This window comes from Idiotropiscis lumnitzeri, chromosome 7 (assembly GCF_059441095.1).
Source record: "Idiotropiscis lumnitzeri isolate Australia: NSW breed Sydney's pygmy pipehorse chromosome 7, RoL_Ilum_1.0, whole genome shotgun sequence".
NCBI classification, from domain to species: Eukaryota; Metazoa; Chordata; class Actinopteri; order Syngnathiformes; family Syngnathidae; genus Idiotropiscis; species Idiotropiscis lumnitzeri.
The window spans coordinates 4,278,941-4,351,029 of NC_142397.1; the positions used below are offsets into that span (position 1 = coordinate 4,278,941).

A 72,089-nucleotide genomic window follows, 5' to 3' on the forward strand; every position below is an offset into this window, starting at 1 on the left:
ACAACACCCCACCATGTTTCAGTGGGCGGTCCCGTGTGTCCGAGGAGAGGCGTGCCAGTGTCTTGGTGCTCGTGGAATGTTTCTCTTTGCTCGCTGCGAGGGGTTTCATGTTCAAAGGAAATTCCGCTGAAAAGCAGCGTGAAGTGTGTGAGTGTGTGCGTGTGGGGGTGTGTGTGGGGGTGTTTCCGCGTGTGTGTGATTCTCTGGAAATTGAAGAATTGTGTCTCCATACAAAAGGGAACCAAATGTCTCAATCAATCGAGAGCTAATTGAATGTCCAAATTGACATTCGAGCATCTTGTCAGATGTGCTTTTTAATCAATCAAGAGTTTGTTTTGACGTTGGGACAAAAATTGCAAAACTTTGAATGGTAAGTAGTCATACTATTAATCGAAAAGGAATAAAGTTCTTGCTGTGATAAAGAGTCTAACCAACCCCTTGAAATTTCTATGGGGTACAGTGCAAATTATGGTGTCTGCTGTTGTTAGCTTAGCATTAGCATTAACAACAGGCTTTGGTATGTGTATGCTAATATTTGTTTTATTGGTGTAGCATTGTAATGAAAATCGTAGATACACTTTAAAACATGAACAGAGTTCTTGCTTTGTTAAAGAGACTAAATTGTTCCCTGAAACCGAGCGTTAGCGTTAGAATCACGCGGCAAAATGCTAGGATTGTTTATGAGCCGCTCAGCAAACACTATAATAGTATTAATCTAAAAGTAATACTGTTCTTGCGTTGGTAAAATAAAAAAATTAATCTCTTGAAACTGCTACCGTCAGTGGGTACAAATTTTGATTTTAGCACTGCAATGAACTAATTAACTAAGCTATAAAAAGCGAATATGGAGGAATGTAATGAGAAAAATAACAGGAACCATCCAATCTGAATAGAGTCAACAAAAAATGCTTGAAATGGCTTCAGCTGGTTCAAATTGGGGTGGTTGCAGTTGTTAGCATAACATTAGTTTTAAGAACATACTAAACGGTAATATTATGTAGAAAAAGTACAAATGTTCCGACCGAATTTCATGAAGTTAGCTTGTCTTAGCATTAGCATGACGATGCTATGCAAGGCATAGTGTGTGGCATATTATCGGGCACATACGAGAAATATTGTGACTCGCAGTGGGCTAACAAGAAAAAATATCGAGAGCATGAATTCCAAAGTATTATAATTCCGTGGGAAAATGTCTTTGTTCGTTTGAATGAAGCAGGACCGACCTCGTCGTGTTTACTGCAATAAAAGAGCTCTTAAAATGCTCTTACACCATCTTCACTAATTATTAACATTGTTCTCAGTCACTTTGTATTCTCGCCTCTGACTCATCTTTCCACAAATGTTCCACTGCATTCAAACTTGGTGTTGTCGTCCATCTATGTGTGTATTTTATTCTGAGTGGTACAGATCGAGATAAGCAGCGGCCAAAACGGCCTCGGGAGTCCGCCGTCACGGACGTCTTGCAGGCAGGCGGGAGGAAATGTTTCCAGAGAGGCCTCAGAGAGTCAGCTGTGTATATATTCAGTGGGGATCTGAAAGTGGCCGTGTACCCGTCCTCCCTTGCCTCCCACCATCCTCCTCTCCTCCGCTTCACTGTGTGCGTCTCGGGGCAGATTTCTCCCACAGTTGGGAGTGCGGGCTTGTGTGGCGGCCTGTTTATACTGGAGCGTGGACTTCCTAGTGGCAGCCTGCACCTATCTAAACATCCCCCCGGCCGCTGCTCTGTGTTCCCGGCCTCACACTGCACTCCCCCCCAACCCCCTCCCCTTTCTGCCGCCTTTCCTCCCCTCCGCAACCTCGATGTTCGCTCCCACACCCATTTTCGGCTTCATCGCTCCTTCTCTACCGGCCATCACCCGTTGTCTTCTGTTGGCATTACGGTTTCATGTCAATTTGTCTCTGTCGCCTCGTTAACGCCGCTTGTCCAAATCAAATTTAGGATTTTTTTTTTTTTTTTTTTCTCAGTGGGGCATCGAGGGTGACAAAATGACGCGTGGCAATTCAAATCATCAGGTCAGCCTTGGCTACACAGCGAGCTTGACATTTGTGTCACCTGTGGCCGACATCATTTACACACAGCAATCAATGGCTCTCTGGTGCTATATCTATATCCATATCTTCTAAAAAATGACTTCAGGTTTGCGATATATCTTTTAATTCACCGCTGCGTTCACCGTTTTTCTGTCAGTGTGCCGCTTTGCTTGGCTACATTCCGTTGACATCGCTGTCTACGGAGTCAAATAACTTGGGAGACATTGGCTTCCTCCGCTCACATGAACATTTTGTATGGTGAATTTTGAAGACGATTATTATTTAAGATAGGCTTTGGATCTTAACATCAGGGCAAATTTACTCTTCACACACCTCACTCATAAGGACAATCTTCTAAAATTGTAGGGGGTTTGACGTCCTTCCCCGGGACATCGGGGCGTCCGGGGGAGTGGCCACCATGTAGATATGCCCCCGGTGTAGTGGGTTTTGTCTGGAAGCAGTGGTGGGCAAACTACGGCCCGGGGGCCACATGCGGCCTGTTAAATGTTTTAATCCGGCCCGCCGAACTTGAAAAAAATTCAATGAATAAACCTTGTTAATGTTTTATTTTCTAAATACTGTGGTTTTTCAAATACATCTCCTATCGTAAAGGAAACCAGGACCAGGGAGTCAAGGTTCATCACCTGACAATCACTTTTCCTGCCCTCAAGTGTTGAAAGCAATTGTTGCTGTCCGACAAGTATTGCAGACGCTTTTGCCGATGTCATTGAATTATCTGCTATGTGCCTGTGTGAAAGTGCACACCAACATTGTCGTATATAAATTCTGTCATCATTTACAATCCTGATGATTCAAGTTTGTAGCAGCTCTGTGGGTGTGAAGCTTTTGTCAAACTTTTCCTCGGACTAAATGTTGAATCCCCAAAAAGTAACATGTTGCATATTTTTTTCATTAAATTTGTCTTCTATTGCTAGTACCTGTAATCCCCCGCGTTTTCTATATGAGCATCCAACCGAATTTTTTTTTTCCTTTGGCCAATGAGAACCTCTAAAAACGGCCCTAGCAACGCAATCACCAAATTAAACACAAATCAACATTGCTGCAGCTGCTGCATTTGTTCATTTGTGAAATTTGATGATAAATCACCATTGGAATGATTGCTGTCGGAAACCCCCTCGCGTGTTCCTTTGTTACGTTGTAATTGATTGCTGAGCAAGCAGAAAACAAACATAAACAAAAATGCAGGCTTAAAGATGTTGCTTTTGTTTTGAGGATTGCAATTTTCCAAGCTGTCGTCAGACACATCAAGTGTCAATTTATGTTCATAACGTTGCAATAAGAAAGAATGCTTGAGTTTTCTTTGCAATTAGAACAAAATCACACATTTCACAAAAAACGACTTGACTGATTTGGAACATTGGATGTGGATCGCAAATTAGTTTTGTTCACTTTTATCTTCAGTTTCCTTTATGAACTACAAGCCTTTGTTGAAAGGCGCCAATCCCATGAGTGACATTCTGATTGGCACGATGTTCTACGATTGCTGCGGCCTTTTTACAAATGACATCAAACAGGACGAGATTTCACGTGTCATCAAATTCTCAGCTTCTATACTTTATGATTTATTTCCTTTGTATTGTTTGGGCTGCTTTGGATTTGTTTGGCATGGCTGCAAACCAACGTCATTGATGGTTTTCTGCTTGAAAGGAAATAATGCATGCTGGCACCGCATTTATTGATTCCAGAGTTGCAGGGAGAGGAACGACAATTGGCGTCGACCTAAAAACATTTTTTTTTTTTTTTGCCTCGCAAGTACCCTCTGATTAGATTCATGCATCGCACACAGTTCACACTGGTGCAATGGAACCCGATGACTGTCTTGATAGATGAGGGGTGGAGGTACATTAAGTGTATGGTGGAGGGTCACCTCCCCGGTGGACTTCCACCAAAATGTGATGCTGGCGCAGTGCTCGCCATCGCAAATGAACACCTGCGATAGGTCAAAAAAAAAAAATAAAAAAGTGTTTTCAACACATGCTGATGTCAACCTCAAGAGAGTATGAAGTATGATGGCAATCAGTCAAATGGTTTATGAAGAAGTGTGCTTCATATTTCCTATTCAGGTCACATTTCAGTCAAAGCCGAGGAGCGGCTGACCTCAGCTGTCCCATGAGCCGCACCCTGTGAGCCGTTGGAACTGCTGACGAGGATGACATCATCATGGCGATACCACTCACAGTTCGCATGGAAGACACCTACTATTTGTTTGTCTTGTAATATGGGTCAGTCCAGAAGTGGAGGACAATTTAGGCAAAAACATTTTCAAAAGAAAACCATTTATCGACCCCCCCCCAAAAAAAATTGTCCTGTTCAACCATGGAAGGTACACTTTTTTTTTACTTTTTCAAAAAAAACAACCTCAGAAATAAAAAAAAAATAATAATTTGTTAAATGTATTATAAATATTGGAAGTTATTTGCTACTTAAATTCTCGTAGTACAGTCGATGCAGTAACAGGGTTGGAAGTTAACGTTAATGTTTGCGTTTTAGGTCAGTTGTCAAGTCAAATTCAAATACAATATCATATTAGTTGTACGTCTTTTGCATATCATTCAACAGTTTTATTTTACAGCGGGAAAAAAAAATCAAATTCATGGATTAAATAAAGCTATTCGAAAGGCCTTTGACTCCAAATAGGCTTTCGATTTTTTTCAAACTAATTCCAGGATTTTACCCGAGCAAATCATAGAAAATTGTCGTTGAAAAATGCGATTAATCGCAAACAATTTTTAAAATTTTGCAATTTGTTGAAAAAAATTAAAATAATAATTAATGTCTATATTATTTCTTTTTCTCTCGATGAGTAACTGTGTTGTCTTGATTCAAGTGACACACTCTAAAAACATTGATCGAATGGGAAAATTAGAAGAGAACGTGCGCGTGAAAGAGGACGCTAAATGCACGGCCGCAGTCGTGCAACAAATGAGCTCGGAGTAAACAAAGCGTTCAAAGTGAAGTTGCGACGCGCAAGCGAGCGATGGATGACAGACGGCAAACTCAGCTTTACAAAGACTGGGTGGCAGCGCCGGGCCAGTTCCACCACAATTTGTAAATGGATTGTCGCTGCTCGGACTAATGTGTCTGCTAGCACTGTTGTTCGAGATTTGGCAAAATTTCTGAGGGGCCGCACGGCATCGAGACTGACTCTGACAACAACGAGAGGGAACCTGGCGTGTTAAATAGTTCAATGAAGGACAACCAAATTCAGTTTTGCTCCTGCTACCTTTTTAAAAACATACACTAAGATACATGCTAATGCTAACATGCTAACTTTACAGTCCATGCATGTTGCCATTTGTTTTAAGCTAACGTATGTGTTATCATGCCTGCGCCCAATAATACGGTGAGCCATGTATGTGTTAAATCCCGAAATAGCACCCTAATTGAGAGGGCACCTTTGAATGGTCGGGAAAATGCGGCACTGCATGTATACTTGAAGACTGGGTCCTTTTGGAAGCGTAGCGTGAAGGAGAGCGTGACAATTGAGTTTTGCTACTGCAGGGGATTTTTTTATTATTATTTTTTTTTTGTATGGGGTAATGAATTGAATTTATGCTGTTTTGTGCTCTATTTGGCTGAATTTGCAGGTCTCGATAAATGTTTTGTAATTTTCGTTTTTGTGAGTTTTTTTTATTTTTTTTTTAATTTGTAGTAGTAGTAGTAGTGAGACCCTTTCTCAAATATCAGCAGCAGCAGGCTGATGCAACACAAAAGCACAGCCTGTTCCGGGTTTGTGTTCATGCTCACACCAGACTGTGCGCATTTCTGCCTCCAGGTTAATGACGCGTTCCATAAAACTGGGAAGTCTGAAAAGAAATGGAATTCCACTGGAAGTTCCTACTTGTGCTGGAGCCCATCCCTGCTGATCCGGGGCGAGGGGCTGGGTTCACCTTGGACAGTTTGCCAACCGATCGTAAGGTACATTGAGACACACATCCCCCTCATGATGTCGGTTACTAGTCAAAGGTCCTCACTTGGGCCAACTTGCAATTGGTGTGGACCCCCCCAAGCACATACAGTATATACACACGTGTGTGTTCACTGTTTCACATTCTCCAGAATATGTGTGGAGTGAAGTTCAGTGAGAGAGTGTGACGCGCAGTGGCCGGAGAAAAGCTCGAGTGAAAGCGCCGCCATTGCGCCCTCTGACAGATGAATGACTCTAATTAGAAATCCATAACATCCTGCCACATGGCCGCCTTATCCCCAGCGCGTTTCCTGCTCTGGGCCGGCCTGACGACAGCCGGCCTCGCTTGCTCCTTTCCGTCACTCAAAGCCAGTGAGGGTCTCCTCCAGCGCCTTATCGCAAGACGCCCGACCCTTCAAACCCACCCTCCTCGATTTCTAGCCACATATGACATGCGTGTTGTGTGTCATTCTGCTCTTTTGTGTCTGCTTCGCAGCTTAATTGTCTCTATCGTTTTTTTTTTTTCTCACCACGCAGGGGTTCTCAAACACGGTGGGTCCAGGGACTCCTTACCGTCATGAATCTTTTCCAAGGACTCCCTCTTGATCCGAAGAACGTTTACCGAATGTTTAAAAAGGATTAATAAATTGCCCATTTTTGAGGAAAACTGTGATCATTTTAATTCATCCATTTTTTTTTTTAATTTCCAGTTTATTGCACAAGTTGACAAGTGTTTTTAATGCCGCCTTAGAAAGTAAGGTTTTATTTCATATGAACAGAGCTGGGCACTTGACCCTTTTCAGCCTTTACCCACCGGCCTTATTCCTAAAAATTGTCCAACTTAAAATGTTCACATTTTTTTTTAAATTATTTTTTTATTTTATTTTATTATTTTTTTTTTTTCTAGCAATTTTGAGTTCACCCAACTTTTTTTTTTTTTTTTTGCAGTCTACTAATTCATCTTCATTTGGATCCAAGATCAGCTGGAGCCTAACCCCGCACCAAGCACCATTTTGCTGATCCCAGGAGTTCCGGACTGCATTTTGAGCGCCACCGCTCTACCCCACTATCTCCCCACTCCTCGTCCGAGGCATTCCTCCTCCTCCTCCTCCTCCTCCTCCTCTCCCCCACGGCGTCTGGACCGGCCCAGGGCACAAGTTGAGCAAGTCCAGAGTGCAACGTTGGGAATCCAGATGATAACACAAGTTGCAGGCCTGGAGGATTCTCAAAGTGCCAACTCGGAGGATTCGCAGCAGCAGAGCGCCAGCAGAGGATCTGCTGCTCCCATTAAACAAGACATAATGGACTTTCACGAGACATTATGAGCGCTTACACAAAAGCCTGATGGCCCTGCTGCAGTTTCTCCGCACGATTTTCAGGAGAATAATGTAAGCGTGGCGGCCTCCGCCGAGCGACGAGGGCGCTCATGCCCAATGTCTCTCACACGGCGCACTTAATTCTGCTCCACAGGTGAGCACGTATGTGTGGCAAAACGACAGCAAAGTGTCAAAATGGGGCCGACCTTTGACACTTTTAAGTCCGCGGCAACTCACAATAAGGCAAACTTCTGTGGCTGCCTTAACTTGATGGAAACATTTTTGCGGGCCTGGAAGCGCAAACTGCCTTTCAGGGTGCAACCGCAAGCTTTATTGTCGCAGCGTCAAGTAGAAGTATGCAATTCATGCTCCCGCATTGCGTTTTCCCCACACAACAACAACAACAATGCTGGATGACTGGGCTGCAATCGATAGTTTCCTTTCATTTTTTAACAGGATAGTTAGAGTCCAAGGTCACTCGGTGGGGGGGGGGGCGGTAGAATGTTGTCACTTTATTGACCGGAGACACATTAAACAGGACTGCCCCTTCAAAAGAGGCTAACTTTTTACACCAATCCTTGGGATCGTTTGACAAAAACATGACAGACATCTGGAAACCCTTTTTTTAAATTACAATTTGTTTCCTATAGGAGTTATAGGTAAGAGTTAAGAAATGAGAATTAAGTTGTAATGTTACGCAAAAAATACATTAATATTAAGAATTATGAATGTAAATAAAATTATATATATATATATATATATATATATATATATATATAATTACGTCCACCGATGAGGGGCCTGAACTAGACCAGAGAAGATGCGCCTGTTTTTATGCCAAGCGCAGACTTTTTGTACTTTTTGTCACCAAATTAGCAGGTGCATCGGCGGTGATGCTGCGTCATGCACCGGCAAGCCCAAACAGGCGCAACATGGCCCCAAACACTCGAGACTAAAGACTTGCGCTGGCATGAAAATGAAGTTTTGACGCCAAGCGCACAGGCGCCAGTCTACCAAAATAGGACTACTGATAAGATAATACTGCGCGTCGCCTAATTTTGTACGCAAGTCAGAACGCATCTATCACTGTATATAACTCCCACCAATGCGGTTGTTAAGTCCGAATATTAACGTTGCAATAATATAGCTGTCATCTTAAAATGAAAAAAAAAGCGTGATATATGGAAAAAGGCAAAATGACATTAAAAAAGGGAAAATAGTGGCAAGCTTCACAGTAACACAAATGTGCAAAATTCTGTTTTTTTTTTTTTGTAATACTACGAAGTTATTATTTTATAATCCCATTTTTTTTTCCTCTTCATTTATGGTTCGACTGAGTTCCGAGTACTCCTCAGCACATTGACAGGCGAGTAAAAAGTCAATCAAATAGCGCGTCAAGTGAGGATCACAGGGCTACTGAGAGCATGGCGTGAGGTTTTCACGTTGTTTTTAGCTTCATCAAAGTGTTCAATCAACTCCACTTCCCTGCGGCGAGAAACACTGTCTTCCGACTGGAGGAGGGCGGGGGGGGGGATAGTTTGACTAGTGAGAAACTTTCCGAAGGATGGAAGCAATCAGTGGGAAATGGTGTTGCATTTGTTGGCATTTATTGTGTCATCCGAGGGGTGGGGGGGGGATTAGACCAAAACCAGAGCAGGAAAACACACAACACCTGCTTTTAATCAGATTTTTTTTTTTTACCCTCCATTTGATCCTGGCAAGTGCTTTATTGCCTGGTACTCGAAGATGGTATTTCATGGCTGGATTTCAAATGAAGTGTCACAACCTTAAAGTTGAGAAAAAGCACAAGAAAAAAGTTGCACCTGAGCTTTATTTTTTTTTTCTTAATTTTGTGCAGTCGCGCTGATGTGATGCACAGCAGTCGCCTGCACCCAACATGTGCGCCTGTGGAGGAAACGCAGCCAGGTTCAAGGCGGCCTGGACTTCGCTGGACGTGGCCGGCTTATTGTTTTCATCCCCTTTTTTTTTTTTTTTTTGTCTTTTGGGTGACCTCGCGTACACATGCTCACACTCACAAACACATGCGAGCGCCCACACACAGGCACCTTGTGGATTTCTTGCCTCACGTCTCAAATATGTTGTGCGTGCGTACCGAGGGGCAAAAGTGGGACAACGGGGGAGCGTCAGAAGGAAAAAGTCCACGAAACGCCGCCGCTGCGAGCAGCTGTGGCACTCCCTGATCCCCCCCCCCCCATCCCTTACCCCACATTGCCCCCAACCCCCTCCCCTCCTTGATTACTTTCAGCTGGTACTTGAACCTTGGGCCTTTTGGGTTTTGGAGACCAGCCCAGATCCCCCGATTCCCCCCCCCCCCGCCCCCCCCCCCCCAGCACCCCATCCAGCTGCATGACCCCTCTCTGACCCCGAGCCGAGGATAGGAAAATAAGAGGCGTGCCAAGCCAGAGACTCTTTTATTTTGCCTGCTGGCATGCTGCCGGTGACCAGGGCTTACATAATGGGAAACATAGCGGGACCCAGGAGAAGGAAGGCAGCCCCCCCTCGCCCCCCCCCCCCCCCCCCTGCCCCTCGACTCCCTTTTTCCTCCCTTTTTCTCCCCATCTTTCTTATCCTCGCTCTCTCTCTCTCTCTTGCTCTGTTTGTCATATATCTCTTTGGGCCCACTCGCCCAGGAACATTTATTACACGCAGACACAATCCTGAAGCCGAGCCACCAGCAACATCAGCAGACGCACACGCACGCACACACAAATAAATGCAGTTGAGCTCACATGTGGGCGTGCATTTGCATACTGAAGAATGTACAGCTTTTGCATCCTGGTGTGGAGAGTTTTTAATGGAAACAGCACACAAAAATGTCGTCTTTTTTTTTTTTTCCTAACTCACTTGCTGGGTAGCTGTGGGTTATGAGCAGATTGGGTTACTTTTAACCAGGGTTGGGTTCAGTATTTAGACCCAGCAGATTGGATAGAAGGTCAACATTTTGGGGTTTTGTGTGCTGAAATTTAAGAAAATGGAAGTTGTTTTTTTTTTTTAGTCAAGAATTTTGCTAGGCTGGCTTAGTGGGTAAACCCAGTGACTTTGGAAGTGGCGATCAGGGTGAAGGGTAACATCCAGGTGGGTCATTCGGCAAGACCCTTTATGACATGCTTATTCCCAGCCACTGCTGGTGCTGCTGGGGTGAAATCCTCAACCAAACGCACCAGGTATAAATAATGCACAACTGGTTTGCTGCATTTCGCTATTTCACGCAATTTTGGTTACTTTTAACCCAGCAGTCTACAGAGTGTGGGAATGAGCAGTGAAGGAATGGGAAAGCATAGTTTTTCATTCAGAATTATACGCATTTATACTTGGAGCTGATATCACTTCCAACGGCAACGTATTTTATTTGTGTGCAGCATAACAGCTAAATGCCACTTCACCGTGTTTGCTTTGAACTGTGGGCTCCTCAAATTGACCCGAGTCTGCTGATCTCAGAGAGTCCTACTGGGTTCCTATGCTTTTAGCCTTTGAGTTCAAAACTGTGATTGCTCGAGTGTTGAACACAATTATGCAATTAATTTTCAGACCGTAAAACTCCACTCCCGCCAGCGTCTTCGATCAGACATCCTTCAAAAACCTGCTCAATTCCACCTGAGAGGAAAATGTGGGGACTCCATCAAGTTCAAAGCAGGTCAGTTGAAGATTGCGATTGCTGGCGCACCAAAAAGAAAGATGTCCCCACTTAACTGTAAACCTGATCGATAATTTTCAATCGGTCGAGTTTTGCTCAGTGTCAGAACCTTAAAGATTGTGATTGCTTGGGTGCTGAACAGAAATTCGTATTCATTAAACTTGACAATTCAGCGCCCACCAGCATCTTGGATAAGACATCGATTGCAAATCTGCAATGTTCTCGCTTTCAACCAGACAGAGACTAAAATGTCGGGATTCGGTTATGTGCTCAGATTTGTGGCAAGGAAGTGGTTTAGATCCCATCTTGGTCATTTCGCAGATGAGTGCACGCGGGCGGATCTGTGAAAGTGATGGCTGCGCTGTTGTGGGAGTGGTCACAGTCGACTTCAATCATGGCTAGTTAAAGGGTTTCCTTTCCTTTTAATTGCGGTGAGCACTTGCAGACCACCCAAATTTAAAGGTTTGCTGACAATTTGTGACTGCTAGAATTCTGAAAAAGACATTTCAATTTCATCCTTCTATATCTTATGACTCTAATAAGGTATTGCGATGTCAGATGAAGTAATCACGTTGGTTGTGTTTTGGCGTCCCTTTTGTACTGATCGCAAGCATATCAAATAGCTGACGACTAATAACGCATTTGTCTATTTTCATTACATTCTGCTCTCGTTTGGCTTCTTTTGGCTCACGCAACCTCGTTTAACGGACCCCTCCGACGAAGTTGGCCATTTGAGCAAAGCTGATATTTTAATGTTTAGTTTTTCATTTTGCCGTGGCAGCACGGTATTGCTTGTCAAACCAGCGTGACTTTTCCACCCCGGTGGAAGTCAACGGGAGCCATTTAGGAGGTGATGGCAAGCTAATTAGCAGCAGAAGTGTATTTTTGGATGACATCAACGGTGTCTGTGTGGCAGTTTAGCAAAGCCCAAGCTGGGGGATGCGGAACCCTTGACGTGACGTGTCAATGCCTTTGACCTACATGACCCCGATCTAATTGTTTTTTTTTTTCATCGTCGCCGAGTCACACCTACCAGCTGGCTCTCCATTTCACCTGCTCTCTCTCTCACATGCGCCGCTCCTCTCACACGTCCTCCTCTCCTGTAAAGCGCTCAGTGGAAGCGAGCGCGATAAAATTAATTCACTGGGCGAGCGTTGAGGGAAAACGCTGACCTCCTCTCGTCCCTTTTTGCACTCCCTTACGCTTCCTGCTCCCCCTCTTTGGGCCTTCTTCTTCCACATTGTAATAACAGTCATAATGATAATAACGGCGATGGGCCCGGCGACGGTGATGTAAAGAAACATAATATTAGAATAACAAACAGCCTCTCCAACCAGTGAACATCATTTGACCCTTTCTGAAAGTCAGACTTCGCATGTGTGTGTGTGTGTGTGTGAAGACACGGAGAGGGAGTTTGCTGGCATGCTGTATATACGGTCACTTCCTCTCCAGTTTAAACAGAGCAGGCTGTGCTGGCAACCTCTGCTCGCCTTTCTCCAAATGGTTTGCATCATGTTTGAGCAAATATTCTCCCCCACCATCCCCTGCCACCACCCGCCCTCCCTCTGCTCCCTCTCTGCCTTCATTTGCCTATAAATCATCAAAATCTCAAAGTTTATGTGCCTGAAAACAGAGACAATCCTTCTCCTTGGAGAGAGGGGCATGCATAAGAAAAAGCTATAAAACGGATTTCTTTCCACTTCAAACAAGGCCTCTCCGCTTACAGCCCCTGCGCATCTCTCGAGGCTCGGGGCCAGCCACTCGTCACCCCGGCATCCAATGGTGGGTACTTCCCTGAAGGATCTCCAGAGGCTGCGTTGAAGCGCCACATCAGAGGAGCTTGCTGATCTCCTGATCCCCCACCCCCACTTCAAGTCCGCCATGGCGCTTGTGGTAAAGCACTATCCTGCCAAGACCGGGGCAAAATTGTCATCAGCAGGGTAGCTGCCAAGGAACATGAATGCACTTTTCTGATCTTGGACCTCGGCTGCATCAATCATCTTGAATCGGATGTCCTTGAAAATGTTCTTGCTGTGACATAGATCAGTCTTCTCTGAAAGTCAGTCGGCTGAACTCTGATAGGTTGAGCTGTCCGAACGAACGAACAATGTCTTGACCAAATATCTTGCCAATGACTCTCTCTGGAAGACTAAATCTTGAACCTGACCAAGCGCAGCATGGAGATTCAAATTGTTGTTTTTTTTTCCCCTTAGATACAAGCCGTTGTTCAACTCACCTTAGAGTAAACAGCAATTTGTCAGATAGTAAAAAAAAAAAAAAAAACTTCAACTGTGAATCATACCTAAAACAAACGAAAACAAAAAGTCATGTAAAAATTGATTTCGATAGTCCAAAAATCACAGAAAAATCTCAAAGGGCTTCATACACGCAGTTTCCAGATATTAAAGACATTCCCCAATATTAACACCCAAGATGGCAAGAAAAAACGAAAAAGAACACATCTGGGCGAACATGAAAAACCTTGCGAAGGGGCCGCAGATGGGCGACGATGACCAGTTTGAAATGAATGTCGATTGGGCGACATTTAACACAAAATGATGCGGTACAATGTTAGTTCCAATAATTAATGTAAAAAGCCATTAAATAAAATGAAGCGTGGCAGGAAGATGCCTTTGGAGAAGCGGGTCCCCCTCAAAACCTGCTTGGTTGTTTGGTGAAGAAAATCCAGAGCAGGACCTCCAAAGAGGTGGTGAACCTCAGCTCTTGTCCAGATCAGTCGGAGCAGAATCCATCCAGCCGGGTCATCGTCACTTAGCATGTTTGTATTTAGCATGGCTTTTCTTAAATTGCATTAGCCCAATGCTAAAAAACAAATGTGATTAAATTGGAGTTTTAATATAGTAGATTTCCAATTTTCCTTATTAAAAATCACAAATATACATAAAACTGAGTATTTATTCGCGTTAGCACAGCAAGAACAGGCATGTCGCGTAGGCTATGCTAAATCTTTGTTCAATTTGAGAGCTGATGGAGCCCTTTAGCTTAGCCTAGCTTAAGCATCTTGAGCAAAGATAGCCTTCAAAATCCAAAATGCTATTTTTGCTCTATTCTCTGTCTTTTCAGGCTACATTTTTAATAGATATACGACACAATATAAATAACCACAGTGGGTGGATACAGTATCAAATTGCCCTAATTACACCATTCTGCGTGGCACGCAGCTAACGGGACGCAATTTTGACCCACGTCAAGGTCATGGCTTTGCATATTTGGCAGCATCTCAACTTTCTTTAATTATTGCTGGGGGAGGTGTTCTTTAATATTACTCCAGACATTTACATAGAGTATACTGCTGCTCTCTCCACCACAAGCCACAGTGACCTCAAGAATCAACATGGAACAGAGTTATTGCTTTTGTGTCACGACAAACGACAACATGTTAAAAAAAAAAAAAAAAAAAGCACCTGTCATCTCGTGACGTTAGCAGACGGGCTCTTTGAATGCTTAGGATTCTTGCTAATTGAACGAGTTGACACACATGGCTTATTTGTGATTCTTCAAAACCACCACGTTAAAGGCAGCCAATGCTGAATGCTTTCAACATGGTGGTGCGCAAAAAAGGGCGGATTAAATGTTCCTCGGTGACACAGGTCACGCTTGGGTGATTATCTGATCATCATGTGTGTCCTCATCACAGTGTTGTACTTTCTTTGGTGGACGTTCCTGTGGGAGACCATGCTGTGCCTTTAATTCAAAAAGGACTATGAACTCTAGAGAGTGGTCCCAGGTTGCAACACATAAACGCTTGCTAATGTACAAACAAAGGTGCTGGGGGAACAAGTTTTTCACGTGGTGATCACAACATAAACCTTCAGCATTAACCCCTTGGCGCCAATTGTCGCAAATTTGTTTGAAACTCCTTCTGTTCCAAATGTAGACAAAAATAGTACCTGTATTCCGCCACTGCTTGTTGATACATTACCAACACATACCAAGAAAAAATTTACAAGCATTAGTTTCATCAAATTCCAGTCAGAGGGGACACTACATCCTGTTTTGGACTGCTAAAATCGACTGCAAACTTGGATAATTATTGGTATCGCAAACATTGACGAGGTAGAATGCCTCTGACACGTATTCTGCCACAATTAATATTGCTTTTAAAATTGCCAAAAATGGCAACCACCTCCCCCAAAAAAAGATTTAACACTTGACAACAAACATAACATTCATCATTGCAGCATGTCCGTAGATGTGGTTGGGATTCGCCAACAGTCATTTTTCCATTCCATTCGGGTTCAGCCACATCGTGTTGTGTTCAGCGGGCCTAATGCATTCACTTTTTTTTCACCCTTCTTCTTCTTTATCTGCGTGTTTATACATGGTTTGTGCCAAGACTGGTAAAACCCAAAGCAAATATAACCTCCATTTATTTTGTCAATTAGCATACAAATTTTATTAATCTGTGTGCGATTGTGATACACAAAAATACTTGGGTTTTTTTGTGACTTGTGGGGACCTATTCATTTGTTGTGATCACAATCCAAACTTGAGCATTAAACACACTCATGCACAGACACATCCACATGCTCTCAATTTACACACAGATTCACGTTCTTTTGCGTAGTGGGGACCTGTTTATTTATTTTTTATTTTTTTTATTTGTCCATTCTGAGTCCAGTATAATCCTTTTGAGTCAAACACAAGGGACACAGATACACGTAACCGTTTTTTTGACTTGGGAAGACCTATTTTTGTATAGCGTACATTGTGGTCCCAACCAAAAACTTCGGCATTGAGCACATACCCACATGGTCATACACATGTTCACAGACACGAATGTAGATTAAGATTAATTTGAAAAGAGAGGCAGAGCGACATGGGTGGGCACACATTACTGTCAAATCCTGCTGATAAAAGAGTGGCGGATGACGAAGACAAGAGATAATGTGGGGACAGCATCGACGCACACACACACACACACACGTAACCACACGCACTAACACATATTTATATATGGTATGCTTACAAAGAAGTCCCAGTGCGGCGTCTCCTGATAAGATCATGTGTTATGTTTCTATGTTATTGCATCGAAGTCTCAATGTGGAGAACTTTCCCCGTGCAGATGGCATCCCCATTATGACACAAGCATTCCGCTCACTCGTCAATTGATCCGCAGTGATAAATCAACGGGGGAAATCACCACTGTGTGTTTTGGTGTGATCTGGGAGAGGAGATGAAGAGGAGGAGACGTTTCTATTTCCAACAAACAAAGTGTTGCCCTGCAGCGTGTCTCAGCGAATTGGAGCAGAATCAGAACGCCACCCAGTCCCTTTCGTGGAAAAAAAGCACAGTCAACGCTAGCACCCCAGGTGTGATGAGAAGAATGTGAGTCTGAACATTTTTTAACATTTTCACATTATTTATGTTTGACTTGTCTTTTAGTGTAAGGGACTCAAGTTACATTACGTGAGTCAGACTTAAGTCATCAATTTTAGAACTTGCTAGCCTAAAAGCTATGATAGTCTACGCTCAACTTTGACTTAACGTCTTGCCCATTGATTTGAAAATCTGCATATGCATACTCAATCCAAGGACTCAACATTTTAACGTAGAACGATTCAGTTAATTCAATACACTCTGGGGGTTTTTAAATCCAAACCGATTTTCCGGTTCAAATTGCTTTTCGTCACAGCCCTCATTTCTATATTTTTTTTCAGTGCTATGAATTGCACTCTTTGAAATTAACCTGTATTTATTTCAGTTTTAATGACATGTGGGCGTTGCTCTGGTGCACGTTGATATTTTTAGTTGGGTCACTGTGGGAGCTTGATGCCATGTGTGAGCATTTCCAACAGAGAATAGTGATTAAACAGCGTGGAGGGGAAAAAAAGAGCATCCTTGCACTTCTGCAGCCCGGTCATAAAGCATGCCCTGCTCAAGAAGTCCTTGCCATGTGCGGTGCAACTGTGGTGGCAGGCCCTGCTTTAATTAGCCAAATTAAATAGGAGACTTTGCTCACTTTTCCTTGCGACTCTTCTCTTTCGTAATTAAAGTCATCCCAAAACCGCACGCGTGCGGTCAGCTAAAAATAATGCCAGCATGTGCCATTATTTTACAGTGTGACATCGCGCCACAGCCCCATTTTGGGATGCGGAGAGCGGGTCGAAAGGTTAACTCGTCGCCAGGGTTCACTGGCGAGTGAGCCGGATATTCCCCCCCCCCCAAAAAAAAGGTTATTTAAAATGTTGCGTTTTCGTCCAAAATCGGTGACTCAGACACCGTTAAGAGTCCACACTAGGTCCACGGCTTGCGCTAATCAAAAACAGATGACCCTGAAAGAAGAGGTTAGATACTCTGATTGATGACCTCTTGCCTTTGCTGCCAGCTGAGTGTCGTGATGTTACATGTGGACTATCATACACACACACACACACACACATTCTAAGTGTCAAAACCATCTAAAGCAAGTGAGTGCGTGTACTTTGTGACGTACACCTGCACTTTGTAGAGCGTAAAGTCAGTTAGCTACAGCCAAGCAATCTGATTGGAAAAGAGTTCCATGAATAAGGATATAGCAAACATTTAAAACAGTTGTGAAATTGTTGTCTTTATGTGGCACTCTGCCCCAAAAGTGTTTGTAATAGTTAATTTGGCCTCCAACAATGGTCAGCGGTTAGCTAACATTTCTGCGGGTTGTTAAAAACTTCGCCCTTTAAATGTTTCAAGGCAATGAGAGTAGTTTGGAGAAGTCACTGCATACCTCCAGGAGTGCTCATATGATTAATGACACATTAAGTCGACAAACCGGAGCAGACATTCAGCCAACATGCTAACACGGCTAACGTATGAACAATTGACTTCATTTCACATTTATGGCGTAAATGACCTAATAGCGTGACACGATTTAAAGTTATGTGGGCTGAAAGTGAAATAGTAAAACAATCTTCATTTGCTTAATTTATTTCTCAGGGTTGGCATTGGTGCTTTGTTTAGTTGACATGCCATGCTAACGGCTAACTCCGTAGCTAAAGTCACTGTTGGGTAATGGTTTGTGTTGGCGGAGGATAACTAATAAACGTCCCAATAATAAATTGGTGTCATTTATTACTGTTAAATAAAAAAAAAAATGGCACATCTGGAGGCCTTGTTCCTACGACTAAATAAAAGATGGGATTATGTACAGGACAAAGTCACTCCCTCATGTTATATTGTTTGATTTTTCAACCCAGACTGGGTAATTAAAATGTTTTTATTCATGTATTTTGATCAATTGTTTTTGTCATTTTTCCAATATATTTTTTAAATTGGTGAGTAAATAATAATGTGCTTAAAACTCACTGATTCTAATGCGTCCAAATGACCTTAATTAAGCACAATGGCGTATGATTAACAGGGATGTTCGACACCACTTTTTTTTTTTTTACTCAATATTTGAGTAGTCACCGATACCAAGCACCGATACCACAGGTACTTTTGATACTTGGAATTTTGCCAAAACACATTGGCAGGTAATTTCTTATATCCCATTACATCATTTTCTCACCTGAAATTAATGTACATTTTCTTTTATCGTTTTCATTTCTATACATATGCTTACGGAAATTGCGTCTTAATGGGCATCTGTCAGACATGTATGCCTTTAATTCACGATTGTAAAAGGGCCACAAGCTACTGGTATCGTCCAGTCCCAGTTACACCTGTATTATTGAATGTGACAAAAAAAAACAAAAAAAAAAAAAAATACATAAAATTAAATATATGTGTTCTATTTTTTTCCCCTGGGCGAAATCAAGGTAAAACAAAAGAACATAAAAGATGAACATGCCAGATTCCCGACATTCACACGAGGATTACCTCCCTTACAGCGTGAATCAAAAATGGGATTTATTGCCTTTGTAAAAACAGAGTTTTTGATACACCTCTAGCGTTGTATTTCACTGGATCTTTTTCTCACCTCATCCTTCACATTCTCGTAAATTTGATATGGATGCCTTAAGAAGACCGTCCAACGACCTGCACCAACTGTCCTCCAAAAAAACATCAGAATTCATCCTTGAGGAAACATTTATGTCCGCTCTTAACTGTCTGCCAATCCATCAAGAAGAAGCTGGTAAGTCAGAAAAGAAGATATTTTTTGAGTTTTTAGGAACGCACCCCCCCCACCGGGGAGGGCTGATTGTGAAACCATATTGATGGCAAGTCATCTCAGGATTTACACACCTGCTCCTCGGTCACTTGGAAGATGTCGAAAGTCTTCACGTTCAAAGGAAACGTGCCTGCGGGTTCAACAGCGGCAGGCTCCGGTTTCATCGTGACGCCATTGATTAGTGACAAATACTGTAATCCCACCGCTGCAAAAGACAGTCGTCACATAAGCAAAGAGGCCATCGGGGTTAAACGCGTTTCAGGACCCTTGCGAACGTCTGGTGTGTGCGTGCGCGTGAGCGTGTGAACGATTCCTGGCCTCTCTTGTGGCTACAGGTGCTTCACATTACGTCTCATAAAAGCCGGTGAGAGAGGAAAATCACTGCCACAATTTGTTCAGGGGGGTGCGGACGGGCGGCTGAGAAACGAAGGGGGCTCGGGGGGTACTTGAGTAGAGCCTTATGGATAAAATATTGACATATGAATTTGTGACTGTGTTGTGTCTGCTAAACGCTTCAGCATTCCAATCCTGTGCCAGGAAAGGCCATATTGTTTTTGAATGGAATGATTTAGCGCCCGTGCACATGTGTGTGAGTGTGTGTGTCGTAGGGCCAGCTGGCACGCTCGTGGGCCCGCTGAGTGTATGCCATACGCGCCGGGGAGGAGGAAGGTCACGGGGGTCGCGGGGAGTGCACGTCGCCGAGAGGAAGGCGAAGTAATCTCCGAGATGGCTGGCAGCTTCCTGCCTCGCCTCGCCCGCTGCTGCGCTTTCGGTGAGGAATTCGATCTTTTCACTCTCGAGTTGACTGTGTGTTGTCCTTGTGATTCTCTATCCTGGCTCATTCTTTTTGGTTACAGTGCTGTTAAAACTCATTCGCTGCCAGCCCAGGAAAAATGAATGTAATTTTTGGCGTCTATATCCGTCAATGGCAGTGAATGAGTTCATTTGGATACAAGCAGTTTAGCGTTGTATACCAAAGTTTATTATTTAATCCCAACATTGTGTCTTCATTTATTCATACTAATGACATATAGTGACAGGCCCAACAATTAAATGTGTTGCCATTCATGCAACGGAATTGTAGCGTTGTGTTCAACTCAACAGGCCGCGATTTCATACTGAGTAATTTTGTGGGTAAATCATCATTATTTTAGTATAATGTGGATTTTTTTGTCTGGTTTGGTGCAAAGTCATTTTTGTAATGTACTGTAAAATATTTGGAAACACTGCAGTGCAGTATAATTAAGTTTCATTTTTTTTTCACACGATGGAATTGAAACAATTTGTTTAATAATAGTAGTAATAATAAATCGAGTTAGAGGGCAGCGTATTTTACATATTTTTATTTTATTTTTTTTAGTCAATATGTTTGGACAATAATCAACATTCCAATGACCAGGCCGATGATTCTCAAAGTGTCGTACGAGTACGGCTAGTGGGACCTTGGCTCCCTCTAGTGGTACACGAATGAATCTCTGCCTAAGTACACTTTGATATATTCAATTTAATCTTTAAGAGCAGCTAATTTTTAAACTTTTATTTAGGTATCAATTTTTTTATGTGCAGAGGTCGTGAGTTCAATTCCGGCTCCGGCCTTTCTGTGTGGAGTTTGCATGTTCTCCCCGTGCCTGCATGGGTTTCCTCCGGGTTCCCTCCCACATTCCAAAAAAATGAATGGCAGGTTGATTGGACACTCTAAATTGCCTCTAGATTTTTTGGACAGAATTTTGCCTTGTTGAGAATTGGGATGTCGTTTTTTTCCCATATCACAACTTTTTTTATAATATGGCTCTATATATGATTTGTAGTTTGGCATATAGATTTTTCACCCTTTCTTTTTCCTTGTAATATCACAATTTTAGGAACATAACACCTTTCTGATTCTTCTTTTTTTTTTTTTTTTGATAGATACGGCGGCCCAAATAGAAGTCCCGCTACATAAATAATTGACACCCATTACACACACGATCGGGATTGAAGGCAGTCAAATACTAAATACCACCCCGGCACTTAACTTAAGCATGTTGTACTGTGCATCCGCAGCTGCGATTGTGGAAAAGAAAAAACAGCGGTCGTGTCAACAAGTGTTCTTTGTTGATTCTTTTCCTCAGAATTTGCACGTTGGTGCCAAATGAAATCACTCGGTGGTCAAGTGTGTTTTTGCTGAGCCGTGTTTTACAAAAGCCACCCTTGATTTGGAGCAAGAAGGCGAAACGTCTGCTTTTTCTCCAAACTCACCACCACAAACGGATCCAACGCAATGAGCAGAAACAGTCGTCAACATTTCAAAGTAATCTGTCACCTCTTTTTTTTATTTATTTTTTTTTTATTTTGTTTGCTCAGCATTGCAAATGATTTTTTATTTTTTTTTTAAAGGTCATTCACGTGGCACTGTGACCTCTTAAGTTTTTCCCGGGATGAAAAAAATCCCCACTTTGTGAATGTCTTTTGACTGATGGCAGTTTGATTTTTCATGCTTTCATGTCTTTAGATTTCCTATTGAAGTGGTTTGATCAGCCGCCAGGAGATGTATTGCAGGCAACAATTTACCACTTTAAGGGGATTTCCCAAAGCTCTCAAAAAACGTTCTTTCCCATTCAGTCCAATTATTAGCATGACAATTGACAAGCCAGCAAAAATGAATAAATCTTTACATGGCTTAAATGATTACACTCAACTTTTAAAATATACTGTTTTTATGTTTTTAGACAATATGGTCCTTGTTCCCCTCTGCTTTTTACTACTTTTTGGGGGTCGAGAATTAAGAAGATTCTTGGGATCGGCATTAGGTGGGAAACATCCTTTCATAGGAGGACGTGAGTCACGGGCAGTTTCTTACCATGACAAATTTTGTTTTAATTTTAAATTATTAATTATATATATAGATTTATTGAATACTTCGTGACTCTTGGAAATTTGACTTTTACATTTTTTATATTGCTTTTATTCTGCTGACTTTAAATACTTTTTTCATAATTGTGCTGTATTGGAAGCATTTCAAATGAAACTCGTTGGTTTAACTGTGTACTCTCTGCGCTGTCCCGTATGTCTGCAAACTTTCTGAACATACACAGCTTTTTTTATGAGCTTCTGTAGTTTACAAGTTGTAATTACTGGGCCAAAATCCTTGTAAAAAAATAAAAATAAAAAAATAATAATAATAAAATAATGATTCAACAATCTTTATGGATTACAACTCATTCCCATGAAGTAGAACTTACATACTGTGACGCATTGATTGGCGTCATTTCAAACCCGATTAGATGTAGCCCAGAGGCAACAAACAAACAAAATAATTAGACATGACATGTCTTTGAAAAAATGGCAGCACAATGTTCCACAGACTGAACGGTGGGCGTGACAGATGTCACCTGCAGCACACACATGGCAGCGTGTTGGGTCATGTCCAGAGTTTGATAATGCCACTTATTTCACCTGCTCTTCCTCTTCTCCTTCCCTTTTGATAAATTCTTACTACTTCATACAAATACAATCCAACTTTATTTGGATACAAATGAGCGTCTTTTTAACATTACAATTTCTCTGCCAATCACACAACTGAATTTAATTATTTTATTTACAGATTAAGGTATGAAATAATGTGCATAGTAATGTCAAAAGATTCCAAATGAATAATCAATATTATTATGTTGCTAGGTAGAGTTCATCAGGCTTAATCATAAATACTCTATTGGACAATGAAAAAAAAAATGGCGTTCATGGCCAACAGGCTTGGTTTTTTTCATGATGCCATCGAAAAAATGTTAGCTTTGATAGTAATAAGGAAAAGCAAACCAGACCTACAAGTGACCCAAAAAATGATGACAATAATAATAATAATAATAATAATAATAAATAAATAAATCCTGCATCAGTTTCATCAGATCTGGTCAGCAAATTTTCAAGTTGCTCCTGAACTCAACAACTTTCCACGACAACACACCATGTTTGTAACAGAACGGGAACCAGAAATAATCCCTAATTAAACAAACAAACAAACATGAACATTTTATCAGAGAGCTGACTCTTAGTCCTTTTTTTTTTCTTTTTTGTTAGACTGACCTGTTGCAAAATCACAATTTCTTTTTTTTTTTGCTAAACCCATGTTAGTGAACTGTGTTTTTCTTTTACAATCTGGGCGATGATTCCTGTAAGAACAGTGCAATAAGCATTGCTTTTACACACTGACTTGAACTGCTGCTCTGTATTAAATATAAAACAAAAACTGGAAAGAATGTGGGTTCAATCAGTATAAATCTGTTAAAGTCTGTTTTCATCCCGTGCCAAACATTTGAATGTGCTGTGATTCACGAGTTTATTGCCATGAAAGTGAATTATTACAGCGATTGCATGTCATAAAACGTGCCTGTCAACCAATTGGTTTCATTTCACGCATGTAAAAGAGGCTTGTTATTATTAAAGAAATATTGGGCTTTCTTTTCACACTTGATGTCATGATCGATGTTATTGTTGATTTGGTTTGGATTTGTTTGGATTTAATTTTGTTTCATCTGTAGTCATGTTTTCCTTGTCTTCATTGTGTTGTCTTGTCTTGTTTGTTTCCGCCTGTTCACGTCAGCCAGGTTCGGTGTGCCTCGGCCAATCATCTCGCTCGGCGACTCGTGTCGTGTCCACGTGTTCCCCGTTGCTGTTGCTCTGACTTTTCCCAATTCGAACCTTCTTTTTGTTTTTTTTTCAACATTTTTTTATTATGCACAAAAATAAAAAAAGCAAAAAAATCAACTCTTGATGGTGTAAAAGCATTCTCTTGATTACATTTCTGTGGCAAATTTTAGCTCATTTTAGGGGCTCATCGACCCACTTTCAGAAATAAACAGATAACCAAAGATTTAGCTGGTTCTTTAATTTTTTTCGCTGGACTGGCTCTCCAGAGACTCAACTATTTGGATCTAAACAAACGTAAAAGAGTCTTTTTTTTTTCACATCACATGTAATCTCACTTCAATTCTCCTTGTCTCCAGGAGGATCATCTGCAGAACTTCTCGTCACTGCTCCTTCATGGCTGGAAATTGAGTTCATCCAGGCCCATACTCGCCCCTCGTTTACCTCCTACCTCCCAGCCTGGGAACGGAAGCGCTGAGCCTGGCGGAGAAAACAAGCAGACAATCAGGTAGATTGTAGAGACAGAGAGGAGAAGAGGGGAGAGGCAAAGGCAGAGCGAATGCATTGGTCAAGCCCCCCCGTCTCAGGGGGGGGGGGGGGTAGCAGAGCTTTTAGGAAAAGTCAACACACGTAACCGGCTTTGTTTGTGTGTTTGTATGAGCATTTCCTCCTCCATCAAAGAAAAGAGAAAGGATGTGAGTGTGTGTGCTGAAACATGATCTGATATTAAAGAAAGCGCGTGTACGTTGTCGAAGGCAGCGAGCAGCGAGAGGACAGGGTGGGCTCGGGGCAGGGCAGCGGGACGTCCCAAAGGGAGGAGTGGATGTTTGTGGTGTCCAGCCTCCAAATGCGGGTTCCTGTGGGTCTGCACGTATTCAAACCCGCTCCTCTGAAATGATGTCACCATTGAGAGAAGCCGATCTATGATACAATGAAACACAATCCATTCTCGGATGATACTCAACCCACGGTTGGTTCAATTGTTTCCACTGGAAATATTGTTGTCCTCATGAAACCTTGATCAACTATTCAGACACTATTTTGGGGGGTGACTGTGGAGGGTAACCCTAAGGTGGATGCCCGGGACTCTCGCCCTCTCCGTTTTTTTTTTGGTAAATATATTTTAACGCACAAGAAAAATGTGCACAGCTAAAATGTCCGCAAAATGCTCTCCATATGGTTGTGTCTGCGTACACGCATGTGCCACTCAAAACTCAAATACTGAAGATAAGAACTGAGAGGAAAACGTAGTAACCGCATGCTCTCTGCGCTGCCTCGACGAAAAAACCATTCGGGTTAAACTAGTTTTGATTGTGTTTTTTGTTCCATCAACTGTGCAGAAAAGCAGCCGCTCTGCTCACAAATCCAAATCTGACAGTCGTCCAAGTTCACTTTGGTTTGGTTTGTTTGAATAACATCTGCTAAAGCCAGGCTAAAAATCAAATGTTTGAGCATGCTTTTTTTTTTTCTCATTTCCCACCCACATTAAACTACTCAACAACTAAATCATCGCCATAAATCACCTTGTCTGCAAACAACAGCGGATCAAAAAAAAAAAAAAAAAAAGCTTCTGCCTTCAGTTCATTTGTTTCGGATGCCGATTCTCAATCCCAGGGGCGGTTCTAAGAATTAATTAATCCAGAATTAAAGCGCTATTGAGCAACAGACATTTTTAGAATTCAGGCCATTTAATATTTATGTTTTTAAGAAAAACACACAAATCTTTGAATCTTTAACAGTTAACTTTATATTTATTTTGTGGTGTTTGGCACGACTGTTACAGATACTCAGGCACCTGAAAAATATACTTTTCAAAATTAAATAATTCAATCCTTTACAATTGAATAAAGAAAGTTATGTTTCATTCTGATACTTGTTTAATTGTACGAAAACCGAAATTTCAGGAAACAGGGTAGCATATTAATGCTAATGCGGTTTTCCATGCCTGTTGTCTTAGCTGCTAATGCTAACTGGGTAGGAACTAAAAACGAAAAAACGCATATTAATATGTCTTCTAATAATGAGAGTAACGTGGGCACATTAGTTTGAGTGATCTGAAAACATTGAAAAATCTGAAAAACATGAGAGAGGCTTGAGCTCAGCTGTAGCGATTACCTTGACGAGCAGTTCAGCTGAGTCATGTAGTATTTTTTTTTCTCTTTTTGTAGATTGCTGAAAGATTTTAGGCACCAAATGAAACTTGTCCCGCTTCAAAATGGACAACAGGTCATGCAGTAATGTGGCACCTTTTTTTCTTTCCTTTTTTGAATGTGTTGCTGCTCTGTGTGTGTTAACATAGCTTTTGTACGAAGCTTTATAATTAGTCTGAAGACAACTCCAATGAGTCATGCAGGCACTGGGTCAAACTCGCCGGTGTGGCCATTTTTTTGCATCTTTATTCGAGGCCTTTTCATTGCTTTAGTTAGATTTTAAATCTTATCATTTGTATCTGTACTCCTATTTTTTTTTTTCATGTCCCATACTCTTTAAGTGTGAATATATGCCCCCGGGATGAACTGTGTTTTGTTTGTGGCTGTTTTATCGTAGTTATCCATTCTCTCAATGATTTGCATAAGTTGCAGCTAATGGCGAGCGCTACAACATGTGCTAATGCGATTGTGAACTTTCTTAAGTTACGTGCTCTATCAACTGTCCCAATTCACAGTGGGACCACGGCGATTGAATTGTAGGGGAGGGGGGGGGGTTGACAACGGAGGGTTAGGGGAGTGTGATGGCGGTGTTGTGTGTGTGGACGTGACATCTCCAGCTGGCCTGTGACATCACTGTTGCCTGGGGCAGGAAGTGAGGGAGTTGGGAGAGTTCGGGTACAGTAGGTGACATCAGAAGAATCCGTCTGGGTCGCTTCGGCTCCCCAGCTGGGTAAACTTGAGACAAAGGGTCCGGGGAATGCGCACACACACCATCAAGCCCGGCCGGGCCACGCACCATCCACCCCGCCATCCTCGCCTTTGTCTCCGTCTCGGCACCCTCTCTTATCCGCCTTCTTGTTTGTAGACACGGGCTGCCCTCTCGCACCGAGCATGCCATGTGTTTCCTCGCACCGTCTCCCTTTAGCTCACTCTCCCTTTTAAGTGTGTTTATGTTTGTGTGTGTCTGCTCCCCATCCGCTCACCCCACCAGCCCCCTCCGTGTTATACAAAGAAACACATTTACGCAAGCAAATTTTTGAGGGGATACATTGAAAGACTATTACGTAGTTTGACGACACTGCTTATATGAAGTCAAGTTGACATTGATATAGGAGAAGTAAAACGTTGAGATAAATAATATTGGAAATAATCAGTCACAGGTCATGCTTATGCAGCATTCGAGAAAAATGGGGGGTAGGATATTTTGTTCCGGTCAAAAGTAAACATGACCGTTTCCTCGATAAGCTTGGTTTCAAGCATCAGAGGGACTTTGTCGTGGATATGCTAAAAGCTAGTAGGCGTGCTCCAATAAGATTCTCGTGGTGCTTGGAAAACAATTTTTTGTATCTATTGTTCAAAAAAATGTGGCATATTGAATTGAACGATATAGAATGATGGGATTTGATATTTAATGATAAGGAATGATAATAATTCATATTGATTGATTCTGAAAGGTCCTGGTAAAAAAAAAAAAAGCGCAATGTTATGGTGTAAACTGTCGATTTATATTGAATGATATGGAATGCTATAGAAATATATGGACTGAGGTGAACGCGAATGATGTGGAAAGATGCAGGTGAAAAATGTGCAACATGATGGTGAAAATGTGAAACGATATTGTATCATGTGTTAGGGCTGTGTCGATAATTCGATATTGATATGTATCGTGATAGCAAGGTGATTGATATCAATCGAAAATGGTATTGATAAATTATCAATCCCAAAAAAAACAAAAAACGGATTAGATTCAAACTAACTTGGGCCCTTTTCCCATTTTTATTTTCAATAGTAAAAAATAATAATAATAATAATAATAATAATAATTCGATATATATCAATATCGACTGATATGACATACTTGTGTCACGATATAGTTTTCAGCCATATTGCCCAGTCCTATGATGTGGAATGATATCAAATGTTATTGATTGATATTGGATGATACAGAATGATATCGTGTGACATGGGCTTATGTTGGTGATACATGTGCAACGTGTTGGTCAAAAAATGTTTGTTTAGCATGTGGGAATTTGGGAAATGTCGAAAGTTGTTACTAAGGTGAACTGAATCATGTGAACTAGATTTTTGTGAGGGGGGAAGTGTGTGAAAAGTGTGAATCGTTGGAATGAGAACAATACAGCCCACGTGGCGTGAATTGTTGGTGGGAATCGGTCGAGAAATGTGAAAGTAGAAGCACATCAAAAAAGTGCTTTGAGCAATTCACACGATTATTAATGTTGAGTTCTGTTTTAGGTGTGTCACGGTGTAATCAAATCAAGGAATAATGACAAAACAATGACCAGAAACATTCCCACAGAAATACATCAACAAGAGTGGAATCTTTTTTTCCCTGTAAAGTGGGAGGAACAACTCAATATTTGACTGACTTTCCCTTGCCTGAAGTTGGAATGAATCTTGCCACTTATGTCCATATTGTGTATGCGCTTGAATGCATAATCAATATGGTCGTAGCAGTCTCCCCCTGTGTGCACATATACAAAAAATGTAGCATTCTGTTGGTTCTTCCCGAGAGTGAGAGCGCGTGATGGAGCGAGCTGCCACTCAAGTGCAGCGGTTGGCCCGTTGGTTTGCGCACATCTCCCTTTTTGAATGTGAAACACATGTTAACGTGTGGGTGGGAGTCATGAGAATAGAGGAGAGGGTATCCATGTCTCGATATGAAAACAGCCAGTCTGTCCATCTGCAGGAACATTTAATAGCACACCAGCAGACCTTTTTCTCATTCTTCCCACCGCTCCCTATCTTTTTGATTCTATATGTTGGCTGACCTTTGACTATATCATGAAACACGCATCCTGATTCATTGAAGCAGTTCTGCGTGACTCTGTGCTTCCGTTTACATTTTCTCAAGTGTTCGGGAGATTTTGTTGTGGTCTGATGAAATGAAAAAAATTGACCTTTTTGGGCAGAACTCCAAAAGGTTTTTTTTTGTTGTTTTTCTTCAACAGGAGCTTGCTCAAGGTGGAGGGAATGAGAAACAGTTCCAAATACCGGTCAGTGTTAGCACAAAACCGCGAAGCCTCTGATTTTAGATAAGGGTGAAAAAAGCCTACTAGAACATCTGATCTTTATTAGGCTCTAATCAGATGCACTTAATTGTGCTGACGATCGTTTGAATGTGATTGGGAAATTTGGAACGCGGCCACAATGACTGTGTAATTTTATTGTGCAACGTCATTTTGGTTCGCATCTCAAAACGTTTTTTTTTTTTTTTTTTAGTTGTGTACTACAGATTATATGTTATATTAATGGAAGTGCTCTAATAAGATTGATGTAATATTTTTTTAAAAAATGACCAGTATTAATATTTTTTTTTCATTAATTTAAAAAAAACGTAATTTTCTTGATTTTTTTAATTTTTTTTTTTATCTATGACTGATTTTTTTCAGTTTTCGCCCTGGTATGGTTTCAGTGTGGGTATGGAGGTACATTTGTAGTATCAAAGTCAAGATCACAATTCTACTACCGTATAGTGAAGCGTCCGCTGTATTACCAAACATGGTTCCCTGCCTTCAAAGTGATGAAGTCCTCAAATTTGGTCATTTTAATGACTTAAATATTTATAGGGCACTAATTGAAATAGTCAAAAAATTACAAGATATAACCTCAGGCAATTGTGGGGAGGGCGCATAAGCGAGAGACGAGGAGGTGGGCGAGAGCCAAGTGTGCGCTTGCGTTAATATGCTCTGCTGTTGTCGTTAGAGTTAATCAAGGACTTCCTGCGCCCAGGCTAGATGACCACGGGTCGACTGACGGGCAAATGTGATTGAGTGAGAAAATTGCAAATAGAAGCTCCCTCAACAATCTCCAGTCAGGTCCGTTCATGTTTTGGCTTTGACCAAAGTCAAGTCGGCCGTATGACGAGTCGGAGTGAGCTCACCTTCCGGAAGGAAGCTGTCCCAACGTGAACCTGCAAAGGTGGGGCACGTGACCCCCGCGGGCACTGCAGACTGGGGAACTGGAGGAGCTGGCGCAAGCTATGCACATCCTGGAATGTGGAAAACAATGACGCACGTATGGAGCGCTAAATCATCCGCGGGACGTTTGGCATGTCGCGCACCTACGAAAGGCGGACATCTGCACGCGTGTAATGCGAGTGTGTCATGCCATCTGTGAGCGTTTAGCATCTGTGAGCGCATGCGGCCAGTGCGGCATATACATATGGATTCTTAGGGCAGTGGATTAAAAAAAAAAAAACACACACACAATAGGAAGGAGAATTCCACAATGCAAATGTCATAAGTGGCCCTGGAGCCTTTTTCCTCTCCTTCGTTTCATTGGTTCCTCGCCATGAATGAAAGTACATGGTGGGTCCAAAGTAGCGATTTATTTTAAATGGGAAGTCAAGCACAAAATTTTCTTTACAAGAATATGTATGAAGGCCTACTCGTGAAAACATGGCATTGGGATTAATTTTGCGTAATATGCGTTAGGGGCATCAAAATCCACCTGTTTTTAGTCATGTCAGAGGGCAGCCATTTTGTCACTTCTGTTGACTGAAAATGTCGTCACAGTTGCTCAGGGCTCAGCAAATGACCTTCAGGATACTGTTTTTTTTTTTTAAACTTTTCACAAGCAGGGGAGGCGTCAATGCCCTGGAGACCCGAAAAGTGCCAACGAAACCCTTCCTTGCTTTATTTTTGTCCTTCCATCCCTCCTTTCATACATCCTTGTTTACTTCCTGTCCTTTCTTTCTTGCTTCCCTCAATCTATTAACCAGTCTTTGCTTTCATACATCCTTGTTTTTCTCCTTCTATCGTTTCATACATTGATTCATCCTTTTTTCCGTCCATGCGCCTAATTTCCTTGCTTCATTCCCTCCTCTCTTCCATTCATCCTCCCTGCTACCTGCCTACATTGTTCCCTTCCTCCGATCCTTCATTTTTCATTCCTTCTATTCTTCCTTTCTTTGATATCACCCTTTTACTTCCTGCATTTTCCCTGCCTTTTACACTCTCCTTGTTTTCTTCCATCCTTCTGACATACTGTCCTCCTCCCTTGCCTCCTATCCTTCCCTTCTCCATCCCTTGGTTTATTCATCCATTTTTTCCTTCCAGCCTCCCCTTCCTTTCTAGAGCCACCTTCTTTCATTTGTCCATCCCATCTTTTAAACTATTCTTTCCTTCCTTCCGTTTCTACAATCATTTTCCCTTCCTTCTTTCATTCTTCCTTTTTCCAGCTTTCCTTCCTTCAACCCTCTTTTCTTTCCTTCCTACTGACCTCACTTTGATCTTTTCTTTTATCCTTCCTGCCTTCCAATATACTATCCTCCCTCCGTCTATCCCTCTTATCCTTCCTTTCTCATCCCTAAATGTCTTCATCCATTTATCTGTTCTTCATTCCTTCCTTTCTTCCCTCAGTCCTTCATTTGTTCGTTCGTTTCTTCCTATGGCTTCTTTCTTTCCTTTTTCCACAAATCATCCCTTCTTTCCAGCCTTTCATATCATCTGTCCTTCCTTTCTTTCATTCTTCCTTCCTTGTATCCTTCCACCCTTTGTTCTCATCTTTCATCCTTCCTTCCTTTCATACATCCTTAATTCCTTCCATGCTTTTTACCTTCACCCATAATTCTTTCCTCCACTCCTTATTTCCTTCCATTTTGATCTTCTCTTTTCTTCTTTCCATCCCTCCTTCCTTCCTTCCTTGATTAAGTTCATTAAGTAAGAACGCAGGTATGTCTACTGTTGGGCCTCCGTGAATTTAAGATGTTGAAATCAGCTTGTGAAATACTTGCCCTCTCATGCACCTTCCCTCCCGACTGCTTCGAACTTTTTAACAGTTCTCCTTTTGCGTCATTTTTTTCATCCGTGCCCTGGGCTTTGCAATTGATAGCCCCCGCCTCCTCCCTTTTCCCCTCCGCACCCCACTGAACCCCAGCCAGCCCCAGCTGCCTGGCCAGATGTGGACGCGGAGGCAACAGGGAGGCGAAGGAACGCTGGAGGACGGGGCTAGGCCACCTCCTGCGGAAAGGCGAGAGGAAGAAGAGGAGAGGAGGAGTGAAGAGAATGGCAACAAATTGACAATGTCGATTGTTAAACGCAAAGGGAGGCGAGCGTGACTTATTTCCATACCTGGCCTTCTCATTAGAGACCACCTACCCGGACTCGCCCTCCTCTCGGAACTCCCTCGAGGGTCAGCGGGGGAAAATTTAATGTTTCACCAGCTTCACAGCACTTTTCACACTTTTAATCACTACACGAGCGCAAAATGGCCCTCTTGAAAAAAAAAAAAAAACACAAAAGACGCGGTTGTGCTCCATGGGCAGCAGGCTTGATTTATGCGCAGGGCTCACTCTCGCACCGTTCTCCCGAGGGCCCGTCTGATTAGAGATAGGGGAGCGAAACCATGCGGTCACACACCCCGCCATTTGGTTCTCATTACACACATGTAAATGCACACCGCACGCTCACACATGCTTGTGCAATGCTGAACTTGCAGGGCAACTCCTTGCTTGTGTTGTGAAAGTGTAGGGCATCGTCATGTCGGTTGGAGTGCAGATGAAAGGGTCACAATTTGTAACAATTGTGTGCAACATTGTACTCGCCTTTACGCAATGTGGATGTTCTACAGTGTTCAGTGTAACTGAAAAGTGGAACTATTTGGAATTCAAACCATCGGTGTGCGTGACCTCGGAAAATCTTGTCAGATTTCAGCTCAGCGAGCCTCTAAGGCAGGCGTGGGCAAACTACGGCCCGGGGGCCACATGCGGCCCGTTAAACGTTTTAATCCGGTCCGACGGACTTGAAAAAAATTAAATGAATAGACCTTGTTAATGTCTTCTTTTCTAAATACTGTGGTGTGTCAAAGACATATATTTTGTTGTAATGCTTTTGTTTGATTAACATTTAAAATTAAATAATTTTTTTTTCTCCGATTCGGTGAGGTTACCAAAACACTACATCCATCTGCTCCCGGTCCGGCCCCTCTGCCAAATTTTAGAATCAATCAATCAAAAAGTTTGCCCACCCCTGCTCTAAGTAATGATTCTCTATCCCAAAATAATACTTGGTTCTCCAAATATCAACATCACCTCCAACATTTGAATAAATAGCGTAGACGGCCAACGTGTTCGTCAAGAATGAGCCGAAGGTTGTATTCCTAAAAATAATTTTTTGGTATTATTGTAAATCAAAATTAAGCAGGGTTTCTTAAATGTAGTTAAAGTTAAAAAAACAGTACTTAAAAAAATAATGCATTTAAAATCTCTTGCACTTAAAGTTACAGTGTACCAAAATAAATGTTTGAAAACAAACATTTCTAAATGATTAAACCCATAAAATGCATGGAACAGTGGATGCATACTTGCAGTTTGCCGCCCGTAGTTTTGTTTTATCAATTTTTTTGTCTTTTTCTTTCCATACTCACTTCTTTGGCAGGGATCTTGGGAAATGCATGCTGGAGCATTATCAATATTTGCTCAAGAATGTTTTAGCTTCATTTATTCTAGTTTTTTTCTTGTCCCAATGCATTGTCAATTATATTTTGCAATTACTCAATTTTCGCCGGGACTGAAAATGCTCCGCCTCCGTGAGCATGTACAACTGTCCATTAAGTGTCTCAGCCCTTCTCCATAAGTGATTTTTTTTTTTTTTTTTTGTTACGTTTTTTTTTTTTTTTTTTTTTTTTTGTTTTTACCTGGGTGGCTCCATCTTTGGTGTTTTGGAACTGCACTACACTTGCCACTTTGCAAATATTATATTGCTGCATGGGAAACATGGAAGTGACCAGCAAGGCGAGCTTCGACTGACAGAACACAACCGGCTATCAGCGGCTGACATCACAATTACGATGCTCTGATTGGCTGAATCAGTACGTAAAGTATTTTTTCGTGACGCTTGGGATTTAAACTCCAAACTACACCGCAAAATGCCGGGAAATGCAGAAAATACAAAATTAAGTCAAAACCAGCAATGTAGGCTGTTTTGCTACACTTAAAACTGCACTGAATTAAAAATTGTTGCCCGTGAAATTTTATGCACAATTCAGTGATTCTTTCACATACCACTAGAGGGAGCCTGAGGGAGCCTGAGGAAGTTGAACAAATTATATTCAACTTTAGAAGTTCCGCGATATGTGATAAACACCTCAAATGTCTCATTTGTCATTTTTAACGCTCTGCCCAATAAAAGCAATAAGTGTTAATGACCTCTCTCCTCACAGTTATTCTTCAGCACACTCCCCTTTTAAAAAACGAGAGATGAATGCCGATCTTTTTAGTGCCATCAGGCCCAGTTTAGTTTTTATACCTGCTTGCAGGCTGGAGCCCCATGCTGTTTAACACCAGTGTTAATAAGAAACGACTGTAAACACTCCACCCCAGCGTGCGGCTGTTTCTCCGACCTCAGTAAGACCACGCGTGGAAGCCCGGGGGCCGCACGGTACATTTATTCCCAACAAAAAAAAAAAAAAAAAAGCCTGATTTGAAAATCTAACCTGATCTATTTGCAGCCCCTCATCCCCTGACCCAGACGCCTCAACCCCCGAGTGACATCAGCCTCCCGCAAGTGAAGCAATGGCTGGAAGCACGTCACAGCCCCTCGAGAGGTCGCCCGGACGAAACTGTAGCGCTGATAGGTAAACCAGATGGATGGACGCACATGCCACATACACACAGCACACATGGAGAAAGAAGTAAAGCAGATAGCCCCTTGAGAGGAGTTCAAGCGATTATTAAATTAACTTTTTCACTGCTTGTAATTCAGCAACATTTCTAAAAAGAATTGTATTTATTGCTTATGGGTGAGGAAGTGTGTGTACGAATGTGTGAATCTTTCAAACCTGCCCTCTTACTCTTAATTTCAATGGAATTCATTTCAGAGAGATCGTAAATAAGTCCCATCTGTATATTGCAATGTTATTTTGGAACTGCTTTAATCTTTTTTATGAATGGTTTATGACCAACGAGGGTGTAAATAACATAGCGTCCCTCGAGTGTGGAGCTCGTGGAACCCAAGCGGGTCACTTTGGTTCACTGATGACCGGTAATATCTCCTCATGGGCTTACCGTAAGGATTGGCAAAGCTCAACGGAGAGAAAAAAATCTCACTGGGGAACTTCCTGGGGCCAAATCAAAGCTCACTAGGGGCCCTAAGGTTTGTTGGGGCCCAATCTATAATTTGTGGGGGCCAGAAAAACTAACATGGAACCATCAATGGTCACCAGGGTCTGGCATAGCTCACATGGGGGCTCAGGGAACCCAGAGCGGGTCTGAACAAAACTTACTGGGGAAACTTTCTGGGGCCAATCAAAGCTCACTGGGGTCCCTAAAGTTTGGAACCTGTAATACCAAACGTAGACATGAAATCTGTTCACGGGCTGGCAAAGCTTATCTGGGGGCTCAGGGAAACTGAGCAGTGGTGAACAAACCTCACTGAGGAACTTCCTGGGGCCAATCTAAAAGTTTGCAATTCTAACATGGGGCCACACGGGCTGCTCAAGTCAACCACAAAGCCCTCGTCTCTTCTAATCAACCCAACAGGAGACTAGTGAATCATTCTGATGGACAGCAAGAGTCCCCAGAGGACATTTTTATATGTACTTTGAGGGTCCCTAATGGTACGTTTACAACATAGTAAAAGTTATTGTTGTTTGAGGGCACCATGTATGCTGCAGCCCCCAACCACGTCCACCCCAATATCCAAACGATATTTAAACTGAATGAATAAACTTCAACTCAGAGCTCTGAAAGCGATTGACATTCCCTGAAACCCACAATGGGAGCACTAAAGGTGCCTGGGTGGAGGGGGGGGGGGGAGCGCACTGAAGCCCACCAGAGGCCAGTAAAGAAGACCAAGAGAGGCATGGTGGCTCGTAGGGGGTTGTCCTAGAAGCTGTGTTGTACATCAGGGATGCAGAGGAGACAGATCACACTCTGCTGAGCGGCTGTTGATGTCTGACAGGAAGTGCTGCACAGTGTTCAATGAGGGCGCTTGTTGCATGTGTGTGTGTGCGTGTGTGTGTGTGTGGGCATGACGGCGAGTCACGGCTGTACAGTCAGCAGGAAGTGACCCAAAACACAAATTGCACATGTAGATGGAAATGTCATTGTGTAGTCAGCTACGTACATACCGTACGGTAGATCTGCTTTGTCGGCAAAATGACATCATTCTTATGTATGAAGTAACAAAGGAGTGTACGTGAGCTCGTAAGAATATTTGAAATACTTCGGCGCAGGTGCTAAATTTAGCCTCCCCTTGACTTTCCCTCACTCCCCCTCCACCTCCTGACGCTTCTATTCTGAAACAATGGACCCCCCCTAGGTCCCTCCCCCCATCTCATACTCACACACACACACACACACTGCATGGTCTCGGTGAAGGTGTGCGTGAGTATCCATGTGGCCTCTGGAGTGCCATAAGGAAGAGCACAATGTTTCAGGGCTCCTGTAGTTGCTTTGCAAATGTCGTTTCTATGGCGAGAGCGACACAGGAAGTGACCCCCGTGGGGGGGCTTAGCGGGCACGGGTCTCAGCGGAGAAATTCTCCAATGGCTGACTTTGTGGGCCCAAGTTGGCGGTCACCTTAAACGGGATATATTATGTCAAAGTGACTCTTTAATGGACGCAGCAATAGATGGTAATTGTTGTCACATTATTCCATATCAGAAGAGCTCATTTGCATAATAACTGAGATGATTAGCAAAGGGTGGGTGAAGAGCAAGGACCACATCTAAGTGATGACCAGAATCTGCTGTTGTTACTTTGCTGTTTGAAACAGCATCATGCAAAAACATCCGTATCCGCCCACAGGTGCGATGACCCTGTTATCATGGGAAAGCCAAAAGGTAAGCAGAGCTGCATTTCGTATTGATGGTTGCACAGATTAGAGATTATGCTCATAATATGCGCCACACAATTCTGCTCTGTGAAATTGGCAATGGAGCACCGATGCGGTGCGTGGTACAGTGGTATCTCGACGTTTGAGTGCCCAAAATTATGTCCCGAGTTTGGATAATGATGGGTAGGTTGTGTCAAGAATGGCATCTGGTGCAAAAACATCGGCAAACATATCATTGTGGGTGACTCGTTGAAGTGACCTTTGACCGAGGGAAGTTCGTCTTCATTCTTCATCTGCACTAGGTCTAAATAACCCAACATTGGCTTGGTCCCCTTTGGACCCGGCGTTGGGCTAGGTGTTTCACCCATTTTGGGTTACTTTTAACACAGCAGTTTTAATAGGGTGTAAATCCAGCAGTTCCTGGGTCACGATGACCCTCGCTTGCATTACAACCGGTTGATTTGAGCAAGACAAGAATTAGAGATTGAGGATTTTGACCAAAAGCATTTAACAGAAATGCGAACAAATAGGATCGTACGTCTCCTTTTAGCTGCAATCTGAATCCCCCGGAGGCGTCGCGCCTATCTGTCCGTCTGGCCTCTTGCCCCTCCCCGGGCACGTCGGTCGACGGGGTAGCGCACAAACAAGCGCTGACAGGGTGAGCCGAGGTTCTTCCTGTTTTGGCCAATAGCTGCGGCCTTGACACACGTGTCACCTCGGTAAAAAACAAGACGTCGGTTATCGTCGTCATTTGTGAGGAAGTGTCATGGCAGCTCATTAGTTCCTCCTCTTTTGCCTTCACTTCCTCCTTCGCCGTTACGCACGCAACACAAATTCGTGGCACTGTGTGGAATCAAAGAGCTGTAGCGCTGGAGCTGTTGTCTATGGCTATTTATTTATTTATTTGTATTTTTTTTTAACCCTACTGAGTGAGTCTCAGAGTGAGCAAGTTTTTCCATAGATACCCCTGGAGCGCAATTCTATGTGAGCGGTTTGATCCCTGTGTCAGTGATCTTGTGATCTATTTTCAGGAACACATTGCGGTGGCTGACGTCAACTGTCAAATTAGTGCAATTTTTTGTGCTCAGTTCGCCACAGTTTATCCAACAAATGTCGATAAATGTCACTGCCAGACAAACTGTTTTTTTTTTTGTTTTGTTTTTTGTGCTTGCTGACAATATTCTTGAAAAATCTTATACATGTTTGGTGCAAGACCCATATTGATTTGGAAACACATCTGATATCATTAGTCAGATAAGTGGACTAATCTCAAGAGAACAGAATATTATTTATAGAGCGTTTTAATAACAACAAAGTGTTGTACATAATACAGATCAAACATGAGATGTTTGAATATGACCTCATTTAGAAAATAATAGGACAACAAAGTTAAAATCAATAAAAGCAAATAAGGCACTAAAACACGAGCAGTGTTGGAAGCCGAGGAATAAAAATGTCTTTTAAGGCGGCTGTAAAAATGGATCATGAGGGTGCTTGTCTAATGCGGACCAGGAGGTCCTTCCAAGCTTCCACTTGGGCTTCGGTACCCCCAGAAGCAGCTGAGGTAGTTTTATTTTTACTGGCTTTTATTGAAGATTAGATAGGGGCGGGCTGAAGAAATCAAGCTGGTCACTCAGCGTGTCAGCTGTGCCAAGCGCTGCCTGATTTGAGTGACTCGCTCTGGTGAACCCTGACAGGAGAAAGTTGCTTCTTCTTTTTAGGAAATCTGTATTATTTTTAATCACACACTCAAAAAAGTGTGGCGTCAAAATAAACCTCCTGGTCTTTGACTTGTTGAATCATCTATGAGTGGAGCCTAGCGTTCATAGCAAACATGGTGAAGCAGCAATGGGCTGTTATGCTGCACACAAATGGAATCAGCTGCCAACAGAAGTGAAGTTAACCCAAAGTGTCAACGCTTTTCAATCCAGGTTAAAAACGAGGCTTTTTTTCCCCCCATATTTATAATCAGGGGTGCACTTTAGTGGTGCGCCGGTGCGTATCAGCTCTGCAAATCCAATAATATGCTCCAGTTCAAGTTTGTTACTATGCTTTTGTGCACTAGAATATTTTTTGGGGACCCAGAGTGCAGCTAAACGGATACCCTGGTAACCCATTTCTTGGGCCAGGATGTGTTTGGTCCCTTTTGGACCCAGAGGTAAATTAGCCATTTCACCCAATTGGGGGTAATTTTAACCCGGCAATTTTAAAAGAGTATGAATATTCAATATCTGTTTGGAAATGGACTAGGTAGAGCAGGAGTCGTAGTAGTAGAAGTAGACCAGTAGTCTGTAAGTGATATTTATAAACAGTTGGGTTGCACATCATTAGTTTTTAATGAACACATCAGCAGACAGCTCGCAGATAAAGATTCCCTTCCGCTCAACTCTCGCCCCCAGCATCTTTTCCTAACCAGCCGCTTCCTTTCTGTTGGTGTTCCGCTCTCACTGCACAAATCTGTGCGCAACCGTGTGTGCGGGTGTGTGTGCGGGTGTGTGTCCGTGACCATCTTTTATGTGGCAGCATTCCAGTAAGAGTGAGCCAGCAAGGGGTCTCCATCTCACATCCCTCTTCAATCAAACACAAACACTCGCGTCCGGCCAGCCTGGCCCACGCTATCTTTCTCCTGCCTCCTTGTGCCAGATGCACACACCCTGTTAGTCTTTTGCCCCCCCCCCCTCCCCTCGCCACCCCACTCTTCCTCCCTCCTCCAATCCCATCAGGGCTCCTCTACTTGCTTTTTTTTTTTCCTCTTCCCACTCCTCTCTCCTGCCACAATGGTTCAGCACCCCTGTGCATCACATTGTCTCCTGGCTCTTCATCTGTCCCCACTTCCTGTGTCCTCCTCCTTGTGCCCCCCACCCCCCTCCTCCTTCCTAATCGCTGCCAAAAAAAAAACCCAACTCCAAACCCCGGTCACTCTCACTCTCCTTGCGACGACGTGACTTTCGGCACGGAAAGTCGGCCCGCTGCCAATAAACTGGGGCAGAGTGGGTCAAAATGCTCACTCTTGTCCATGTACTCACTGGACTGGGGTAGGATAGCGTAACACTTTTATGGACTGCACAATTTGTGATTCTCAAACTTTATAGAGGTATGTGCTAAAAATAGTAACATATCCCACAATCCCACACCATCGTCCATTTTGGATGGCAACACCATCTTTTGCTTGCGAATGCGTACGCTGGTCATTTGGACTACTTTTCCTCGACTACAAGTTTTTAGTGATTTTTTTAAAAAAAAAAATTTGAATTTGTTTTGATAATTGTTTTGTACATTGGCCTTTTTATGTATCCGAGTTCTTTGTTTGCCTTTTAGTTCTCACCAATTGGCTTCCCTGCATTTGGGTCCTTCACCTCAACCTCCAAGAAAAACTGTAAAACTGGAGAAAAAAGAAAAAATAAATCAGCACAATATTTTTTATTTTGTGGAGCTCATATTCAATTTAAACATAAATATATTATGCTGATCACTTTGATATTTTCACAAATTGAAGTTGGTTAGAGTGGGAACGTGCATGTGAATTTTGATGGCAATTAATCACCGTTTCAGGTGCAAACAGAACATGACAAACCAAGCCCGGAAAAAATATTCTACTGCCTGACATAGCTTGTCGGATATTAAGTTGTCTCCTCCCAATTTGTTACAACAATGTACAGGGGGTGCATTTTAGTGCTGACATCATTTTTACTTCCATCCCTATTATATAAGTGCAAAACAAGTGTCCACAGCACACATCTGCACAATTTGCCCAAATGTTACTTGTTTTCCACTTCATCGCGTCCTCTTGATAGCAGTCAGAATATTTAGAGCAGATGGGGGCATCGCGCTCATGACTCAGCACAGAAACACTTCACAGTGAGATCGTGGGAAAGCCAGAGGAGTACAAGAGGGGGGAGACTGCAGCTGGTACAGGAAATGGATGATATGATGCCAGTGGAGGGCACACACACACACACACAAACACACACAGTGGTGCTTTGAGGTCTGGGTGTGAGTTATCAAAAGGGAGGACATAGAGCTCCAGCTCTGTCTTTGTGTTTATTCGCGATCCAAACAGCAGAGCATCCACTGAGGCTAATGGGCTCCTAATCTACACATGGATTACACAATCGCCATTAGTATTATTAGTATTATGAAAGCCCACAAGTGCTTAGTTCCATATGTGCAATGACTCTGCCTTTCCAAAAGAAAGGCCTGGGTCTGGAAATGGGAAGAAAAATATTTCTCTCACAAGACCAGATAAATCTAATCATTTGAAGTTCACTACTTGAAGATCTAAAACACTGATGTGCAAAGTCATGTTTCTTGCACTAACGTAGCCATTTTTAACCCAAATCTCAAAATGTCCTCTTAATTTATGTTACACCACGTGGAAAGTGCTTTGTTACAGCTCCAGTAGTTGTGAAATGCGCTGTTTAAATAAAGTTGCATTGTATGGTATTGGTGAATGGAAAATGGCACATGCCATGCAGGGGCTTGTCTTTCCATTACAGTCCATCTGGCTCCTTCTCCTTCCGGGGCCTATATATATATATATATTTATATATATATATATATATATACATATATATATATATATATATATATATATATATATATATATATATATATATATATATATATATATATATATATACAACTTTAATCGATTTATTTTGTAATGCTCAGGAACCAAAGATTTAAAAAATATGTAAATATTGTGACCTTATTTACATAAAATTATGTTTTATCTCATATTATAACTTCATTGTCATAAAACCTCCATAATACTTATTAGTGAGATTCCAACTTTGAAATTAAAATATAAAATCTTAAAACATGCACTTTTTTCAATAGCCAATGAACAATATGATCTACATAAGTTGTATAACATCATAATTTATTGCTCTGATATTGTCAGGTGTATACAGCACTTTTTTTTAAGCCAACCACTTGAATAGTATTCCAATAATAAAAACACAAGGGATGTGCAACAACATCCCGTAATGAGTTCGTTTTGGTTTTCTTGAAGTGCGTCTCCCTTCTCGCTTCCAGTATCTGCTTGTGACTAATTGATGATTTCCTAAAACCAAAGTCTGTTTGTCAACGTGCGGGCTTCTGAATGCACCCAATTACGGGAAAGAGACTTTGCGAGCTGAGCTTGTGCTCTGTTGCACTTGTATGCAGGGGTGGCAAAAGCTGGCAAGTGTTCAGGAAGGTAATGACTCTTATTGAAGAAAGTAAATCAACTGTTTGTAATATTAATTTATGCATAACATGAAAAAACAAGAAATTAAGTCTAATAAATTTGAAATTGTTTATTGTAAAACAGATTAATTTGCTGCTTTCGTTTGTAAAAAAAAAAATATGAAAAAAGATCATTGCAATAGTATGAAATCGCAATCTCCAAATTCAAGACAACAAAATCGCAGTTAGAACAAAGAAATTTTCAGCATAATTTTAATCATTTTTTTATGATTATTATTCGTATTATAATTGTTGTTATTATGAGAACCTGATGTGCTCGAAGAAAAAACCGGGGCAGATTTGGAATAAGCGTTAAAAAAAAAATCTGCAAAATTTTATTTGCATCTCTGATTTAAGAAAAATTGTAAAAATCCGTGAACCACTGTTCACTGTTTTCAAAATAAAACAAAGAAGCAAAACAACGTGAGTACAGCAACAAAGTATTTATACTCCCCGTTTGGTCATACAGCAGGAGGGCGAGTGTGTGAAGTGAGTGAGTCCAAAGACACATGATAGGTGGACTGCAGGTGCCTGCATGTTGGTCAACGTGCGGGCAGGAAGTTGCAACTGGCACACACACAAGTAGTGGCCACAGTATACGCCCACGCTATTCGTAACGGTGCCCCCTCGGCTCATGAAGCAATACTTCCTCTCTGTTCGTGTCTTACTGTTTGACGACGTACCCACTAAAAGTCTGATGTCACCATCGCCTGATCACACACACCTACGCTCGACCCGTGACACTTCATCTCTTCTCGTAAAAATAAGTTTGCAGTCTGACTTCCACTGAAAAAGGTTTGTCATTTTTGACAGCCGTTATGACCTCCCCCGAAGGAGGTTACTGGAAATGCTCATGAGAGTTTGTTGGTTGTGACACCAGGATTTAATATCACTTTCAGAACCAAGTATGCTTACAGTGACAAACTTTCCGTTTTTTTTTTTTCTTTGTGCATTGGGGTTAGTTTCAGGGTTGAGTTTGGGTTGTCAAAACTGAGACGAACTGAGACGGCGAATGTCGCGCTTTTAGGACATGACAGTCAAACTTTTAATTGGCGGGCCACAATGGGTTCTAAAATTTGACACAGGGGCTGGACCAGGAGCAGATGGACGGAGTGTTTTGGTCACCTCACTTCATCTGAGAAAAAAAAAATACATTTAATTTTAAATGAAAGTGAACAAAATCATTACAACAATATACGTATATGTCTTGGAAAAATCACAGTATTTAGAAATGTGGCCCCCGGGCCGTAGTTTGCCCACCCATGGCCTAGTGTCAGGTTAGTCGTTAGATTTTCTGGTTTGATTTGGCTTAGTTAGGCAATGGCTTAAGACTGAACCAGTACATAGGAAACATGAATATGATGAAATCAAGCACAACCACAGTTTACATTGCTCATGGGTGATGTCAGCGGACAGTCTTCTATCCTCCCACATTGCTTTGTTGTCGGCCACATAACGGGAGTGCATTTTTATGTCCGTTATGTTCAGTTAGTGGTTAGGTTAGATGTATGGTTATGGTCGGTTAAAGTAGGATAGGGTCAAGGGTTTGGGTAGATTGGGGAAGGTTCAATAGGATAGTCATTATTATGGTTAGGAGTCCGTGTTGGGTTTAGGGTTCTGTTGGCTGCTTAGGATTTCTGATAAGAAGTTCAGGTTAAAGATCAAGGTCAGCTGTTGGATTTAGGATCAAAATCAGAAAGCCCTTTATTGTCATTGTACTCAATGTGCGACGAGATTAGATTATATGTTAAAATACCCAACGTTTTGGGCCAGTGGGTTGGATTTTCATTTTTGGAACGGACACTGGACTCAGGGTGTTGTGCTGAGCATTTGGATACCCAACATGGGGAGTTTTGGGCCGGTTGGGGTTAGGGATGCCCAGGCCTAGGATTTACCCCTTTTTATGGTTAGGAGTCCAGATTAGGTTAAGGATTGGTTTGGGTTAGGAAGTGGCAGTTATTGTGATGGTCCAACTGGACCATTTCTGACAGTTGGAGGCTAATCTAATCTAGTCTAACCCTAATTTAATCTAAACATCACACAAGACTGAAACCCATTTTAAACCAGTCTAAGACCCAGCCCAAGCCTGACCCAACTTCGCCTAACTCGTAACCCAAACCCTTACCTTGACCCTCACACTAACACCCTAACCTCAACCCGTACTCTAACCCATCGCCGAACACGAAGGATCGGATTTATTGAGATCCCAAAAGGCCTGACCGTTCAAACTGTTGAGATCTGTGTGCCGGCTTTCACCTGCTTGTGCAATTTGTCTCAGGTTTGCCAACTCAAACCATAACTCAACCATGAAACTAATCCAAAGGCACAAGAAAAAAAAATTACTTTACATTGCATTGCCAATCATGGGAGCTGTCAATCAAGCAGATAAATTGCATGATCAAATGTTAACTTTGAAGTTAACTAATTACACTGACACATGACTTTAGTCCATGTCTACCAAACGTCTTCATTGCGTTATACCTGCTGTGTTTTTTCAAGCTCGTCGAAAGCCCTTTCGGCCGTAAAGAGCGCAGTGTCACCAAGGGAGCCGCTTTTTTGCAAGCGAGAGGAAAGGGGAAGCGTTCCACATGTGGGTGAGGAACTCGTTCTCATGCGCATTTTCTTTGTTTTCAGCTGCAGCCCGGCCCCACCTTGTAAAAGGAGGACGGGGCGCAAGGGAGCGCTCTGGACGCTGGCGGAGATGGGAGCGGTAGCTGGGAAGCGACTGAACTGGATTGAACCGAACTGGGCACACTTGAGCTCCCCGCCAGATGTTTTCCATTGAGTTGTAGGGAGTGTAGGCAGGGTGGAAGAGACGCCTTGGACATGCCAGGACACACAAGACGGAAAGGTCATGACGACGGCTTCCTTTCCCCCTCGCGCTCGAACAACATGAACCATAGACACTTCTTTCACGTTCATGCAAAAATGGAACATGAAGAAAACATGTAACAGTTTCAATTCTATGATTTTTATGAGCACATCACCTAATGGAATGTTTATGCCAGATCTACCCTAAGGCAATAATTCTCAAACTGAGGTTCCCGAACCTCCAGGGGCCCGTGAGCTGTAACTTTGGGGCTGCAAGTAAATTACAATTTTTTTTTTTTTCATTTTTTGAGGGAGACCAGTGCACTTGAAAAACACATGGATAACATTAATAATAATAGTTTCAGCTTTAAAAGTATCATTTGTACTGTATTAATTGTTACATTAACGTATGATGTAACGCCTTGAGAAATTAACCTCATCTCATCTTTATGCATGTACTGACAAGACCCAAAAAAAAAAAAGGTGTGGCAACATGGCTTCACTAAAGAAGAACTTTAAATAAAAACATTCATAAGTGGGCGAGGAAGTCATCAAAGTATCCTTTTCAGGGATCGCCAGTCTTTGGAGAATGTGCCAGACTGGAAACTCTGAAAGGTTGTGAACTCTTGCAGACGCTGCGCAGAAGCTCCTCTTTAAATGTGGTCACTGCGAGCACTAATTGACATGATGAAGTGATGTGAAGTTTCCCTCTGTTTTATGGCAGATTATTATTATTATCGATTCCTTATGTTCTTTTTGCTTCAGAAGTATTGTGAATGACTGGAACTCGGGCCAAGGAAAGAAATATTACATAATTGCCGCACATCTGAACAAAAAATTTTTTTTTTCTTAATTTCTTTGAAATTGATGGATTCCTAATGACATAATTCAAGTACAGTGCTGAACAGATCTTCTAGACCAGCACCTAGACTTTAGGTCCTAGAGGAAGGTTTATGCCACAGTTGTACTAAATGAACAATTTTCAACTAGCTTTTATTTTTTTAGTTTCTGAAGTTGGTTTATACACTAGTAATTATAAGATCTTAAACAAAATGATAGTTTTAAAGATACTGTAAATTGAATTAAGAGATTTGCTTCTATATACTGTACATTAAACATGATTGATGACAACTGCTGAAAACGTGCTACGACTGACAACAATGTACTTCTAAATTATGGCGTTATAGCATTAAACTTTTTTTCTGGATTTGAATATCTAGTGCACCGTTATCCACATCAGTGGCTAACCAGAACAATTGAGATTTACTTAGTTACGTATGATTACTGGGCCCATTTCTACCACTACAGCGTCCAGTTAGCTGGCTAGCTAGCTAGCTATGCCTACCACCTGAAAATGTAAGTTCACTCGGACCTTGAGGACTCGGACTTGACTTTAAGGGCCAATTTAAATGAAAACTCATAAATGTAAGTAATTTATTTGTGTTTTATAGTAGTGATGGTTTTATTGGATGTTCTATACTTTGCTAAAATGACGTGATCTGAGTTGTGGGTTGAAATGAAGAAGCTAGCTAGTGCAGTAATGTTGCTTCTGAATGCCATGAAAATTAGATTTTTATCGAATAATACTAAAGATTTCATTAGATATTTGTAGGTTCTTGTAATTAGCCGTGTTTTAAAAGATGTTGCTTAACGCTCGCTGGCTCGCGGTCGGGGCTAATAGCATCAAGGCTATGCTTCTTCTGAACGGTTGGGCATTCGTGTTTCATTGTGTGAACAATAATGTCATGTAGTTATTATTAGGAAGTAATGTCACGTCTGCTTACAACGCAACCGGCGGAATTGTCGAGAGCCTTGCCCGTTACAGAATAAGAGCTGCTCTGATCTATTTAAGTACTGTTTATGTAGCATGTGGGTATCCGTGAAGGTTTGGTACTGATTCAAAAGGTTGTTTGTCCCTGGCGGAGGTGTGCACCTTACTTTCTAATTTCAGTCTCTCTCGCTCTCACTCTTTGTCTCATACACACACACGCACGCACACACACGAGCACTTCCTAATGGCTTCCTCTCAGCGCTGACAGCTGACCAAGTTGAAATGACTCGGCAGTCTACACCTTTGCCCTTCTCATGTCCCATCATCCACTCGACATGCATTCTTCCACTACACTGATTCGATCTACGGTGTCGATTTTACTTGATGTTGTTACTGGTGTGTTAAAAGGATGAAAGCACACACGGGGAATATGTCACTACTCTGACTCGGACCAACAATCACACCCTCTCGCATTCCCTCCTGTCCGCATTTGATCGCATGTCCTACAGGAGAAAACATACTTGTTTGATGAACACACACACACAGGTTCGTAAAAAAAAAACTGGAAAAGCGAAGTGTTGAGACACTTCGTCGCCTCTTGACATTAGGGGGCAGGCGTAAGGCTGGCTGACACCAGACACCCTTTTGACACTTGACATTTAATGTGTAGCCTCTCAAATTTAGAGGTGCTGGCAAGTGGAGCTACACCTACCCCAGACATCATATTAGGGACACCCACTTGTGGGAAGTAATGAAGTACAAATACCCTTTTGGAGGTGTCTTTACTTTACTGGAATTCTCTTTTTCTGATTTCTGTCCTTTGTAATCCTCATTTTGGCATGATTTTTTTTTTTTTTTTTTTTTTAAGTTTTCAAACGTATCACATCACGGAAAAATATAATGTAAATAAATAAATAGAGTGGTATTACTTATGAGAGATGCAGGAACGTTTGAAGTCTTAAATATACCTGATGGGATTTTTTTAGAAAGAGAAAAGCCAAAAGTTTCAGAAACTTTATGTGGAAATGCAGCTTTTTGTTGGTCCATTTTTTTGCCAGTTAGTGGACTGCTATAGATTTTTTTTGGGGGGGGGGGTAAATTTATGCAAGGAAACTATGTGAATTGACCAAATAAAATGACATCTAATTATGATAATTAACCAGTGCTTTAATGTAAAGTAAACAAATCAACTGAGTTACATAATTGCAGTCCAATGTTAAAATGAAAAATGTAAATAAAGATAATGCAAGTTAATGGAAAATGAGTAGCAGGTGTCCTGCGTCTCTGATTAACGTGCATTATACTATATCTGCAAGCAGTGACCTGGTCGGGATCCGCTACATCAACCTATCCAATTGGAAGTCTTAGTTCCAGGAACTCCAAGTATCAAGAACCCAAAGTTCCGTTCCATTAATGTCATAAAAATGTGCGACTAAATTCATGCATCCGCACCTTTTTCCAGATCCTCCCCAAAGATGTAATGGTTTCTTCCTTGGCCCATACTGTAAATATGTTTTATTTGCCCTGCTATTTCATCCACTTGTGGAACCGCATGATGACAGACACTCATGTCCATAACAACAGACTTCGGGGAAGTGAGTCAGCGTTAAAATGTCAAGCGTGAACGTTAATTGCTTGCTGCACCTGTTAATTCTTTCTCGTAACGTTATCTGCCGATGTTTATGATTCATGTTTTATTTCTGCATGATTACTTACGCACGGCTGATAATGAGGAGAATAATGTTAATAAAAATAGGAATTACAATGTGGAAAAAGGCGTACCTGTAAGTGTGTGCGTGTGCAAGCTTGTTGGCTGGTTTTGCCGCAGTTGACAGAGTAATGAGTCTCCTCATTGTTGCATGCGGAAACGCCGTGATTTATGAGTTTCATTTAAAATTCGCAAAGTCACGTGCGAGTATGTGCTCGCAGGCAAGACTTCTATTTTGATGTTAAAGCAAATCCCGGTTCGTGTCAAAGAAATATATCATGCCGAAAAATTGGTGTTGCCATGCATGTGTGTGTGTGTGTGTGTGTGCAGTAAAGTACTAACAATCACCAATCATTTTAATAAGCAATTAACCTGTCAATTATGTTGGCAATTACTCAGAGGATCAGAAAAAAAATCAATTTCCATCCCTTCATCAACAAGACATTATCTCGAATTGATGGTGCAGGAAGCACGTGAGAAGAAGATAAATTCTGCGTTTGGCCCATCACATGTCAGAAAATGGGCAAAATTGTTTTCCCTGGTGAAAGCAGATTTTTGCAGGTTTTAGTTTGATTCAACGACAATCATAATCATTCTGCTTTCACGGAGAACCACAGAAATCTCAGAATAGATCTATTGAGAAGATTTTGTTTTCAATTTGATAAGGTCTCTTGTAGAACTGAACAATTATTGCTTAATTATTGCACCTATAAAGCGAGAGAGCGAGAGAGAGAGAGAGTTTCACAAAAGCAAAATTATACAAAATTTCTCACAACCAATCAATGTAACTAATCTTTTAGAGGAGGAAAAATAGCTTGATATCTGACTAAGTCAAATTTTAATTAATAATTTTGCTTCCATGAACACAAAAGTCAATAAAGGTTTGTTAAGCATATGTAATTCATCCTTGCAAGAAATGTTTGTTACTTTTCTTTTGTATATGATTTGAATTTATTCTCCTGACATCAGAAGTGGACAAAACTCAAAACAAAACGTACACATTTTCTTTCAGATTTGTTATGCAATTGGACTTTATTGCGAGGAAGATTTGGAATATAGTGACAAAACAAAATGCAACATGTTTTCACATCGCCTTTTAAAAAATAAAAACCTTATTGACATAATTTTTATCATAATTAAATGACATACACATATATATATATATATATATATATATATATATATATATATATATACACACATATATATATACACATATATATATATACACACATATATATATACATATACATATATATATATACACATATATATATATACACACATATATATGTGTATATATATATATATATATATATATATATATATATATATATATATATATATATATAATCCACACAGTTGAAATGTACACAAAAAAATAACTATAAAACATTTGGACATGCAATAAATACATTCATTTCATTAAAAGCATATTGACTTTTTTTAAGGCAGAAATACTGGTTGTTTGTATTGCTTAAAATGTGACTGATGGACAACAACACGGCTACATGTCATGTGAATGAACACATTTCCATTGCAAATTTGTGTGTTTGTGTTTCCATGTGTGCTGCGCTGTCAGCGTGGCAGTGTGTCCCACAGCTGAACTTTCCTTGGGCACAAGACATCGTAGTCATCCTCATTAGATCATGATCCAACCAGCCGCCCAATCCATCAATCCTGCACTTAATCTCTGATGCATGTGTGCGTGTGTGTGTGTGTAGGAGGAGAACCCCGAGGCGGTCTACGATCTTGGCACGTTTGTTCCCTCCAATCGCCCGTTCCTTAAAAATGACTTTTTCTACAAGAAGCGACACTCCAAACGCGGCAGGGCAACCTCATTAAAACTGATCTAATCTGGAATCTGCAGGCCAGCCTTGTGTGTGTGTATGTGTGAGTTCTGGTCTTCCTCACAATTTGGAGACAAAAGTATGTTCGCATAAATGACATCATGGGGACATCTTTCAGCGTGGGGACCAAAAGTCAAGGGAAGTCCAAAAATACGAATGTGTCTTAATTTATGTGTGTATGTGTGTACACTGGTTTTCACCATTAAGGAGGGACAAAAGTGAAAAGGTTTGCAGTCACTTCATGAAAACAAAGTTCAGCGTTGGGGACCACTAATCAAGTATATCACCAATACTTTGGATACCAACATCTTTCACCGCAGGGACCAAATATCAAGGAACGCTCCAATTACGAAAGTGAAAGTTCTTACTGGATGTGTCTGTGCGTTTGTGTGTTTCAGTATTAACTGGAACAAAAGTTAGTATATACTGTAACATTGCAGAGTGGAGAAAATAAATCCGGGGCCAAAAGTCAGTTTGCGAGTTTGCACTGTCACGTCACTGGGATGTCTTTCACCATGAACTACTCTCAAGGTTTCTGTGACATTTTTAGAATTGTGTATGTGTGTACTGGTATTCATCAATATGTGGGGTCATACGACTGTTTACAGTCACATCAGCGGACCAAAAAGGTGGTAAAAGCGACAACGTGATTTTATTTTTACGTTTGAATTGGCCCCTTTCATTGATGTATGCCAAACATGATCTTACTGGTATTTAGTAGGAAATAGTACAAAAATATTGTGCCCTATCATTTAGTAGCTGCAGAAAAAGTAAACACTCGTAAAATGAAAAGTAAACTATTGCCACAAAAATGCTACATTTCATCTGCTACATTATCCCTCCAAACCCAAAAAATCGTACAAAAAAATGAGCATTTTCAAGTACAACAAAAATGTTCTTTACTAATTGCATTGCAATCTTGTGCAAAATCCCATTAAATTCAAATGGCAGCCGATACTGCGAATTAAAAGTAGGGCTGAATAATTAATCCAATTCAAACCGACATCTCAATGTAGTGGAATGCCATTTTCAAAACGAAAAATAAAAATTTGAAAAAATAAATTACATTTTGGTTAGTTATTTTTCATCTATATCTTCTATATTAATTTTTATAGTGTCGAGATAAGTTCAGTTCTTAAGTGCAGATCACGTTTCCATATTGTTTCATGAAACGTGAAAAGTTGAAGTGACGCATCCCGAGATTGGTTTTCATTAATGTAATCTCATTTTGGTTTCCATCACACTTTTTCTGTGCACTTTCGGAAAGTCGTGGAGAACGCTTGGAAGGCTGCAAGTCAAATAACATCTCGAATTGAAGTGGAACTTTAAACTTTCTTTCATTTTAATTCATGGTTCATTTGTCCTTATTTTAGCATAAGCTTAACCTTTGTGACTGAACATTAATGAATATAAATGTGATCTAATTTATTGTAACACAGATTGTTTTATTGCTAAAACTGTTTGAAAAAAATAATTGCAAATTCAATCGCAATCGCAATACTGAGGGGGGAAAGAAAATTGCTTATTTTTCAAAATCCTTCGGCTCTAATTAAAAGCACAAAAAAATGACTGTTCAATTGATCCAATAGACCAGAAACTACTCATTAAGCTACAGTGGAGCTTCACTTTTAACTGGGAGGGCAAGCTGACATGACTGATGAGCACCAGAAAGTCTGACACTGAGCTTCATCATTTCCTGAAGGTAAGCACACTTTCAAGTTCACCAAACCGAAAAAGAAAAAGCAGGCGAGACAAGACGCTATTTTTTCCCCTTCTTGCTCTCTGCTCTCTTATGGTTTGGTTTCTGGCTTCACTTCTTTTTCCTCTTGTTCCCTTCATCCGGGCGCATGACTTGGCTGCAGTGCACCCGGAGGCCCCGGCGCAATTGTGCAATTTCATACATGTTTACTTTGCTGGCATCTTTCAGAGAAGTATTCCACATTTCCTCTGGTTTTAATCTCCTTCTGGAGGCCCTTTTCTTGGCGGGCGGGGGGGACAAGAGGGGTGGTTACGGGAGCGGTGGGGGTAACCATCATACACCGGAGGTCAAGGCATGCGGCGGCAGGGTTCATTTTGGAAATCGATCAGGGCTTAGTGAAAAAGAAAGTAGCCCTCGGTGTAAACATTTAGACAAGTGTCTTCTTCAGCATGAGAAACAGCTGGAAGTAAGTGAATAGGGGCGTGGGAGGGGGGGGGGAGTGCGTGTGTTCAGTGGAAGGTGCGCAAGATTTAGGGAGGGAGAGTCCGGGCCAGAGGGAAGGCAAACGTGGGACTTTTAAGGGCTGGCCGTGTCATAAAAAGGAGCACAATGCAGTCAAGTTTTGAGAACTGGCCCTAAAATACGAACGCATGAGCTGTTCTGAAGCAATCTGTTAGTGTGTGTGAGAACTGGTCTTCATTACCATTTGGGGACATGGTCAGGTTACATGATCACATCAGGGACCCAAAATCAGGGAAAAGGGACAAATATCAATGGGCTTGTCTGGAGGTTCTTAGAATCAGCCCAGTCATGTGTGTGTGTGTGTATGTGGGTGTACTGGTCATCCTCATTAAATGGGGACCAAAATTGTTCACTATGTGAGACCAGCCATGGAAAGCTCAAAATAAGAATGGATTATGGCAATGAAGTTTGTGGTAGTCAAAGTGAATATGATTTAGGCAGGAGTCGAGCACCGGAGGGATGGCAAATTTTGCACTTTTAGGGAATGGAACGTAGAATAAAAGCATTGCAACCACTGAAGTAAATGAGAAGCAGCTGCTCAGAATAAAGCCAAGTATATGGGGGGGCGGTGATACAGGTGCACAAAGACGGCACACGCGGACGACCACGCTGCCGACATCGGCGACAGTTCTCACTTCTAACGGCGGCATGCACAAAAAGTCCATTCTTAGCTCCGGAAAATGCAAGTTTTTTTCCTCTGTAATTTGGCACTCCATAAAAAATGAAATAGGCAGTGGACAATAGTGGCTTTTGGCTCCTATAATTATCCACACTAAAAGGCAACGATGCACAGCAGGCGCGTGAATCCATAAAACTGCAAAGACAGTCAGAGATATTTCTTTTTTTCAGTAATGTCGGGTTAGTACTTCTCTCCTTTGGATGCGGCTAAAAAAATGTTTTTTTTCTTTTTTGCAACGTTGGTAGGAAGCTTTAAAAGCCAACGTCTATCTTGGGCCGCTGGAATTCATCCAGACTTTCTTTTTTATACATATATTATTTCCATACTGCTAGTGTTAGAAAAGTTATGAGTCTTATAATGTTGTTTAAAAAGTAAAAAAATGCCCAAAGAAATCAAGTCTGAGCAAATAAAAATCTAATAATCCACATTGCAAAGGCTTTTATTTAGATTTGCTTAATTAATGGATTTTCATGAGAGCCTTATTTATCACTTTCAAAACAGTTTCATCTAAACTACGCTGGAGGCAACCGGAGCTTTTCTTTGGCAAAAAAATTATAAATATACTGTACGTATTTTTTTTTCTTTTTTGCAGTAGCGTTTGGGCAGGAGTGGCAGCGCCCGATAAATTCTGCCTAGCAACAAGTGACAAATGAGGGAATGTCATTTGTGCACTTACGTTGATGAAGTTGCTATTTCCTCTCAAACGTTATTACAGTTGTGAAGTATTAGAATGAAAGAGAAACGATTTGTGTAGTCTGTGTGGTTTATAACATTGCTTTTGGAAGAGAAATATATATATATATATATTTTTTTAAATAAGTATACTGCAGTTTTCTTGGTATGTAGCCTACCTAAACCCTTGCGATCGCAACATCCCCCCGCCCCCCATAACGATAAATCCACAACATCCTCGCCACAAAGCGCTTGAACGCCTTCCAGTGCATGCGGCCGTATCACCGTGACACTGAGCAAAGGCTTATTCCCGAACGAGCAAAGGAGGGAAGGAAAAGCAAAGATACCGTCGACTTATTTTGTGAATGGAGCGTTTTAGAAGTCCACACAGGTTTTTCATAGACGTACAATGGCTCGTGCTCCTCCCCACGTGCACTCTACTCCCTCTACTATCTGCCTCGACACATCCTGCGCCGCGGCCAAAAGTTCACTTCCTGCTCCTCGGCTCGTCTCCTTCGCACCAGCCTTAATTCCCAGGATGTGTATTAGGCCGTGCTTCGATGGCATAAACAGACACGCAAACGCTTCCGGCCCACTGACTCCTAAAGGTGATCGACATCATTCAAATGTTCGCAGACAATCCTTCGAAAAGTAACTTTTGAAATTATTTTTAGGTTGATTGTCAGGAGTATTGACTGATTGGAGAAACAAGATACAGTATACGTACTGTAATCCCTTGTTTATTGCGGATAATTGGGACCAGGACCAGAAAAGGTGAAAAACCCAAAAGTAGAGGATAACTTTTTTAAATGACTATTATTATTTACATTTTTTATTTTTTTATTAATGTGGGCGAGACTGCAGAGATGCTGGGTCATCGCAGCCAATCAGCTCATGGGATATCATTTTATTGTCAAGTTATCAGAACAGGTACAATTGATTGTATAAATTAATGTTGACTTTTTACTGTTAAAGAGCACATTTTATAATCTGTATATTGTCATTTTTTACATAAAGTAAACATAAGCATGAAACTATTTCTACTTAAGTACAGAGTGTGAATACTTTTGCCACCTTTAACTCTGGTATTCATGTGGGGACCAAGTGGGGAACCTATTTGCAGTGTAAGAAAAACCTCATAATTGAAGTTTTTGAGCACATGCGGTTTATTTTTCTGCCAGTGTGTGCATTTGAGTGTGTGTGTGTGTGTGTGTGTTGGAGCGTCTCCTTGGAAAAAAAAAAAAAGGTTTTATCTGACTCTTCCCCTCATTGCTTAGATTTGGGGCTACAGAGGAAAGTGTGTGTTATTTTAACAGGGGAGGGGTTGCAGATTTTCATTAAATCTAGTGAATGAGCGGTTTAAATTCCCACACTCTCTCATAACACAAACTCTCATCAGAGAATAAAACCCAAAAAAGAAAAAAAAATGTCCTCCAAACACACGCCGGCCTCTTATGTGTGCGTGTGTGTGTGTGTGTTTCCTTAAGCTCTCTAACACTGTGTCAAACGGGCTGTGAAAAGTCCCTGGAAGCTCCACTCTGAACCCAAACAACATCAAAATGGCATGGAGCTCGGCTCCGAGAGTGCGGTTCTGATGTTCACAGACAGCCCGTGAAGACAGCCACCGACCGGGGCAGACCCGCAGACGCCTCCTTTTTTTTTTTTTTTAAAAGAACAACACAACGGAAAGTGTACGCCACATCATAATAATCATAATAACAATAAAAAAAGCAATATCAAATGTCATCGCTCTGCTGTAAAAGTGTAATGTATAAACAGACAATAACCACAGGTTTAAAAACAGAACAATTGCGTGTTTGCTTGTATCCATATCTTTGTCCAAGTGTGTGTGTGTGTGTGTGTGTGTGTGGTCCTGAGGTAAGCACCAATTTTCATGTGCACTACTTTGGTTGGACAAGAAAAAAGTGACAGGTTTGCTATTGGACATGTTACACAAATGAAGCCCCTTAAAGCAGGGGTGGGGAAACACATGCATGCGGATGGATTATAAAAACAAATTAAAAAAAAAAAAACCTCAGAAGAATTGTTATAAAAAGCCCAAAAACATTTAACCCAAAATAGCCTGTTTGTTTTGGGGTTTTTTTTTTTGCTTTTTTTTTCACAAATTTCTGAAAATTCCCCACCACTGCCTTAAAATGACTGTTACATAAAAATATAAATCACAAAATGTAAGGCACATTGTTTTGTTTTTTTTGGTTAGCTTTTTCAGTTAAAAGTCACTCAGTCCATCACAGTGTGTTTATGGCTTGAAAGTCTTCACATTCACCCTCTGAGGTTGATGTTGGCACTATAGTGGTCAGACGATCTGAATTAAGGACGAGTAAAAGTGTGGAGAGGGGGGGGAAGAAAAAAAAAAAAGCAAAAGTCCTCAGGATGTTCTTTGGAATCAAAACATTTTGAATTTAATAAGAATAAGTGCCTTCAAACCCACAAGCTTCAAGTGCTCTTTTGTTTTCCGACTGCCGCTCGGCCCCAACGACGCAAAAAAATGCATTTCATTGTTGTTTTTTTGTGGCTTTGATATCAGCAAGGGGACGAGGGAGGACAGCAGGGAGGGTTATTCGAGTCTTCAGACGTGAATAAGTAGCGCTGGGGGATGGCAGGCATGAAATGGGACGTGGTGTGCGCGAATTGTCCTGGAGAAAGCGAGATTTCACAGGGATTACTGGCGCACAACAGCTGGGCCGGACTACAACGGGGGCTTCGCGCTCGTATCGCTGACAGATTAGCAGCTTTGCTAAGAGTGTGTGAAATAGGGGTGGGGAGATAAGGCGCGTGTGGCGTTAAACACTCACTTTGGCATGTCAACAGTAGCGGGGCCTCACGGACGTCACAGCGGGGGGTCAAATCCCCGTTTGGCGCTGTGCGATTAATCAACCCGAATGGAGCGATTAGTCCCGGGGCGACGCCCACGTCGACGGAAAGGGACTTTTGTGTGTTCACCAGTCGGGTGTGCTTGATTATTTCGCAGCTGTGAGATCACGAGGCGGCCACGCCTTGCTAAGAACGAGCTTGGGGTTGTTGGGGAAATGACTTTGAAAATGGAGAAAGAAGTCACCGCATGCGGGGACAAGCTGGATGGGGTGTTGGCAATCGTTTAATACGCCCTTCCATTCATACATACATTTTGGGGGCCATTTATCTTGTTCAGGATTGCGGCTAGCTGGAGACAATCAGGCTACAACCTGGACCACGGGCCACTACGTAGCTCCGCCCCTGAAAACTAAACCCAACCCCTTAGCCACATTCACACTGTCACAGAGTGGGAATTGAACCCACGACATGCGAGTGTACCACTATGACTTCAGTGACTCTAAATGAACACAGAATAGAAAATTTAAAAAAAAAGAAGAAAAGTCCCATTATTTTAAAGTCCAGATGATCTGGACACGAGCCCTGAATCTTGTCCATTTGCTTCTCAGAACACAGGTTTAAGGATTGAAGCTTCTCTTTTGATATCATCATAATACAAAAAAAATAAAAATAAATAAGCATTTTCAGATTTTTTTTTGATGCTTTGGCTCAATGGCTGGAATTGTTTTTGGTTTGTTTTTTTAACGTTTTTTTTTTTTTTTTTGCATACACATAAATACTGCTGTCAAGCAAGTGTCCCTTGGTCACAGGATAGATAGCACAGTGCTCCTTCCGGTGAGAGGCTTCAAAATGTTAGACGCATAGAAAGGCACTTACAGTCGACACAGTCTGAGGTGCAGAGGGGTTATTTACTTGAGGTGAACGGCGTCAGAATACTGCGTGTGGCATGCGGTGATCGGCGGGCTTAGCTGGGCGAGTAGCGGTCAATGGTGCGGGCCTCGGAGAGGGCCTGCTGGGGAGGGGGCAGAGCTTGGCACAGGATGTCCATCTTGTCGTGGCCCAGAGCGCCCAAGTGCTCCGATGCCAGTTTAGAGAGCGGGTACAGGCTCTCCATGGCCTTGGCGTCGGCCACCAGCTGCTGCTGCGCCTGGAGGAGGAGCTCGTTGGCTTTCTCCTGCTTGAGGCCCAGATGCTCGGCGGTGTACTTGCTCAGTGGGTAGATGCCCTCGGCAAAGTCCAGCTTCAGCTTGCCCTCTGCGGTCAGACCGCCGGCCGCCCCCCCGCTGCTGTGCATCTTCATGTGGCTGATTAGGTTGCGCTGCTGGGCGAATTTCCCGCCGCACACTTGGCATTCGTACGGCTTCTCCCCGGAGTGGATCCGCATGTGCTCGGTGAGGCGGTACTGGCGAGTGAAGCGCATGCCGCAGGAGTCACAGGCGAAGGGCTTAAGGCCCAGGTGGCTGCGCATGTGGCGCGTCATGGTGCCGCGCTGCGTGAACTTCTTGCCGCAGATGCTGCACGGGTACGGCCGGGTGAGCCAGTGGGTCTTTTCGTGCTGCCGGAGAGTTGCCGGATCCTTGTAGGACTTATCGCAAGAGGAGCAGCGGTACGGGCGGATCATTTCCCCGATGGCACCCGAAGCCAAAGTCGGGTTGGACTTTGCCTCCAGATGGGAGAGACTGCTGAGGGTGCCGCCGCCGGTAGTAAACCCACCGTAGCCGTTGGTGCTGCTGCTGATGTTCTTGCCGTTGTTGCCGTTTCCCAGCTCGCTGCCTGAGTTGCCGTAAAGCTCCTCCTCCGTGTGAGTCTCCACGTGTGCGTTGAGCTGCTCCGAGCTCGGGAAGCCCTTGTCGCAAGGAATGCACACGTACAGATTGTCGCCGAAACTCTCCGGCTCGTACGGAACGTGGAATCTCCCCAGGGGTCCGGAAGGGGACGGGCGGCCCTCGCTGCTGCCCGTCTCCTCAGTGCCGGAGCCGCTCTTGTCGTCTGGCCCCTCGCTCTCCTCTTTGTGGTGGTTGTGCCGCCGCTCTCCGTTTTCGCCCCCTTCCTCCTCATCCTCGTCTTCGTCCTCGTCCTCGGCTGTGTATGGCAGCGGCTCGTGTTTCACCCAGCGGTAAATGTTGCCCACCTCTCTTCCGGCCTCCCCGACTTCGGTGAGGGTGTCCGGGCTGGGCGGGCATGGGTAGCGGTCGGTGCCCTGTGAGCCCGAGCGATGGAGGTGGGGCAGGTGGGGGCCGAGCGGTTGGTTGTGGGGAAACGGTGGCGGAGTATGAGCACTCGTCTGATCTGCTGTCTCCATTTTTTCAGAAGGGAAGGCTCTGCCGTTGGCTCCGTGCGTGGGACTGGCGCGTCCGCTCGGGGTCCCGTCTCGCTCCTCGTCATTATGGGTGCTGACCACATGGGACTGGGAGGGGGTGTGTTGAGAGTGGGAGTTGGGACTCTTCTTGGAGAGGTCCAGGCCATAGCTCGGGGAGCAGTTCCTTTCCGGAAGTGCCGAACGGAGACCAAGCTGAGCCGGCAGCACCGACTGCATGGAGGGGAAGGCCTGGGGGCCTTGGGTGGAGGTGGGGGCGTACAGCTCGCCGGCATGGACGGCGAGCCGATGGGGAACCAGCTCCTCCAGCGGCGGAGGCCGGGGCGTGTGGCTGTTCATAATCCCCGCAGGAGGACAAGACTGGATGACAGGAGTGGAAACCCTGTAGCGGCCTCCGCTGCCTAACCCCATACCGGCCATCTTCGCGTAAGGCAGGAAGGCGGGAGTGGTACGAGGAGGGTACTTGCCATTTCTTTTTAGCTTCTTTTTGCACAGAGCTACTAAGTCAATCAGCTGTAGGTAGCTTGCCGCAGCCAAAACAGCACCCAGGTTGGGCTCGGTGGGAGAGGCGGGGTCGCCCTCTGTGAGGCGGCCCGTGTAGATGTAGTCCAGAATGACCCGGAAGACCCCAGGACTCACCATCTCGTGGTCAAGGTTGATGAGATTGTCGTGGACCACCAAGGACTTCAAGTAAAGGCTGCTGGCCGCCAGAATGTTCTTGTGCGCCCGGAAGAGAGCATTCTGCACGACAATGATGACATCGCACAGGAATCCTTTGGTGCGCTGGCTGTTGAGCTGCAGAAGGAGATCCCGAGCGTGACTTGGTACTTCCATGGCATCCAGCATCGTCTTCAGTCCGCCACCTACAAACAAACAGAGAGCAGTGAGATGTCAGGGCACGAGAAGGATTCACACTCACTTCCACAGCGATTGACAGTTTTTAGAGTCTTCAATTAACCAGGCATTTTTGTGTCGGGAATGCGGCAGGAACCCGACAGTCAAACTGAGACCGTCTTAACTGTGAGGCAGACGTGCTAACCAAAAATCTTCTGCTAATACTGCACTAGGCAATTACGTATATATTTTTGGGGTTGACGGTTATTATCTCCACGTGGAATTACAGATGGATATTCACCCATTACAGGTGATATCTGCCAAGCCTGTTAGCTAACTAGCTAACTAGTTAGCTAGCTAACAGGGCTGAATCATTTTCTATCAATTGCGACAGCAATTTAAAAAAAAAAATTCCAAGGTACTCTTCGCATGTAGTTCTTAACAATCACATAAAATACATTATTTTTATTACAATAAACAATATTAGATGTATGATTTTTTTAAACAAATCAGATTACAGCAATGATACAAATAAATATGTGGTTCAAACACGTCAACCAATCATGTTTCATGAAACAGTGACATTTAACACCAATGAACTTATCTAAAGAAATCGAAATATATAACTATATATATATATATATATATATATATATATATATACATATATATATATATACAGTTATATATATAACTATATATATATATATATAACTATATATAACTATATATATATATATATATATAACTATATATATATATATTTTTTTTTTATTTAATTTTACCATATTGCAATATCGATTTGAATTAAATTAATTTGTTGGGCCTATTAGTTAGTTAATTAGTGTACATATCACTGTTTTGTCTGGTTTATTGAAATTTTTCACACCATTTGCTCAAACCTATTGAAACGTGCACCATGTATTAATCACTCAGAGTTTGTCATATCAGACAACTGTGTGATATTCCAACTGTGTGGGAAACGTTTATTCATGCTTAGTACAAAGCAAGGTCCATGAACACATGCTTAGAGGAAATTGGCAAGGAAGCCCATCAAACACTAGAACGGAGATGGTGAGCCTGGAGGTCCTCGCTCAGGTCCAGACAGTAGTGACAGCAAATTCCACATTTTCACTTGTTGACAGCGGAATGGCCACATGTCACAACACAACAGAAGAAGTGAGTCACAAGGCTGCATTCATGTATGAAAGTAATTAATTTGTGGTCCCGCTAACTTCACTGGCAGAATTGTTTTACATATGTCGGCGGTCGTGTGGATTGTGCAGCAGAACAAGCAGATTGCGGAGCGTCAGTGTGGGAAGCACATACCAGTGAGAGGCGCTCGCTCAAAATCAACGGGAAGTGAAAAAGGTGAGCGTTACGGCTACGTTTCTCATGAGAAAAAAAAACTCAAGTCCGTCATGCGTTCACTTCCTCTGTAGAGGGCCAAACGTGAGAGAGAAGTTAAAAAAAAACAATGTTTTACAGGCTGCTCGCGGTTTTGTGAAGAGATTTGAACAGACGGGACGCGGTGAAGGTTTCACAAGTATGATGAAGCGCACGTAGACTAACTTCCAAAAACGATGGCCACATGAGTTATACTATAAGATAAATTAAATGGATGAAATATGACGTGAAAAAAAAATAATATTACTTTAGTAGAGCAAACTGTTCATCTTTATATGCCAGCGACGTATAGTCACAGGCAGAACAATGAAATGCATTCACACAACAAGAGTAATAACTTTTTGCACGAGAGTTAAGAATGTCAAAATGAAGTTTGCATGTTTTGCGCTCACCAGCCAATCAGAGGACAGACAAATGCTAATTGAAATGCAATCAGTTAAAGAAATAGTCCCATTGCTGAGTGCAGAGTGAAAGTTAGATGGGCAAAGACTATGGATTCCAAAGGCCCCAAGCAGATTTTAGTGACACGCGGCACATAGAAGCTGAAATCCGATTGGATGAAAAAGAAAAAAAAAAAGAAAATTGCGTACACACAAAATCCGCATACAAGGACTGAGCACATTGCAACCACGAGAAGGAAGGAAGAGAAGACAATGTTGCTGATAAATTGATTCCATTTCATGGAACAAAAATAGAATTTAGGTTGGAAATTGGTCAAAAAGGTCAGCAGACAATTTGAATCAGTAGGAATTTGCCTCCGGTAGTCTGAGCTGAGTAACAAGAAACTACGACCATCAAAGACGTGACACCTAAGTACAGAGAGTCTTTCCGTATTGTCATGTAAGGGTACCATTAGTGCTGTACGACCGACCAATGACAGCTGTGCAAACAATGAGGCGAGTCATCAAATAGAGATAAAGTGACAAGGAGTGCAGCCTTGCTGGCTCACCACTGTTAAAATGATCCTTAAAACTGGGTCATGACCTATATGGTTTTGTTTTTTTAATGCCGATTTTAATATTTGGGGGAATAGAATTGCGATAAACAATTCATTCTTAGTCTGATTAATTTAAAATCTAAAATTAACAAAATAACTTATTTTTCTGGCCCTTAACACTTTGAATAGAAATGTGAATTACAAGCAGAATATTTTCCAGTTTACAATACTTTGTCCGATATTAATAGTTTAACTTCGTATTTACCTTAATAACACCTGGCAAAAATCTGAAAATTTTGAGAGGAGAGGAATTTTTGACCGTTCTTATCTTTGTCTTATACAACACATCTTTATTTATATAGGGCTTTCACGTGGAAGATGTCAAATAAAGAAATACATCAAATGGCTACAAATCAGCTGAATTTGACCAAATTTACGTCCGAATTCTGTTGGGGAAGTTGAGTCAAACTGTTTTTTTTTTTTTTTTTAACATGTTCTTTGCACTCTAATCAGGTATTCTGAATAATATTGCATTCGTGGGATATGAATTAATCCGCAAAATCCACCCATTTGACTGAAAATGACATCTCAGTTTCTCAGGGCTCAGGTAGTGTCCGATCGCGGCTCACCTGTTTTGTGGGATTGTTTGGTCATGTGACATTCACAAGCCGACAAATTAGACACTGTGATGTCCTTTTCAGTCGACAGCAAGTGGCAATACAAAGCAAAAAAAAAATTCTTATTCCACAAACACAATATTAATCACAATACCTGCTTAGACTAGTGAGAGCACGTATAACATTTTATTGTAAAGAATATTTTTAACTTGACTTTAAAACATCAATTGTGACGGTGGGAAAAAAAAACAAAAAAAAACGTGTTCTTTCATTGTTAGCATTTTCTAGTTAAGTTCTTATCCGGAAACTGGGTGTTATCTAAATATAACCACAACAGCAATTGTGGCCTTTTCCACTGTACGACAGAAGAACCACTAAACGCACAGGATCTACTGTCCATTTACATTAGATGGCGCAATGCTTCACGCCGTTCAGTCCCCAGGGATCCAATGCACACACACAAACATTCCCGCACGCTCAAATATCACCACTTCACTCCTCCATCAGGCCTAAAGTAAACTACATCACGCATGAAACATGACGTCTGGTTCCAGCAGAGGCATCTGAGGACAGTTTACAATACAAAATGACCCTTGTGGGGCTTTTTCTATGGCTGATGGGAACACAAGAAGGTCAATCAATAAATAACATGTCACATTCTTCCTCGTAGCGGGACAGAAAATGAAGAGTTTGCCACTAAAAAGTTAGACAAAGCTCCGTTTTGGCAGAATGGTTCTGATTATGTTGATTGTTTAGCATCATAAGAGGAGGAGGAGTGCAAATAAAAAGTAATTTGCAGTCACAATAAACATAAAAGGCGAAGAACATAGTTTGGTGAAGGGGAAATATCAGTTTTAATTACAAATATTGACGTGGTTACGAGACAATAAATGAGACTAAACCAAGAGAAGTCAGAAAATAGAGATGAAATTACAATTTAGAAAGAGATTTTAGAATATCATTGTCAAATGTGCACTTTTTAAACAGTACAAATAATAAAATGACACTTTTAATTAAAAGGGATCCATTTCAGCTGGGGTGGGGGGAAAAAAATCCAATGTGAAAGAAACTAATTTGACATCACGCTCTATCCTTTCCCAAGCTGTCATTTGGAGCATTTCCACTTCTGCTTTCCATTACGGGGCCATCATATTTTAACATAAATTTTCAGCCGCAGTCGCATCAAACCCGAGTGAGCCCAGCGTACCCCTTTGGTGAACTCTCACAGTGAAGTGACGACACACGGCGGTCAAAGGCCTTACTGCTTATGCAAAAAAAAAAAAAAAAAAAAAAAACTTTCTTCCATTTTTTTCAGTATGTTAAAGCATCCTGAATGTATCTGAAATTTGTTTGCGTCACTTAAAGTGCACTGTAAAAAAAAAGAAAATGTTAGGTGAAGGCAAGAAACTTGTTGGGCAATTCAACTAAAGGTTTTAAGTTTTGCTGTTGTGAAAATTGGCTTTGCAACATTTTCAACAAATAAATGAGAGTTTACAGAACTAATTGTTGCTTGTTTTGTCTCTCAAATTAAAGGTATAAATAAAAACGACTCCACAAATCGTTTTGGCGCAAACAACTTTACTCTGCTAACTCCCATTTATTGCGATAAATGTCAATAATTAATATTACAAAGTTGTTCCAACTAAATTACAGTTTTAGTAAAAAAATCAAAATAAAACAAGTTGTGTTTTTTACAGTGTGACATCTGCTTTGAACAATAACGCCTGCTTCATTTTATAAAAAAAGAAAAAGTGTGCTTTGCATGTGTACCATAACATAGCAGTCTGCAGAAGAAGCCCCCACCCTCGCTCATTTCAAAGAGTACCGAAAGGTGAAAAGGTCACGCTTCAGTCACATCAGCAAAGCGCATCACACTGAACTTCCTGTCTGATTGCATCGAAAGAAAAAAAAAAAAAAAATCCTCACACCATCGGTGAATGGAGCGGTTTGGTAACATGTATGTCACACAAGCATCAGATTGGCTGCCTTCACAAAATGCCGTTTTGATACACTCAACTCGACACGTTTTCATGGCGGTTATGAGGCCCAAGCGCTCTTCACACATGCGACACGCGAATTCATGAATCTCCACACGTCTTTTTCACCCCCCCCGAAAAAAAGAGTAACGGCAATTCTGTCCTGTACTCCTATACGAACGAGACATGTCAATAGCGCGCAAAGTCACGCTGACAAACAAAATCTCCGGCTGTCAGTTGGCAAGCCAGAAATTAAAAGGGAAAATATGACAGGAAAATGAGAGTCAAACTAACTATTCTGAAAACACACACACAGAGAGCACGCTCAAGCACGCTGGTAGATTGGTCAGAAACCTCAATAGAAAAGCCACATCATAAAAAAAAAAAAAAAAAAAGGTCAAATGGAGTGGCACATGTATGCTATAAAAGTGTAAAGTACATAAATAAAGGCCAAATGTTGAACATTTGTTGTTTTTACTTCTACATTTATGGATTGTTAATTGATGGATTCATGTTCTACTTGGAAATATAAAAGCATGAAAAGATGGAAAAACTATTAGAACATATTTCTCCACAAGCATTCGCATGCTTTGTTGTTTCTTTTTCTGGTTTCTACATTTAATTGATTAGCAAGTCAAAGGTTTTCTCGGCTTTTCAAACAGAAACACGAAAATGTAGCAAAATGACATTTCTGGTCTAGGACTGGCTTGTGATGACTAATTTTTCTTTTTTTTTTGTTTGTTTGTTTCTATATTTTAACATTACTGATAAAAATATTATGCACGTCATGCACTTGTGTTGGGTCAAAACCAAATGGTCATTTCTGCACTAATTGTGTCACACTTTTTTTTTCTGTAGTTCAGGATCAAAACGATCACTTTAAATACATCAATGTTCTTGTGTGTTATTACAAAAAAATGTGAGGATTTTTTTCCCGACTTTAAATGTCACACGATCACACTTTTTTTTTTTTCAATATTGATGTAAAACTAATCAATTAAGGTAATTTAGAGCATTTTATGTATGTGCACGTGTTTAAAACAAAAACAAATATGAATTGCAACTTCAAAAATGGATTATTGATAAAGATTATTTTTAATAACATCTACTTTTTGGAAGAACCATGAAAATGAAGGACTTGACATGCGGCGTATGAGTGACATAGGATCACACGCTTGACCATTTTGATTTGACGCTTCCTGCATTCAAATTAGGGATGTCATCTACTTTAAAAACAAAACCAGAAACATGTCTTGCAACTTAGAGTGTGTGCGAGTAGAAATATTATTTCAGTATTTGTCTGCATTCAACACTAATTAAATGATTACCAATCAACAAAGATCATTTTAGACATACTTTTTCCAAACAAAAAGATGAAAATGTGTAAACGTTTTATCAACTTTTATAACTGAATGCTCTGAACATCTTTTTAATCATACTTTTAATCGTAAAAAATGTGAAAACTGTGACAATGAGCATGTCCTTGAAGCTCTTTTTAAATACTTTTAAAAGCAAAAAAAATGTCACCTGTGGTGGCAATTTTGTCGAAGTAGCATGTAGATGATTTGAAATTTAACTTTAAAAACCAAATCTTGAAAAATATGCCTTACAGCTTTTACATTTCAATAGCAAAAGCGTGAGAATGTGAAATGTGTTTTTGACCGTGCACTTTTATGACAGCTATATTTGAGGATTACTAATCGATCATATTAAACGCAAAAAAAAAAATTACCATATGTGGCGCGACTGTATGTCAAAGTTTAAACTCTTTGCCATAGTCAGTAAAAAGGATCGCCAACGTAAAAAAATGGAGGAGGACGCATTCCTGCATTGAAACAGGTTGAAACAGGTGGGTGGAAATCGTGAGGGGGAAAAAAAATCAACTAGGAACATAAAAACGAATAAATGCGCAAAATGAAGGCACGGCGCTTTACTCAAAACGTTGTTTGAAAGGCTGGCGAATTGCAAGTGTCCAGTCTTACCTGCATGCCCGATGTCTGCTGCCATCCCATCCGAGTCTGCCTCAATGATCATGTCAGCAAGCTGCTGCAGTCATATCTGACGTCCCGAGTGCCAGCCTCCACTCAGCCATGCCAGCGTGCTTTTCACCAGCTCTTTTTTATCATTATTAATTGATACGAAAGCTCTCGTCGGCGGACTCACGTCCGTCCTCCCACCCACTTTCTCTCTCTCTCTTTTCTGCCCCTCCTCTATTTTCTCATCCCCTCCTATCCAAACCAAAAAAAGCATCAGTTTCCTCCCTAGTTTTTTTTTCGCCCTTCTACTAATTTCCTCTGCTATTTTGGAGCGGCAATAACGCGCACACGGAGCGGCGGCGGTGATGATAATGGAGCCTCTGTGAGCTCGCCTCCAGTGTGATGTCAGTCTATAATAAAAAAAGCAAGAAGGTAACGCGGAGGGCAGGAACTTCGTCTGACCCCAACTTGAACTTCTCCACGCACATCGTCTTAAAGGCGCAGGCAGCTCGTGCTGGGAGGAGTACGCCGCTCCTTTCCTTCGTCAGTGTGGCATGGAGGAACATTCAAACGAAGTTGATCAGCTTTTTTGTGGGGAAAAAAAACATTAATAACAAAATAAAAGTGAGACTTTGTTTTAAGTTTTTTTTTATTCAATAAAATACATCAATGCAAAGTAATTGCAATACACAATATATACTGACAATATTTTGGAGAGGTACTCAGATGATTGAGGCTGCAATATATTTGAAAGGCAAATACGCGCGGAGGAAATCGAATGTGGCACACGCATGACTATTATCAGTACGCATGCGCACTTGCACACATTTTAAGTACACTTCTGTCAATCCAGTGGAACCCCCGCAAATTTTAATCAGAGACGTGTCCCCAAACGTATTCTTGACATTGCTATAAAATATGTCTTTTTCAACAACAAAATGTTTATGTCTTTTTCAACAACAAAATGTTTTTGTCATGTTTTAATTTTTTGTTTTTAAATTTGAGCTATAGAAGATTGCGTAATACAGATTTTACTATGCGTTTTCATTTTAAGCGATGACGTTTCAGAAAAAAATCCACCTGTTGCTGAATTTAACTCTTAATTTATAAGTATGACCACATATTACTGCATTGCATATTACTATTATGATTATTAGTAGTAGGAAGAGGAGGAGGAGGAAAACCAGATGTGCAAGAGAAAAAACGAGGGCAGATTCTGAATCAGAGCAAAGAAATCTGGAAAAGTTTAGTTGATTCTCTTATTAAAACACTTCAAAACGTGGATAAACCTACATAAAAAACAAGGGTTGGCTCCCCATAAACAAGAATTTTTTTTTTTCAAATATTGAAAAAAAAATGTGTCAAAGGGTGGATATGCAGATATATATACTTAACTGTGAGCAGAGATTTGCTGCAATATTTTTTAGAAAATGTTTTCAGTATTTTTTTAAGACCAAATAATTTTTTATAAAACATGGCTAAATCTCCATGAACAACAGAAATTGGTTCCTCTAAAAAAAACAATATTAAAAACCTTTTTTTAATATTGCAGTTGTTTTAAAAACGAGCAAACCGTAGGGTATTTTTATATACAGTAGACCATCACATATTGAAAAAATAAATCAGCGAATAGGTGAATATGTAAACCCCAAACTGTGAGTATGAGGCTTCACCCGAATATATTAAGTCATTTTGGCATTTAAATAAAAAGTTTGCTTCATAAAAAGCAAACCTTATAGTTCTTTTCATAGTTCTTTTTTCATGCATAAATGCATCCCCAATGACTGATGGGCATGAATTATAATAATTATAGGTCAGTGAGTCTCAAACAGCGTATCACAACACATTGAAGAGTTTAATCTAATTGCTCTTAATCGGTCCCAAAATTGTTTAGTTGTGACAATTAAATAAATATTTGGAAATACAGGGGTCTATTCAGATACGAGTATCGTGACATACAAGCTTTTCGAGATTCGAGCAGCCAGTTGACCACAATTGTGTCCATTTGCGTTACCTGCAAAATTTGAGATAACGATGTGCTTCAGACTCCCACCACTAGATGGCGGCAGCGCAGTTAATAGCATCCAGCTACCGTCAATTCACATTGGCTTCTCTGTAGTGGCAGGAAAATCTCAGTTGGTGGCAGTATTGCGCAATTAAAATAGTTTGCCAACTGTCAATAGACCCCACAGAAGAACAAGAAAGGACATTCGGTACAGTTGTGGTTAGGCCTCTCATTACCGCATTTCTAGGTTATATGGAGAGCAAATGTGTGTTTTTATACAATACAATACGGTTGTGTTCAAATTATCTTATCTTAGCTTGCCACATTACAAAACTGCTGTGCTGTGTACTGCTGAGTCTGTCCACACTACTTTACAGTAAACTCTCACTAAAATCAATCTCTAATGGCAATTTGCGAATGATGGATGACCATCTTGTAAATGTTATACATTGGCCTCATTGTTTAAAACCAAAATATACCCCTAACCATGAAGCCAAAAACTTCAATTGTGTCTTAAAGTCATTTTATAAGCATGCAAGGTTGCGGATTACTGTTGTTTGGGGTTTTTTTGTTTCATAATTTTATTGTAAAGTAGTAAAGCATTGCAATGTATGAAAAATATAAAATACAAATTGCTGTCAAATGTGCATGGACTTGATGCATGATTCATCTTCTCTTAAAACAATTGCCAAAATGGCGTCCAGCTGCTAATCGGCAGCCAGCATAGTGATATGTGTGAAATTGATGGAAAAATAACAACAACAACAAAAAACAATAAAGGATTTGTCCTTACACGATGAAGGCATTTTTCCCAATAAAAACATGTTATGCCTGTAGGCCTAATCATATCCAAATATTATAAATGATGTTAAAATACTGTCTGTATTGGAAAATAAATAATCAAATATATCAAATGGAATCTGATTGAGGCCGGGGAGCATACACAATCCAGATGTTGAAGCTTTATCTCAAAACTACATCGGAAACTTTGGGGTTTAAACGACCATGTTTGAACAAACCGTTCTCCGCAAGCCTTTTATTTGAGTTAGAAGTATGAGTGTGCCTTTATGTTGTGAAAGTGAGCGTAAACACGTGTCATCACCATCATTATTATTATCATTAGTAACATCATCATCGTCTACTCATTCTGGATTTTAAGGGCGTGCTCGTCTTTTTTCAGCTTTCTTTCAATAAAAGACCAAGTTGGACTCTTTATAGAACCTAATTTAGAATGTTTTGTCCATTTCTTTGCGATCACTCGTCTTGAATGAAGTGAATTATGTCGAGTTGACAAGACTTAACGACAGTTGTGACCAACGTGTTCTGCTGAGATCCGCTTGGATCACAGACAGACGCTGACACTTTACGCCCCACAGCGACACTTAGCGGGGAAAGAGTAATACTGCAGGAGGGGAATGATGAATTCGAAAAAAATGTTATTTCGATAATACTTTTTTAGATAAACGGTCGGGTTATAGATGATGGAAATTTTGCCCTCTCCCAATACCACTCTCACACACGTGAATGTTTTGTTGTGTGTGCATGTGTGTGTTTTTTTTGTTTTGCCATATGTAGACAGTGCATGTATTTTAGAGTGAGTGGATTGTTTTTCAATTCTGCCGTTGCATAAAAGAGTCCATGAAAGCTATCATTAAATAAATGCAAATTACAATATCAATACCAAAATCCCTTTGAATTAATGTCTTTGCTTGCATTTTCTCAATTCTATCCTGCACTCGGGATTAAGCTTAATTATTTCAATGTGATGAAATGGGAGCCTAATAGCCTAATGTCACTTTCTCTTACTTTTTACACTACACTTAGCAGAGGTCATGACCTCCATAAACATAGACTGTGCCTGAGATTTTAATCTGCTCCGTGTCAAGCACTTGGTCTGATTGGAAGGACCAGAGCTGATTAAACGTCTCATTTTTCAACCACAGAATGGCTCGTTTGTTAGTACGCTTTTGTTTTGTTTTGATGGCAACAGCATGCGATAATGTCACAAAGGCCTCCGGTGGCTTCCTCTGGGCGGCTGATCCCGGTTCAAGGTGCTGGCTGCTGGTGCGCGGAAGTGATCCGCAACACCCCGAGTAGCCCGGGCTGAGGAGGGGACGAGCGCATTGTCTCGGGCTTCCATGTTCCCCTGATGAACTGCTGATAACCTGGCAGACAGACATGGAGCGGCCTGGAGAACGCATACGCTCCGTGGAGGATGTGACTTTTTCATCCAAGGTCCAAAATAGTTTCCACACAGAGTACAGTGAAATTACAAAACTTGTCGCACAGATTGTCATGTGTGGATGCTAACGGTCCTATTTGCAGAAGAGCGGTAAAACGGGTGCGGGGATTGGGTGAGCATTTGAGTTTATGGGCGACATTGTGGTTTGTAAAAAGAAAAATTCTAATATAAAAGTAATAAAAAAAATCCGCATTTTCAAAATAGTCCTATTCATAATTAATTCTTATGAGAATACACAAATGCTCTCTCAGATATAAATTATATGTCTACTAATGATGGAGAAGAATGGATTAGTGAAATAATTGGGCTTAATCTGAATGTGCTAATTTGGAAGATTATTAGGTGACGGATGATGGTGTTTCTTTTTTCATAACTATGTCATCATATTAGAAAATATTGACAACCTAATGTCAGATAAGGAAAGCTGCCAGTGTGTTCTTTGATTTGACGTGTGACTTGATGTGGTTTGTTCCATCCATCCATTATCTGGGCCGCTTCTTCTCACAAGGGCCTGCTGGGGTTTATCGCAGATGTCATCGGTCGGAAGGCGGGGGACACCCTGAACTGGTTGCCAGCCAATTGCAGGGCACATTTTGTTTGCTAGTAACTGATTTTTTTTTTTTTTTTTTTTACATAAGTATTAGTGAAATTTGCAGTCTATCTAAAAATCGGATGTTTGTGTACTAATTTGGAAGCATGAGTGAAAGTGAGTGTTGTGGCCAGCGAATGAAAAGATTAATTCCACAATCAAGCTTTTTTTTCCTTTCCATCTCTGTGTGATGTGGAAAAAGTGTAAGAACGACTGCATATAAATTCACGTGTGCCTTTTGAGCGCAGCTGTTGTCTTTGCAGACTTTATCTGACTTATCAATCAGCCTCCTGAGGCCTGTGCTGGACTTTAAACTTGTCAAAACACAATTTTAGCAAGGCAAAGTCTGGCGCTAATAAACCCCAAACACTGAACTTTTTATGAACTGGAGTGGGAGGATTTTTTTTTAACCACCAAATTGCTGGTTGTAAGCAATAATTGGGTTACCACTGCAAGCGCCAAGAAGAGCGTCGCGTACAGGGCAGATTTCCACCCAGAAGAACAAAAAAAGTGGAGATAAGACAGGGGCTGTGCGGCTCACCCACTAAATTACCCAACATTCCTGCAAGTGTTCCAGGTCCACGCCATGTGACGTGGTGCGGATCTTGTGCAGGGCTCAGACCCGGGAAGATCAAGTGGAAAGCAGCTTTCCACGCGGACGTCTGGGAGCAGATACGCCGCAGGCCCCTCAGCTGCCTGAGGCCCCGTTTCACTTTGAATTTCCACTCGCCTTTATTGTCATGCGGCACGGCACAGACACACGGCAGGGGCTTGACACGATGCAGGACACACCACATGTAAACT

The 72,089-nt window shown here is 41.6% G+C and overlaps 1 protein-coding gene and 1 long non-coding RNA gene across 2 annotated transcripts; one reads left to right on the plus strand and one right to left on the minus strand.

Moving 5' to 3' along the window:
* The first annotated feature begins 24,499 nt into the window (after positions 1-24,499).
* On the plus strand, positions 24,500-45,435 carry LOC148333159 (uncharacterized). The gene is made up of 4 exons (XR_015844303.1): positions 24,500-24,633; positions 34,091-34,212; positions 34,283-34,408; positions 44,473-45,435. It is a non-coding gene; the product is annotated as an uncharacterized LOC148333159 (long non-coding RNA).
* A 9,851-nt stretch (positions 45,436-55,286) lies between these two features.
* On the minus strand, positions 55,287-66,899 carry hic1 (hypermethylated in cancer 1). Its single transcript, XM_088301486.1, has 2 exons — positions 66,456-66,899; positions 55,287-59,565 (listed from the first exon to the last, which is right to left on the minus strand). Exons 1-2 carry the CDS (start codon positions 66,505-66,507, stop codon positions 57,350-57,352), a joined length of 2,268 nt encoding a protein of 755 aa, XP_088157612.1. The 5' UTR covers positions 66,508-66,899; the 3' UTR covers positions 55,287-57,349.
* Between the last annotated feature and the right edge of the window lie 5,190 nt (positions 66,900-72,089).

What these genes read in the sequence shown, in the direction of transcription:
- hic1 (XM_088301486.1), bottom strand. Translation starts at nt 66,507, where the DNA reads ATGATCATTGAGGCAGACTCGGATGGGATGGCAGCAGACATCGGGCAT. An exon ending in AGCAGACATCGGGCATGCAG is followed by an intron (nt 59,566 to 66,455) that starts GTAAGACTGGAC and finishes GTTTGTTTGTAG; the next exon opens with GTGGCGGACTGAAGACGATG.